Genomic DNA, 72089 nt, shown 5'->3' with positions numbered 1-72089 from the left:
AAGAACGAACTGTACTGGGTGTCCATGCTACTAGACTCCCGGTATAAGCATAAAGTGACTGCAATGTTACCGAATTCCCGCAAGTCGGAAAGGATGGAGCAGTTCAAAAATAAATTAAAAAGTATGCTTTACACAGCATATAAGGGTGATGTCACAGCACAACGGGAATCTAGCAGGGGAAGAGATGAAAGTAATCCTCCTCCCTCCCACGACCATGCCGGCAAGGACAGGACGCTTTCTAGACGTGTTCTTGATGGAGGACATGCGTACCTTTTTAACTCCTATGCATCGCCACAGCCCTTCGGGATCCAGCCTCAGAAAGGCTCAACCGACAGGTAGCAGACTACCTCGCATTAACTGCGGATCTCGACACTCTGACAAGCAATGGACCCCTTGACTACTGGGTGTGCAGGCTTGACCTGTGGACTGAGCTATCCCAATTTGCAATCGAACTTCTGGCCTGCCCCGCTTCCAGTGTCCTGTCAGAAAGGACCTTCAGTGCAGCAGGAGGTATTGTCACTGAGAAGAGAAGTCGCCTATGTCAAAAAAGTCTTGATTATCTCACCTTTATTAAAATGAATGAGGGATGGATCCCGAAGGGACTGACATTGTGCGATACATTCGAGTAAAAAAGGCCTGATGAGAGGAGCTGCCTTGGGCTACAAATTGTACACACGCTGCTGTATTTTATCTTTGAATGCCGGATGACTTGCGTGACTTATCCGCCAACAACTAGGGTTCAAGCCGCAATGTTTTAGGGCACTTTCTGCCTGGGAAACAAACATCATTTTTTTCTGGCCGCCGCTACAGCAGCGTCTGCAACAATAGCTAATTTTTCAGGCATTTGTACATGCCTAATTTTTCTGGCCTCTGGTGCTGCACTGTGGCTACAAAACCCAAACCAAAAAAAAGGCACATAACAGGGATTAAACTGTTAAGAATAGTACTACTTAACACACCGCTCATATCTGGTGGCACAGTAGATTGCACGCGCAGTGCCCCAAATTTGAAGTAGGAGGACCGACCAAGCATCTTTTTCCATCTCCGGGTTCGTAAAATTGATGCCATACCTGTACTCGATTGTGCAAAAGGAAGTCATGGCATATGGGGTCTTTCATGCTGTCGTGCCTGTTGAGGGTCGGGGACCCTCGTATAAAAAGGCTGAAGGAGAACGACCTGTACTGGGTGTCCAAGCATTTTTTTCCATCTCCCGGTTCCTAAAATCCATGCCATATACATGTCCCCTGGCGCCGCAACTGCCTCTGGGAACCTTACCATGGGTCCCAGACCGCACGTCTTGTAATTCTCTGTGAGGGAAATTATATATCTATCGAATCTATCAATCGTATCTATCAAATGTATATTGCATCTATTGATCTATGTATCTATCTATCGAATCTATCTCGTGGCCGGACTGTTTTGTGACAGCCACTTGTGTTTCGGCCAAATATGAAGTAGGAGGACCGACCAAGCATCTTTTTCCATCTCCCGGTTCCTAAAATCCATGCCATATACACCTCCCCCCGAAGAATAGTACTACTTAACACACCACTCATATCTGGTGGCACAATAGATTGCACGCGCAGTGCCCCAAATTTGAAGTGGGAGGACCGACCAAGCATCTTTTTCCAGAGGCAACTGCCTCTGGGAACCTTACCATGGGTCACAGACCGCACATCTTGTAATTCTCTGTCAGGGAAATTATATATCTATCAAATCTATCTATTTATCTAACAAATCTATCTAACTATCAATTGTATCTATCAAAAATATATTGCATCTATTGATCTATGTAATTCGTATCTATCAAATGTATATTGCATCTTTTGATCTATGTAATCTATGTATCTATCAAATCTATCTCATGGTTGTGCAAATGGACTGTTTGCGGTGCGTTACACAGGGAGTTTGGTCTGTCACTGTGAAGCGGGCGTAACCCTTACACTACCTGATCGATATAACATCATATCTGATGTTTTAAAGCACGTTATTCCAAACAATTTAGGAATGTTAGGTGATTTAGGCCCTTTATGGCTTAAAACCAGACTCTGCATCAACTATGTAATTTTCCGTGGGAGTTTTGCCATGGATCCCCCTCCGGCATGCCCCAGTCCAGGTGTTAGTCCCCTTGAAACAACTTTTCCATCACTATTGTGGCCAGAAAGAGTCCCTGTGGATTTTAAAGTTTGCATGCCTATTGAAGTCAATGGCGGTTCACCGGTTTGCAAACAGTAGTGGAAGTTCGAGTCCGCCGTTCGCGAACCGAAATTTTTTGGTTCGCGACATCACTACTTATTATGACTTGGAAGAAGAAGCTGCTAGTGACTATACACGGTTAAAAGCTGAAATTCTTGCCAGAATGGTTGTAACATGTACAGTGAGAGCCCAGCGTTTCTATAACTGGCATTTCAACATGGGGAAAGCTCCCAGTTCTCAGATGTTTGACTTAATACATCTGACACGAAAATGGCTTAGACCAGAGGCCCAAAGTCTTGCACAAATTGTTGAAATGCTAGTACTTGACAGATTCTTGCGAGAATTGCCCCGTGGCCTCCGTGAGTGGGTAGACAAAGGAAATCCCACTACATATAATTCTATGGTAGCTCAAGTGGAAAGATACCTTGCTGCCAGGGACCTTGAGAAAGCCTGTCCTATGCCATCTAAACTTGTTTCAGAATTTCTGAGACAACAAAAGACTTTTAGGACCCAGAGGCCAGGAAATAAAAAGGGTGAGACTGAAGCTGAACCAGCAGATCGCTATCAGATAAACCACACTTTGCCAAGAGTGGATCATTTGAGGAGGAACCCTTTAACCTGCTTTGAGTGTGGTGCCAAAGGACATGTCAGGGCAGGATGCCCAAACCTACCAGAACCAATGCAATGTGCCCTAGGAGAAAAAACATCAGACTTTTGTGGACTTATTTGCCTAGCAGGCATGGGAGAAAACAAACACCTTCCGGGTGTCAGTATGCTTTAATAAAAGACACAGAGGCTTTGGTGGACTCTGGCAGTGCCTTAACTCTAGTGTCAGGAGATTTAGTGGAACAATCACAGTTGCAAAAAAATAAGACAATAGGGGTACTGTGTATTCATGGGTGTACTGTTACTTATCCTACTGCTGTTATAAGTGTCTCTATACTTGGGAAATTAATACAAATAACCTACTGTAGTGGTACCTAGGCTGCCCTATCCCTTGGTTATAGGAAGAAACTTTCCAGAGTTTCACACCCTAATACAGTCTAAACTTACTGCTAAACAAGGAGAGTCAGATGTTGAAGCAGGGGATAGGAGTCTACATGAAGTTTTCCCTTTTATTCACCCTGATTTGTATGCATCCAGTCCCAAAAGGCGTACATCTAGAAAAGAGTGCAGGAAGAGTAAATACAGATTTAACAAAGCCCTTAATGAAGTTTTGTTAAATGAGCAGGGAAAACGTAGTAATAAAGGCGTGGCCACTCAGTGCATAGAATCTGAAGTAGATCAGGGAAGTGAAATTACTGAAAATGTTCCCTGTGAACTAGACATTATTAGCAGTAGCTTTGGGTGAGAACAAGCTAATGAACCCTTGCTACACCATGCAAGGAGCAGGGTAGTAGAGGTTAATGGAGCACCTGTAGAAGGTCAAACAAAAAGTGTATACCCGTATTTTATGGTTAAAAATGACCTTCTGTACAGAGGAAGGTCAAGAGATAGTTGTGCCTTCCTCTCATACTAGGAAGGTGTTAGATTTTGCACATTCACACCTTTTGGGTGGACATCTGGGGGTAGAGAAAACTCAGGAAAGGGTCCTGAGGAGGTTCTATTGGCCAGGGGTTTACGAAGAAATAAAGAGATATTGTGCTTCCTGCCCAGAATGTCAACTGTCATCCTCAAAACCCAAGTTAAGGGCTCCACTTATACCCCTCCCAATTATTGATGTACCATTTGATAGGATTGGGATGGACTTGGTAGGCCCATTAGAGAAATCAGCTCGTGGTCACCAATACGTTCTTGTTATTGTGGATTATGCAACTCGATACCCTGAGGCCATTCCACTACGTAAGGCTAATGCTAAAAATATAGCAAAATAATTGGTACAAGTATTTTCACGGGTTGGGATCCCAAAGGAGATTTTAACTGACCAAGGTACTCCTTTCGTTTCCCGTCTCATGAAAGAGTTGTGCCAGTTATTTAAAATACAGGCTTTGAAAACCTTGGTATATCACCCACAGACAGATGGGCTATTAGAGAGGTTTAACCGCACACTTAAGGTGATGTTAAGGAAAGTTTTTAGTAGAGATGGGAAGGATTGGAATCAACTGCTTCCTTACTTATTGTTTGCAGTCCGTGAAATTCCCCAGAGCTCAACTTGTTTTTCTCCTTTTGAACTTTTGTATGGGCGACATCTGAGAGGTATATTGGACATACTAAAGGAAACTTGGGAGTACCAGGTACTAATGTGGTGCAGCATATAGAGAAAATGCAGGAGCGAATGGCTCATGTTTTCCCCCTGGTTCGCCAATATATGGAAAAAGCTCAGGATACTCAAAGATTTTATTATAATAAGAGTGCTAATGTAAGGGAATTTAAACAGGGTGACAGGGTAATGGTTTTGGTTCCTACAGCTGAGAGTAAGCTTTTGGCTCATTGGCAGGGACCTTATGAAATTATAGAAAAGGTAAGCCCTGTGAATTATAAAGTTAGTCAGCCTGACCGACGTAGGAAAGAGCAAATATTCCACATAAATCTTCTTAAGCCATGGAGGGATAGAGAAACATTACTAGCCCAGTTAGATAATACCGGGGCTGAGCCTCAAGTCTCAGAACAAGTAGTGACTATTTCACCAGAGCTAACACCTGAACAAGTAAAGGAAGTTAAGGAAATGGTGGAGAGGAATAAGGATGTTTTCTCGCCTATGCCAGGCAGAACACAAGAAATTGCCCATGATATTATTACTGAGCCTGTAGTAACACTTAAATTAAAACCATACAGGATTCCTGAGGCAAAAAGGATGGCTGTACAAGCAGAGGTTAGGAAAATGCTTGAATTAGATGTGATAGAAGAATCGCATAGTAATTGGTCCAGCCCAATTGTTTTGGTACCTAAACCGGATGGTTCTATCTGATTTTGTAATGATTTAGGAAATTAAATGAAGTGTCAAAGTTTGATGCCTACCCAATGCCACGGGTTGATGAACTGGTAGAGAGGCTAGCTAAGGCCAGATTTCTTTCGACATTGGATTTAACAAAAGGGTATTGGCAGATACCCCTCACTAAGCATGCCAGAGAGAAAACTGCCTTTGTAACCCCAGATGGTTTATTTCAATATAAGGTGATGCCCTTTGGTCTCCATGGAGCTCCAGCCACTTTTCAGAGGCTCATGGATAAATTATTAAGACCCCATGTGCACTATGCCGCTGCGTACTTGGATGATGTCATAATCCATAGCACAGACTGGGACTCTCATTTGCAGAAATTAGAGGCAGTGGTAGACACCCTTAGGAAAGCTAGATTATCTGCCAACCCCTCCAAAGGTTTTCTTGGATTGGCAGAGGCTAAGTATCTAGGTTATGTAGTGGGAAGGGGGTTAGTGAAACCCCAATTGAACAAGATAGGAGCTATACAGAATTGGCTAAGGCCTCTTAGGAAGAAGCAGGTTAAAGCCTTCTTGGGAATTGTTGGCTACTACCACAGGTTCATACCCCATTTTGCAACCAGAGCTGCTCCTCTCACAAACCTAATTAAAGCCAGAAGTCCAGACACAGTAAGGTGGGACAGAGAGGCAGAGGAGGCCTTTATGTACCTTCGTTCAACATTGTGTGAGCAACCCATCCTCATGGCACCTGACTTTGATAAAGAGTTTTTCTTACAGACAGATGCCTCTGAGGTTGATTTGGGTGCTGTATTGTCACAGTACATAGGCGAGGAAGAACATCCAGTGCTATATCTAAGCAGGAAATTGTTGCCTCGAGAATAGTGCTATGCTGTTATAGAAAGAGTGCTTAGCTATTAAGTGGGCTATGGAGACTCTAAAGTATTATTTACTGGGAGGGTGCTTCACCATTGTCACTGACCATGCTCCGTTAAAATGGATGCACACCAACAGAGATAGAAACTCACGAGTCACTAGATGGTTTTTGTCCTTGCAACCATTTACTTTTGTAGTGAAGCACAGAGCTGGTTTGCTCCATGGTAATGCTGATGCACTGTCTTGTGTGCATGGGCTTCTTGCAGCAGTCGCTTCACACACTGGTGTTGTGCTGGGGAGGAGGATGTGTGACAGGGTGAGAGAAGGAGTGTATGTTAGCAGGAGATTGGAAAGGTCACTTTTTCCCTTCTAACAAAGTGTTAATTTATTAGTAGCTCACCACAGCTGATTCTGCTTAAATCATTTGGATCCTTTATAAGCAGTTCTGTAGAGGGAATCAGTGTCTCATTGTGCAGGCTACTCCAGAGAGGGAGGATTTGAGACCTTGCTGCGTGTCTGAATTTATAGCTGTTAGAAACAAGAGACTGGTGAGCAAACTTTGTTTTATTCTGCTTATTTTGATTTGTTTTGTTAACTGGGATCAGCTTAGCTGCCCAGTACTGGCTAGTAAGGAAATATTGCATGTATAGTTAGTCTCCTAAAAAACATATTTATTTTTTTATATATATATATATATATATATATATATATATATATATATATATATATATATATATATATATGTGTGTGTGTGTGTTATACAGATATTATTTAGCAGCTAATAGCATTGCTAAACATAGTAGGATGATCTTTACCTAGAGTTGGCACCTTGGCCATGTTTTCCTGGACAATTATTAATTACACATGGTGTAGGGTGTACATTAAGGAATATGAATAGTGTTTTCCAGCAGCAATATGTTTTTTCAGAGGCACAATGCATGTTCATCCCTGCATATGTATAATTTATAACTGTCCAGGAAAACATACCTGAGGTGGCAACCCTACCTGTACAGCAAAAAGCATGACAACCATGGGATAGGAGTGTGCCTAATCCTGTTCTTGTATTACCATCTAAAAAGGCATTATTTTATTCAGATACTGTATGGATCCTACAAAGCCCTAAGTAAACTATGCTTTATCAATTTAGAATATACTACTTTATATAAGGGAACCGTTATTGGACTTTTCTCATCATGGATATTTGGCCTAAATATGGGCCAATTTGGACTGCCTTAGACCCTATAAATAAGACTTTCTTTACTTTTTATATATATGTTTTTTTTTTTTTTTTTAAAGCCCCAGAAGAAGAGACAGCCCAAGTGGAATAAGCTGTAATTCTCTCAGGAGGCTGCTGACCAGCAGTCTCATAAGCAAAACAAATTATACTTCTCAACCAGAGTGAAAGAGAAGTAGCAGTAGCCTTATGACCCTTACGCTTCCCAGAGAAACAAATAAACAGGGCAGAAGTCTGGCAAAAATCCTTAGTCGCCTGTAAGTAGAATTTTAAAGCACGCACCACATCCAAGTTGTGCAACAGACATTCCTTATGAGAAGAAGGATTAGGACAGGGAGAAGGAACAACAATGTCCTGATTAATATTTTTCACAAAAAAAAAAACAATTTAGTATGAAGAACCGCCTTATCTGCATGAAAGATAAGGTAAGGCAAATAACACTGCAAAGCCGAGAGTTCCGAAACTCTCCAAGCAGAAGATATAGCAATAAGAAACAAAACCTTCCAAGATAACACCTTAGGGCGCAATCCGATAAAGATCGTAGTTTGTGGTGCAAGCGAGGGAACCCCCGCCGCCAGCAGTTTCAGCTCGCAACTCAAGCTATCCTATATACGGCGCCGTCAGAGGCTAAAGTGCCGCAAGTCTCACAAACCAGCGATGTCCAGAAATCTTTTACCTTACCAGCCCTGAAAAGGGCCCTTTGCGGGGCATGCCCCAAAGAATTCAGCTCTTTTGCCTGTAAAAAAAAAACATACAATACCCCCCCCAACATTACAACCCACCACCCACATACCCCTAATCTAACCCAAACCCCCCTTAAATAAACCTAACACTAAGCCCCTGAAGATCTCCCTACCTTGTCTTCACCTCACCGGGTTCAGCGATCGGTCCAGAAGAGGGTCCAAAGTCATGATCCAAGCGGCGGCTGAAGAACTCCATCATCGGGCTGAAGTCGGAAGTCCATCATTGGGATGAAGTCTTCTATCAAGCCGCATCTTCAAGCCCTTTTCAGGGCTGGTAAGGTAAAAGAGCTTTGAACTTTTTTAATTTAGAATAGGGTAGGGCATTTTTTTATTTGGGGGGGCTTTGTTATTTTATTAGGGGGCTTAGAGTAGGTGTAATTAGTTTAAAATTGTTGTAATATTTTTTTAATGTTTGTAAATATTTTTTTATTTTTTGTAACTTAGTTCTTTTTTATTTTTTGTACTTAAGTTAGTTTAATTAATTTATTGATAGTGTAGTGTTAGGTTTAATTGTAGATAATTGTAGGTATTTTATTTAATTAATTTATTGATAGTGTAGTGTTAGGTTTAATTGTAACTTAGGTTAGGATTTATTTTACAGGTAATTTTGTAATTATTTTAACTAGGTAGCTATTAAATAGTTATTAACTATTTAATAGCTATTGTACCTGTTTAAAATAATTACAAAGTTGCCTGTAAAATAAATATTAATCCTAAAATAGCTACAATATAATTATAATTTATATTGTAGCTATATTAGGGTTTATTTTACAGGTAAGTATTTAGTTTTAAATAGGATTAATTTATTTAATAATAGTTAATTTATTTCGTTAGATAAAAATTATATTTAACTTAGGGGGGTGTTAGTGTTAGGGTTAGACTTAGCTTTAGGGGTTAAAAAATTTATTAGAATAGTGGTGAGCTCCGGTCGGCAGATTAGGGGTTAATGTTTGAAGTTAGGTGTCGGCGATGTTAGGAAGGGCAGATTAGGGGTTAATACTATTTATTATAGGGTTATTGAGGCGGGAGTGAGGCGGATTAGGGGTTAATACATTTATTATAGTAGCGGTTCGGTCAGCAGATTAGGGGTTAATAAGTGTAGGTAAGGTAGCGGCAACATTGGGGGGGGGGCAGATTAGGGGTTAATAAATATTATGTAGGTGTCGGCGATGTTAGGGGCAGCAGATTAGGGGTACATAGGGATAATGTAGCTGGCGGCGGTGTACGGAGCGGCAGATTAGGGGTTAAAAAATGTAATAGAGTGGCGGCGGTGTGGGGGGCCTTGGTTTAGGGGTACATAGGTAGTTTATGGGTGTTAGTGTACTTTAGAGCATAGTAGTTAAGAGCTTTATGAACCGGCGTTAGCCCAGAAAGCTCTTAACTCCTGTTTTTTTTCCTTCGGCTGGAGTTTTGTCGTTAGATTTCTAACGCTCACTTCAGCCACGACTCTAAATACCGGCGTTAGAAAGATCCCATTGAAAAGATAGGATACGCAAATGGCGTAGGGGTATCTGCGGTATGGAAAAGTCGCGGCTGCAAAGTGAGCGTTAGACCCTTTCCTGACTGACTCCAAATACCAGAGGGCGGTAAAAACCAGCGTTAGGAGCCTCTAACGCTGGTTTTGATGGCTACCGCCTAACTCTAAATCTAGCCGTATGATAGCTACAATGTAATTATTAATTACATTGTAGCTATTTTAGGGTTTATATTTATTTTACAGGTAACTTGGTATTTATTTTTAACTAGGTACAATAATAGCTATTAAATAGTTAATAACTATTTAATAGCTCCCTAGTTAAAATAATTACCAATTTACCTGTAAAATAAATCCTAATCTAAGTTACAAATACACCTACACTATCACTAAATTAAATAAACTACAAATATCTAAACTAAAATACAATAAAATAATCTAAACTAAATTACAAAAAATTAAAAAAAGATTACAAGATTTTTAAGCTAATTACACCTATTCTAAGCCCCCTAATAAAATAATAAAGCCCCCCAAAATAAAAAAAAATCCCTACCCTATTCTAAATTAAAAAAGTTCAAAGCTCTTTTACCTTACCAGCCCTTAAAAGGGCCTTTTGCGGGGCATGCCCCAAAGAATTCTGTTCTTTTGCATTGAAATAAATATACAATACCCCCCCAACATTACAACCCACCACCCACATACCCCTATTCTAAACCCACCCAAACCCCCCTTAAAAAAACCTAACACTACCCCCTGAAGATCTCCCTACCTTGTCTTCACCCAGCCGGGCCGAACTCTTCATCCGATCCGGGAGATGTCTTCAATCAAGCGGCAGTGAAGTCTTCTTCCATCCGGCGATGTCTTCAAGCAAAGCGGCATCTTCAATCTTCTTTCTTCGCTCCTCCGCCACGGAGCATCCATCCGGCACGACGACTTCCCGACGAATCAGCCAATAGAATGCGAGCTCAATCTGATTGGATCAGCCAATCGGATTGAACTTGATTCTGATTGGCTGATTCCATCAGCCAATCAGAATATTCCTACCTTAATTCCGATTGGCTGATAGAATCCTATCAGCCAATCGGAATTCGAGGGATGCCATCTTGGATGACGTCCCTTAAAGGAACAGTCATTCTGCAGTTGGACGTCGCAGGAATAAGATGGGTCCGCGGTGGAGGTCTTCAGGATGGAGCCGGTCGTCATCGGATGAAGATAGAAGATGCCGCTTGGATCAAGATGGTTGCCGGTCTGGATCGCCTCTTCTTCCCGGATAGGATGAAGACTTTGGAGCCTCTTCTGGACCTCTTCAGGCACCGGATGATGGATCGCCAACCCCCGCTTGGGTTGGATGAAGATTTTGGAGCCAGGACGGATCGGTGATACCTGGTGAGGTGAAGACAAGGTAGGATGATCTTCAGGGGCTTAGTGTTAGGTTTATTTAAGGGGGGTTTGTGTTAGATTAGGGGTATGTGGGTGGTGGGTTGTAATGTTGGGGGGGGGGTGTTGTATGGTTTTTTTTTACAGGCAAAAGAGCTGAACTTCTTGGGGCATGCCCCGCAAAGGGCCCTGTTCAGGGCTGGTAAGGTAAAAGAGCTTTTAACTTTAGTAATTTAGAATAGGGTAGGGCATTTTTTATTTTGGGGGGCTTTGTTGTTTTATTAGGGGGCTTAGAGTAGGTGTAATTAGTTTAAAATTGTTGTAATATTTTTCTTATGTTTGTAGATATTTTATTATTTTTTGTAACTTAGTTCTTTTTTATTTTTTGTACTTTAGCAAGTTTATTTAATTGTATTTATTTGTAGGAATTGTATTTAATTAATTTATTGATAGTGTAGTGTTAGGTTAATTGTAGGTAATTGTAGGTAGTTTATTTAATTAATTTATTGATAGTCTAGCGTTAGGTTTATTTGTAACTTAGGTTAGGATTTCTTTTACAGGTAAATTTGTAATTATTTTAACTATTTTAGCTATTAAATAGTTCTTAACTATTTAATAGCTATTGTACCTGGTTAAAATAAATACAAAGTTACCTGTAAAATAAATATAAATCCTAAAATAGCTATAATATAAATATAATTTATATTGTAGCTATATTAGGATTTATTTTACAGGTAAGTATTTAGCTTTAAATAGGAATAATTTATTTAATAAGAGTTAATTTATTTAGTTAGATTTAAATTATATTTAACTTAGGGGGGTGTTAGTGTTAGGGTTAGACTTATCTTTAGGGGTTAATACATTTATTAGAATAGCGGTGAGCTCCGGTCGGCAGATTAGGGGTTAATAATTGAAGTTAGGTGTCGGCGATGTTAGGGAGGGCAGATTAGGGGTTAATACTATTTATTATAGGGTTAGTGAGGCGGATTAGGGGTTAATAACTTTATTATAGTAGCGCTCAGGTCCGCTCGGCAGATTAGGGGTTAATAAGTGTAGGCAGGTGGAGGTGACGTTGTGGGGGGCAGATTAGGGGTTAATAAATATAATATAGGGGTCGGCGGTGTTAGGGGCAGCAGATTAGGGGTACATAGGGATAATGTAGCTGGCGGCGGCGTGCGGACGGCAGATTAGGGGTTAATAAGTGTAGGTAGCTGGCGGCGACGTTGTGGGGGGCAGATTAGGGGTTAATAAATATAATACAGGGGTCGGCGGTGTTAGGGGCAGCAGATTAGGGGTACATAAGGATAACGTAGGTGGCGGTCGGCAGATTAGGGGTTAAAAAAATTTAATCGAGTGGCGGCGATGTGGGGGGACCTCGGTTTAGGGGTACATAGGTAGTTTATGGGTGTTAGTGTACTTTAGAGTACAGTAGTTAAGAGCTTTATGAACCGGCGTTAGCCCAGAAAGCTCTTAACTACTGACTTTTTCCTGCGGCTGGAGTTTTGTCGTTAGATGTCTAACGCTCACTTCAGAAACGACTCTAAATACCGGAGTTAGGAAGATCCCATTGAAAAGATAGGATACGCAATTGACGTAAGGGGATCTGGGGTATGGAAAAGTCGCGGCTGAAAAGTGAGCGTTAGACCCTATTTTGAGTGACTCTAAATACCGGCGGTAGCCTAAAACCAGCGTTAGGAGCCTCTAACGCTGGTTTTCACGGCTACCGCCAAACTCCAAATCTAGGTCTTAGGGTTTATTTTATAGGTAAGTATTTAGATTTAAATATGAATATTTTAATTAATATTAATTAGATTTATTTTAATAAGAATTTAGTTAGGGATGTTAGAGTTAGATAGGGTTATTATAATATATATATATATATATATATATATATATTAATATAATTAGGGTTAATATAGTTAATATAGCTGGCGGCGGTGTAGGGTGATTAAATTAGGGGTTAATATTTTTAAAATAGATGGTGGCAGGGTAGGGGGCTCACTTTAGGGGGTAGGTAAGATAGATGGCGGCAAGGTAGGGGGCTCAATTTAGGGGGTAGGTAAGATAGATGGTGGCGGGGTAGGGGGCTCACTTTAGGTGGTAGGTAAGATAGATGGCGGCAGGGTAGGGGCTCACTTTAAGGGGTAGGTAAGATAGATGGCGGCGGGGTAGGGAGCTCACTTTAGGGGGTAGGTAAGATAGATGGCGGCGGGGTAGGAGGCTCACTTTAGGGGGTATGTAATGTAGCTTGCGACGGTGTAAGGGGATCACATTAGGGGGTTATACTTTTATTGTAGGTGGCGGCTGGGTCCGTGTGCGGCAGTTTAGGGGTTAAATACTTTATTAGGGATTGCGGCGGGGAATCGCGGTTGACAGGTAGATAGACATTGCGCATGCGTTAGGTGTTAGATTTATTTAGCAGGTAGTTTAGGGAGTTACGGGGCTCCAATAGACAGCGTAAGGCTTACTACGGCTGCATTTTGTGGCGAGGTGAAAATGGAGTAAGATTTCTCCATTTTCGCCACGTAAGTCCTTACGCTGTATATTGGATACCAAACTGCGCTGGTTTGGTATACCTGCACTACGGGCGAGGGCAGAAATATACGAGCGTAACTTCTAGGTTACGCCGTATATAGGATACCAAACCAGCGCAAATTTCAGCGTCACTGGCTTTTGCGGGCGACGCTGCATATCGGATCGGGCCCTTAATATCTATAGAATGCATTGGCTCAAACGGAGCCTGCTGCAAAACTTTAAGAACAAGGTTAAAGATCCAAGGAGGAGCAACAGGTTTTAAAACAGGCCTGATTCTGACCAGGGCCTGACAAAAAGATTGAACATGTGGCACATCTGCCAGACGCTTATGTAAAAGAATAGATAAAGCAGAAATCTGACCTTTCAGAGAACTGACTGAAAACCCTTCTCCAGACCTTCTTGGAGAAAAGACAAAATCCTAGGAATCCTGACCCTACTCCAAGAGTAGCCCTTGGATTCACACCAAAATAGGTATTTACGCCATACCTTACGAGTAACAGGCTTGCAAGCCTGTAGCATGGTCTCAATGTCCGACTCAGAAAACCCACGCTTAGCCAGAACTAAGCGTTCAATCTCCAAGCAGTCAGCTTCAGAGAAACAAGATTGGGATGGAGGAATGGACCCTGAATTAGAAGGTCCTTCCTCAGAGGCAACCTCTAAGGTGGCAGAGATGACATCTTCACTAGGTCTGCATACTAGATCCTGCGAGGCCATGCAGGAGCTATAAGAATTACTGACACTCTCTCCTGTTTGATGCAAGCAATGACTCGTGGAAAGAGCGCAAACGGAGGAAACAGATATGCTAGACCGAAATCCCATGGAACCGCCAGAGCATCTATCAGAGCGGCCTGTGTATCTCTTGACCTTGAACTGTACTTTGGAAGCTTGGTGTTCTGCCGAGACACCATCAGATCCAACTCCGGCACCCCCCACTTGAGGGTTAACCTGGAGAGCCCACTCCCCGGGATGAAATGTCTGTCTGCTCAGGAAATCTGCTTCCCAGTTGTCCACTCCTGAAATGTGGTTGGCAGACAACAATTGTGAGCTTCCGCCCACTGAATAATCCGTGCCACCTCCATCATGGCTAAGGAACTCCGAGTTCCTCCCTGGTGGTTGATGTAAGTCACTGAGGTGACGTCCAATTGGAACCTGATAAACCGGGCTAAAGACAATTGAGGCCAAGCCATCAGAGCATTGTAAATCGCTCTCAACTCCAAGATGTTTATGGGGAGAGCAGACTCTTCCCAAGTCCATAGTCCCTGCACCTTTACAGAGTCCCAGACTGCTCCCCAGCCTAGCAGGCTGGCATCCATGGTCACAATCACCCAGGAAGATCTCCGGAAGCATGTGCCCTGAGACAGATGGTCCTGAGATAGCCACCACGAGAGACAGTCTCTTCTCGACTGGTCTAGATCTATCCTCTGAGACAGATCTGAATGGTCTCCATTCCATTGTCTGAGCATGCATAATTGTAGAACTCTCAAAAGGAATTGAGCAAAGGGAAAGATGTCCAAGGAAGCAACTGTTACAAACTGCTATTTGTAACTGGCCCTTTAAATGGAAAATTGCCCTGCTTCCCTGGATTTTGGAGAAGCCTATTTGCCAGCCTCCTTCCTCATGACTATGGCCCCTGGAATATTGTGCCCCTGAAAATGTATTAACTTTTATTGGGTGTGTATGGCCCTTTAAGAACCGTCTGGGGACATATTGTGACTTTGGTGAACAATGCCCCTTTAAGACTATGTCCCCAGACCTGTAAAATAACTTGTCCCTGGCTTTCTCCCACTTGGTTCAGTAAATAGGACTTACTGAACCAAGTACCACACAGGCAGAGTGTTCCACAGAAAGGGAGCACTGTTACAAAAGCATTAGTTTTCATTGTGTGCCATTAAGAGTTAATTCTGTGGAATTCTAAATACAAGTTTGCTGGGATCAGCTCTAATTAAGTTTAGTGATAAACATTCCCATTGTCTAATCAGACTGCTAGTGATAAGGTGGACTGCATTGTTTTATTGTGTGTAACTTGTTATCTGCTGAAGTAATGTTGTGGCCTGTCAAAGGGCGTTGTCTCTATCTAAATGTATCAAATGTGTGATTGGGGATTTTATGCCTCCCCCTGAGAGTGTCTTTTTTTTGCATGTAACCTCAATAAAAAGCAGGCTGTGTGTTCCAGCACATCAGACGTTTTCTGACCCTCTAACTTGCAGCTTTGACTCATGTTTGTAGGGGACAGCTATAATCACTACAGGGATTGCTATGCTCTATATACTCCCTTAGCTACTGAGCTCTTGTAAGAGCTCTTGTTCCTGATCCTGCTTCGCTGTACAGAAGGAAGAGGTTCACCTACTGGAGCCTGGTCGTAGGTCCAGGGCGCAGAGCAGACGGCGAGATACCAGCCCAGCAGCGGTGGTTCGTAGAGTCTGCATTACTTATGGTGGCTACGCAGCAGTTAGTGTCTACGGTGCTGATGATCCTTTGGTGAGCGCTAGGAGCATCCTTTTCTACGGTCCAACTTCCAGCCAGCCTGGAGGCAACCGTAACATAATCAGACCAATTGCCTCCATGCATTGAGCCACTGATGGCCAAACAGTAAACTGTAGAGAGAGGTAAGAGGAGAGAATTTTGGATTTTCTGACCTGGTCAGAAATGTTTTTCATATATAGGGAATCTATTATGGTCCCTAAGAAAAACACCCTTGTAGCTGGAACAAGAGAACTCTTTTCCAGATTCACTTTCCATCCGTGGAAATGTAGAAAAGACAACAAGATCTCTGTATGAGAGTTTACTTGTTGAAAAGATGGCGCCTGAACCAATATGTCATTCAGGTAGGGCACCACTGCAATTCCCTGAGACCTGATCACTACCAAGAGAGCTCCCAGAACCTTTGAGAAAATTCTGGGAACTGTGGCAAGGCCAAATGGAAGAGCCACAAACTGAAAGTGTTTGTCTAGAAAGGCGAATCTCAGGAACTTGTGATGATGCCTGTGGATGGAAACATGAAGATACGCATCCTTCAGGTCTATGGTCATCATGAACTGACCCTCTAGGACCAAAGGAATAATGGAACAAATGGTTTCCATTTTCAAGGACGGTACCCTGAGAAATTTGTTGAGACACTTTTTGGGAACCACAAACAGATTTGAATAGAATCCTAGACCCTGTTCTCTTACAGGGACTGAAACAATCACCCCCAGGTAGGAAAGATCCTGAATGCAGATCAAAAAAGCCTCTCTTTTTACCTGATCTGCAGATAGTCTTGAGAGGTGGAATCTGCTCCTGGGAGGGAAAGATTTGAATTCTATTTTGTAACCCTGAGATACTATGTCCACAGCCCAAGGATCTGGGACATCTCATATCTAAGCTTTACAATACAACGAAAGACTTAGACTCAGCTACGGGTTTGTTTGATTGCTTCCCCTTGTTCCAAGACTGATTGGGTTTCTAAGAAGACTTGGACTGTTCCTACTTGGAAGACTTTTGACCATTGAAGTTACGAAAGGAACGAAAATTACTTTGACATCCTTTAGGTCTGTTCTTCTTGTCAGAAATGATTTCTGCCAGACCAGGTCCAAACAAGGTTTTACCCTTGTAAGGAAGCGCCAGAAGTTTTTGGTTTTGCAAATCCAAGATTTCAGCCACAAAGCCCTGCGGGCTAAGACAGTGAAGCCAGATATCTTGGCTCCCAGTCTTATAATTTTTATGTTAGCATCAGACATAAAGGAACTGGCTAGTTTAAGAGTCTTAATCCTATCTTGATTCTCCTCCAGCGGAGTCTCTGCTAAAATAGATTCAGACAAGGCATTGCACCAATAAGATGCAGCATTTGCTACTGTGGCAATACAAACTGCAAGTTGCGATTGAAGACCCTGATGAACATACATCTTTTTCAAATAAGCCTCCAGCTTCTTGACCATGGGATCCTTAAAGGAGCAGCTATCCTCTATAGGGATCGTAGTTCTTTTAGCCAGAGTAGAAATAGCCCCTTCTACTTTAGGCACCGTGCACCATGAATCTTTGAAGTCAGCAACAGGAACATCTTTTGGAAAAACGGGAGATGGGGAGAAAGGTATCCCTGACTTCTCCCATACCTGTGAAATAATCTCCGTCACATGGTCTGGAACAGGAAACACTTCCACAGAGGAAGGAACATCATAGTCCGGATCTCCTGCGGCGCGAATCCTGTGGCTATGTAAGTCTTTCACTTACTATCTTCACTGTCCAAGTATAGGTGTTGCTTAGTGTGCTCCTGGGTGTTGTATTACTTTATGCTAGACTGTCATACTGTTGCTGAATTCTGCTTGTCTGACCACTCTGTCTGCTTAACCCCTAAACTGCTGGATTGCTATACTGTTGCTGAACTCTGCTTGTCTGACCACTCTGCCTGCTTAACCCCTGAACTGCTGGATTGCTATACTGTTGCTGAACTCTGCTTGTCTGACCATTCTGCCTGCTTAACCCCTGAACTGCTGGATTGCTATACTGTTACTGAACTCTGCCTGTCTGGTCCTGCTATTGGTTTACCCCTTAATTGTTATACTGCTGGATTTACTTTTGTTGCTGACTCTCCTGCATGTTCCTGGTCCTTCTATTGATTTACCCCTGAACTGCTATACTGCTGGATTGTCTTCCTGTTGCCGCCAAGGACTACCCTGCCTACTGTGAGTACTGCTTACCTCATTTTACAAACTCTCTGTGCTCAGGGATATTTCCAATCATTCCACTTGACGCCGGGATAAGAAGACTACTGGCCAAGTTTGGTTTGATAGAGGGATATCCTACTAGCATTACATTATACTTGGGCCATGGACCAAAATGAGGTAGCAGGACCAGTCTCTCTTCAGGGACAGATGCTGGGAACCCATACCATGCACTTGCTGAATTTGGATTCTAAACTAGAGGCTATAACCACTATGCTTTCCTCACTGGTTGCACAGAAGAACGCTGCTACTGTTGTTACACAGCCAGTCCCTGCTGCTAGTGCTGCAGCTTTTTCCATTGCTTCTGGAAGTATACCCTGGATACCATTACCTGACAAGTATGATGGTACTACCGACTGTAGGGGTTTTCTCAACCAGTGCAGGCTACACTTTTGCAATGATCCTCACACCTTCCAGTCTCATCAGTCAAAGGTCACTTTAATAATTTCTTTATTGAAAGACAAGGCCCTAGCCTGGGTCTCTCCCCTTTTGGAACAGAGTGCTCAACTCCTGTCCTGAATGATGCTGATGCCTTCATTTCTGCTTTATCTTCTTTGTTTGGGACCTCCAGCCGTGCTTCTGATGCAGAATACTCTCCTTGGAGCTCCGCCAAACCAATAGATCTGTGACACAATACGCCATTGAGTTTCGCACCTTGGCACTTGAGACCAGTTGGGATGGCAGTGCTCTCAAGGTGGCCTTTAGGAGAGGTTTGCATGAACACATTTAAGGACGAGCTTACTTATCATGATGTTCCTTCTTCCCTAGATGAATTCATAACACTTTGTATCAGTCTAGATTCTTGATTTCAGGAGAGACAAGCTAATAGGGAGAGAACTCCTAGAACCCTTCCCTCTCATCCTCCTACTCATCCGGTCTCTTGACTATCCTCTTCCCCTTTAGCACCTTCAGTTACCTCATGGATCTCTCCTCCCTCAAGCCCACAGAATCTGAAAGACAGAGAAGATGGAGATTGAGACTGTGTTTTTACTGTGGTTCTAACTCACACCAACTAAACAATTGTTATATTCTACCAGGAAAATTCAATGCTTAGAGGATAAAACTGGGGTACCTCTAAGCGTGGTCTCTACTAAATCCCCTCAATTCTCTTGTATCCTGGTACCTGTTACCCTTACCTTCCTTCAGAATTCTGTCCACGTTCAAGCCTTCATTGATTCAGGGGCAGCTGGAAATTTTCTTGATCACCGTTTTATGATTCAGGCAGGGTTGCCTCTTCTGCAGAGAAAACAATGTCTCAAAATATCTACTCTGGATGGCACTCCCCTTAGATCAGGTTAATCCAATTCGAATCTGCACCCCTAACCCTGACTATGGGAGTTCTTCATACCGAACAGTTGCAGTTCAATGTCATTCATTTCCCAGCACAGCCTGTCATGTTGGTATTTCTTGGCTTTGTATACACAACCTGCAATTCGGCTGGACTGAGGGACAGTTGACCTTCTGGGGTACTTCCTGCTTCCACTCCTGCCTGGCTAAGGTTACTCCTCTGCACCACATCAGCATAGCTAGTCTACTGACCCATTCAAATCTTTCCTCAGTATATGCAGATTTTACAGATATGTTTGAAAAGAAAGCAGCTAATGTGCTGCCACCCCATTGTCCTTTTGACTGCAAAATGTACCTCTTTCCTGGAGCACCACTTCCTAAAGGGAGGACTTATCTACTCTCCAAAGCTGAAACCAAGGCATGGAGGACTATATTCAAGAGAACCTAGCTAAAGGTTTTATTCACCCTTCCTCTTCTCCTGCCGGGGCTGGCTTCTTTTTTGTCAGTAAGAAGGATTGTGGGCTCAGAACCTGTATCAACTACAGAGCCCTAAACATCATCACTATCAAGAATCGCTATCCTGTTCCTTTAATCACAGAACTTTAGGATTTGCTCCAAAATGCTTGCTACTTCACTAAGTTGGATCGATGTGGGGTGTACAAACTTATTCGTATATTCCCAGGGCATGAATGGAAGACTGCCTACAACACGACATCAGGGCATTACGGATACCTTGTAATGCCTTTTGGGCTGTGTAGTGCCCCTGTAGTCTTTCAAGCAATTGTCAACGATGTCTTCCGTGACCTCCTCAATTGCACTGTCATTGTCTACCTGGATGATATCCTTATTTTCTCCTCCACACTTGTAGAATCTGCTAACTTTATAGTTACTTTTTCCACACTAATATTTACCTTTAGCTTAGGAAAACAGGACGCTGCTTGATGAAATTTATTTCTTTTATTATACAGAAAATAAGTATTTACACAGAAACAAGTTACTAATTAATGTAAGGGAAGCAAAGGGAAGGGGAGAGAGAGAGATGGAAGGGAAGAGGTGAGTGAGAAGAGAGCTTAGCCTACATACATACAATGGCAACTAACTTATATAGTCATTCATTCATTCTTTCACATAGCCCAGCCCACACTCAACTGTACATTCCTCAGTCAGAGACAAGATGACTTTATTATATGAGTGGGGGTAGAACGTCACTTCCTTAGGCTATTGCTGAACAGAGATAAAATCAGGGCCTTGTACACCATCTGTGCTGAAAAGACCATCTGTGTTGAAATGCTAAATGTTGTAAGGGTTGTAAAATGTCTTAGTGAATCCTGTGGTATCCTTTTGATCTATTGTTTACATACAGTGGTTCATCAGATTTCCAACTGGTTTTTACCCAAACTTGACTTGTCACCTCTGAACTGAAACAAGCTGGTAACTGTAGGTCAGAATCACCAATGCTGTTCTTAATCTGTATTTAACCCTTTAAGTCCTTGATGTTTTAGACAAATGTCCCTTAGCATTTCAATATCCAATAATGTCCATGGAAATAACAATCAAACACAAGGAAAGAGGCGCCGTATGTGTGAATCTGAAACAGCCAACATCAGATATAGAACAAGAGCAGGGTATTCACAATATGGAAAGGCACTCCAATGTGCCTATAGGAGCGGGCTGGTATTCACAGCAAACCAGCTAGCTGATCCGGCAATCCAGGATAACTTAGGGTAGGAGACTCTATGCCTTAGCGGACTGTGTATACTGGGTCCAGCGATATAGATACTGGAGCTAGGTGCAAACAAAGGCACACCACTATGTGAATCTGTGAGGGTACAATGTTAAATTAGCAATCTGTGCAGGGTACTCACATTCTGTGGCGGCACTCAATTGTGCCAATAGAGACAGGCTGGCTTTCTCAGCAAACCAGCTAGCTGCGTGGGATGGGAAGCAGGAAACTCCGCTGCATTCGGGATTAACAGGTAGCTCAGAAATGAACAGTAGCAATGAGGATATATGGTTAAATAAAAGGATTTAATAAAATTAAAAACAATTAAAAATACATATATCCCTCATGCACAATAAGTAAGTGACATGCAACGCGTTTCTCGGTATCAACCGTTTCATCAGGCATGTATTCTAACTCTAAACATACATCTTATAAAGACCTGAGCTACCAGTACTGCCCCACCCTTCATACCAAAAAGACCAATCACAAAAGCCCTTTGTTTAATTGCCCATTAGTTGATGCACCTGCACACTTCTCATCCCCTACCCTAATAGGCTTACTGGACTTGTACAAGTTTTTTGAAAAATACCCCAATTAAAGATCATAATATCATGGCTATGTATTTAATAATATTATATATACGGTCCCGGTATAGTGTGTGTGGCCATAAATAGATACCTCATTGAATCTGATATTAGCCTCGTTCTATTAGATAAAAACAAATGTTCATACCTGTCTGCTTGTGTTTAGCGTGATACGCAACTGAAAAATAAGATGTACTCAATACCGGATTTCTCTATTCGGTCTTTTATGTTTCCCTGTGGGTTCTCTTAACATTTTTCACCAATATTTGCCTAATTCACACAATATAGTGTTACACAGAAAACCGCCACCCGGATCATGAAAAGTAAAAAATCCTCTGTGATTATTTGGCGTCTGACGTATACGCCGATGGTAGGCTGATAGGCTCCAGCCTTCAGACCAATCATAAATACTAGCCGCTGCACACCCCTACTCGAGTGTGTAAACAACTCTTCAGACTCGTGACAGTGGAGGAAGGCACTCTGTTAATGCCCCCGGTACCCACAGCCCGCTGGAACAATTGTCATGGCCAACTCTGGTACCGATCAGTGTCATAAGTTAGATACTGCTCCTGCATATAGATCGATAGAGGGGATACTTCTCCCATCTCAGGTCCGTCAACGACAGGACCCGCCTCCTCCTCCATGGAAATAACAGTCTCATATTAAAGGTTAGGTGTGTTTATAAAATAAAACAACACTTGAGGAGCATCATGAACATGTGAGACAGGTACTTCTTCGCCTCAGAGACAATTCTCTGGTAGCCACACTGGACAAATGTGAGTTCAATCAAGTTCAGATCCAGTTCCTTTGCTATGTCATCTCGAAGGAAGGTTTTGCCATAGATCCTTCTAAGCTTACCGCAGTTCTGGAATGGCCTCAACCCACTTCATTAAAGGAACTACAGAGATTCTTGGGGTTCTACAATTATTACCACAAGTTTATAAAGAACTTTTCCCAGGTAGTTGCTACACTCACTGAGTTGACTAAACAGAACAAGGACTGCAAAAATTGGCCTCCTGAAGCCATGAATGCCTTCTCTCATCTAAAAAAGGCCTTTTGTTCTGCTCCTGTGCTCTGCCCTCCTGATCCTGACCTGCAGCTCAATTTAGAGGTTGACGCTTCCGAGATTGGAGCTTGAACAGTCTTAATCCAAAGGGACCCTTTAACCTCCAAGTTGCACCCTGTAGCCTTTTTCTCCAAACGTTTTATTCCAGCAGAGAGGAATTAAGATGTGGGTAATTGTGAACTCTTAGCCATTAAGATGGCCTTGACTGAATGGCGTCATTGGCTAGAGGGTACTGCCAACCAAATTCAAATTCTCACTGACCACAAGAATCTGACGTACCTAGAGACAGCTCATGGACTCAATCCTCGACAGGCCAGGTGGGCCTTGTTCTTTTCCCTTTTTAACTTTGTGGTCTGTTAGCCTTTTTTTTTTTTTTGGTCCCAGGAAGATGACGCCTTTCCCATCAGTTTCCTCAGTTTAGTGATTCCTCTGAAGCTCCTATTGAACACATCATACCCCCCCCTCCTGTGTGATTGCTCAACTTAACACCTCTCTTCTTCAAAGACTGCAACGTGCCCAGTCTAGACAGCCTCCTGAAGTCCCCACGCCTCCCAATATCTTCTTTGTACCTCTGAACCTACGCACACCCCGGTGCTATCCTGGGCGCATGATAGTAAACTTTCAGGACATCCTGGTTTGTCAAGAACTTTTAAGCTTCTATCCCAACATGTATGGTGGCCTACCATGAAGTCTAATGCTCAGGACTATGTGAAAGCCTGCACGACTTGTGCTGCCAATAAGACTTCCCGATCCTTGCCTCCTGGCTTACTCTAACCATTGTCCATTCCCAAACAACCTTGGACGCACATAACAATGGATTTCATTGTGGACCTCCATCCTTCTGACAATCATACAGTTATCTGGGTTGTGGTGGATTGATTTTCCAGATTGGCTTTTGTACCCCTAATGAAACTGCCATCTGCCCAAAAATTATCATCTCTTTTTCTGTCACATGTGGTATGACTACATGGCATTCCCGTGAATATTGTTTCCGACAGAGGTCCACAATTCATCTCTACTTTTTGGAAAGCCTTTTGCAAATTGATTGGAACCACTGTTTCCCTGTCTTCTGGCTACCATCCTCAGACTAATGGGCTGACTGAGAGAGTGAATCAAGATCTCAAAGCCTATCTCAGAACTTTTGTTAATGCTCTCCATACCAACTGGTCTGAATTGTTACCCCTAGCTGAGCTGGCAAAGAACACTTATTGGCACTCTTCTGTACTATGCTATACCTTTCAAGCCACAGCAGGTTACACAGAGGGAACCCTTGAAGGGGGGGGGGCTATGTCATGCCACTCCGCTCTGGCTATTGCCAGGGACACGGTGGTTGTTGCTCTGGCTGTTGCCAGGGATGCAGCGGTTCCTGTGAGCGTGCGGTGATGACGTCATCGATGCACGTCTCTGCCCCTCTGAAGCCGGTCCGGATCTCCTGTGGCGCAAATCCTGCGCGTATGTAAGTCTTTCACTTACTATCTTCACTGCCCAAGTATAGGTGTTGCTTAGTGTGCTCCTGGGTGTTGTATTACCTTATGCTGGACTGTTATACTGTTGCTGAACTCTGCTTGTCTGACCACTCTGCCTGCTTAACCCCTGAACTGCTGATTTGCAATACTGTTGCTGAACTCTGCTTTTCTGACCACTCTACCTGCTTAACCCCTGAACTGCTGGATTGCTATACTGTTGCTGAAGTCTGCTTGTCTGACCACTTTGCCTGCTTAACCACTGAACTGTTGGATTGCTATACTGTTACTGAACTCTGCCTGTCTGGTCCTTCTATTGGTTTACCCTTGAACTGTTATACTGCTGGATTTCCTTTTGTTGCTGACTCCTGTCTGTTCCTAGTCCTTCTATTGGTTTACCCCTAAACTGCTATACTGCTGGATTGTCTTCCTGTTGCCACCAAGGACTACCCTGCCTACTGAGAGTACTGCTTACCTCATTTTACAAACTCTCTCTGCTCTGGGATATTTCCTATCATTCCAATTGATGCCGGGATAAGAAGACTACTGGCCAAGTTTGGTCTGATAGAGGAATATCCCACGAGCATTACAGCCATACATACACAACGATAATAAATGAATGAATTAATTAATTGATTAATTAAAACAGGAGCCACAGAGGAACAGTCCCATAAAAATTGTGCCTGCTGACTGCCCAAACGAATCCTGCGTATAGGATTAACTATGTCCCAAATATTATTGCAGAATTAATGATCTTCAGAAGTGCAAGTCTTTAGTACCTAGAAGACAAAAAGCACTTAACTGCAGTCTAGCTGTCCAGCAGGAAGACGGCTCACAAGGCATGAAAGGACACATACTCCTTACAGAGACCTGAAGAAAAAAGAAAGAACAGAGTAAACAACTGTGGCTTTCTATAACTAGGGCAGCAATATGTTAGGAAACAAAGTAAGGACTACCTCACAACTTCCTAACTGCTTAAAAGCCACCACTACTCTACTGAAGAGATTGACGTGTACTCGGCTAAACTTAAATCTTTGCTTGCAGGGAAAAGTACCCCAAAAAAATATATTTTTTCAGACACCAAACTTCACCTCCTCCATTGACAGAGGCAAAGAGAATGACTGGGGATTATGGGTAGGGGAGTGACATTTAACAGATTTGCTGTGGTGCTCTTTGCCTCCTCCTGCTGGCCAGGAGAGATATTCCCACTAGTAATTGGAATGACGTTGTGGACTCTCCATAAGTTAGGAAAGAAATACACATTTTAAAGAAGTGTGGTTTATCATGCTGCACACTTGATGCTAAAGCAAATAAGATATGTTTGACCAAAATGATTGCTGCAACTATTTTATGTCCCTTTACTCTCCATCCACATTTACACCTTTTCAGCAGCCCTCTGGTTTTCTTTTTTCAAATTTTAGCAGTTTTTTTTTTAACTCATTCATTAACAGTCTCTATTCTTCCCTCAGAAACCTCCCACTCCCCTGTCCATCCGTGAATGATGTTTCTTTCATAATTTCCCAATTTTCTCTGCCACTTCAATGACTCCAGTTTCACCAAATTACATAGTCTCAAAAAAATATTATTTTATTGTATTTTCTCTAATGTATTTTACCCAAGTTTATCTAAGACAGCCCACTTTATTTAATCCAAGGTTCAAGTTCACCAGAGTTTCTCATGCTGTCCTATCCTACCACTACCAGCTATGGTCTCAACCCTAGGAAGTTCTAACTGTACATGCTAATGTTTTAGATTTGTGATAAAGGGTTAACCCTTCAACACATACTAAAATAAATAATAAGATAGCAAAAATGCAGTGCATAATGTCCCTTTAAAGGGACATGAAACCCAATTTTTTTTCTTTTATGGTTTAGATAGAACATGCAATTTTTAACAACTTTCCAATTTAATTCTATTATCTAATTTGCTTCATTTTCTTGATATTCTTTGTTTAAAAGCATATCCAGATAGGCTAAGTAGCTGCTGATTGGGGGATGCACATAGATGCCTCGTGTGATTGGTTCACCCATGATCATTGTTATTTCTTCAACAAAGGATATCTGAAGAATGAAGCAAATTAAATAATAGAAGTAATTTTGGAATGTTGTTTAAAATTGTATTCTCTGTCTGAATCATGAAAGAAAAATTTTGGGTTTAATGTCCCTTTAACCCTGTGTCCTTTCTCCTCTCCTATGCTATTCATGATTGCTTACCTCCCCATTGCAGCACTATTGTTTCTTGCTTCCTCCCCACTCACACAATACAAAAATGCTTTGTCCCTATAGCTTCTCTCCCTTCCGCAAGTGCACTCTTTACTCTCTAGTGCTGCTCTCCCCCTTTCCTTCTCGCTGCCACTGTCATTCTCGGCATAGGCTTTATCTCATGCTAGTTATGTCACATCAGCTCAGCCCATTCATAAGCCTAGTAACTGGAGCCTTGCTGACTCATGCTTATCCCATGAAATTTGTCTACCCGCCCCCTGCACTTAGCCACTCCCTCCCAGCTAACTACCTGCTAGCAACCAGCTATATTTATCAGAATAATTTGCAAGCTGTACATGCATGGATCACTCTCAGTCCTTTTAGTGCTACTGACTGCTGCTTACATAAGCTACCAACTGAGTAATCTATCACTGGTAAGAATAAGTTATTACATTTATTACCATCCTTTTATGTGGAGTAGGGGTAATGTATTCCTTAATACATTTATGAATGGATGAGAAGCTACCAGTAAAGCTGATGACAGCATTTTACAGCTGTGTCCATATGAAATATGATACATTTGCAATGTAAAGAGTTTTACAACCTGTGGTATTGAATTTACAGCACTTGTTTTAATTAAATTGCACGGCCGTATTGCAGGAAGTCTCTGTTCCTGTACTTTACATTTGAAATCAATGTGAACTTGCACGTGTATGTACAGTGTTTTAGTGTTTCAAAAGCTAGCTGAGTTTTCAAGATGTATTGTTAATTCAATACGTTTATAATCAAACTATATGATTAGATAAACTGACACTTGTTCCCTTCATTTTATAGAACAGCTGAATGTCATGCTGTATACAGAACTGAAAGACTATTTGTTTGCTCTACTGTAAATGCAAAATATGGAACAGAGGTTCTTCTTACTGTGGGCAATAAGTCAAACAGATAATCATCAGTCTGAGCTATGAAAGTTTTATATCTACACACTGCGTGTGTAGATGCCATAGCCTACTGCCCTATAGATGTAATATATGCAGTGGTATATGGTAATGTGCTGTAAATATTCTATATGGAACAGCACAATACCTCTATTATATGGTGCAGAGTATCTGCATGTGGTGATATATATGTGACGATCTGTGGGTACAGTTCCTACCTTTTGTGGGAAACACTACTGTCATAATTATGTATTATAACCAATAAACACAAAATATTATATTTATATATATATATATATATATATATATATATATATATATGACAATTACATTAGCGGTAGTGGTCTGCGGGTCCTGAACGGTACTTCTACTATGTGTTTAACCCCCTTTGTGCATGTTAAAGACATAGCGGTTCAAGGGCGATAGTTTTAAAATTACATGTTCTAAAAAATTAGAGCATGCCATATTTTGACTATAATGGCCCTTTAAGCAATCATACAAACGTATTTTTTTTTTTAAACAACAGTGGCGACTCGTTAATCATATTTAATATGCATTGTATGTTTTTAGATAATTTGCTGAATATTGTTAAAATATAAGAGCTATGACATTCAGTTTTCATGTTATGCATGTATGTGTGTATAGGGGGTATACTCAGGTGCATGCTCCTGGCTTTTCTTGTCTGTCAGAGCACACAACCCTTTACTAATAACAAGACCCCATGATTCATGGCATTGACCAGTCTATCACCAGCACTTGCACCATCAATTACAGCATCTAAAGACATAGTGCTGTGTGTATAGTCCTTTCCAAACATGCCTTAAATTGTTTTTTATAGTAGACATAACTTATTTAAAAGCAAACTACATCATTCATTTTACAGTGAGATTGCAGGTAGAGCACTACATGCAGTGCACTCTAATGAGGGTGCTCTGACAAAATGCAGACGGACATTTGGCAGACGGCATTCTGTCAGACGTACATTTGGCCGACAGACAGAATGCCGAAGCATGTTCCGATTTTGGCCGTGGGCAGAAACGCTCCAGAGTGCTCTGCTCTAATCAGAGCCTCCGTTGCCGCAACTGCCTCTGGGAACCTTACCATGGGTCCCAGCCTGCACGTCTTGTAATTCTCTGTCTGGGAAATTATATATCTATCTATCTATCTATCTATCAAATGTATCTATCGCATCTATTTATCTATCTATCTAGACTATTTCATGGCCGGACTGTTATCTGACAGCCACTTGTGTGTCGGTCAAATGTCCATCGGCTAAAAGTCCGGCCACGAGTCATGAGCATGGCCAGGTCATTGTTAAATGAAGCTGTGCATTGAATTCTGGTTGCGGCTGTACTTATGTTGGTGAAGCCACATGAAATAAGTAGGTCGGCATTGGAGATTAAAAAGACAATTTATTTTATTTATCTCATTTTATCAGCATCATTGTGACCAGGTTCCCAGTATTGATCAGACCTGGAATAATACATATTGGACTAGATTGCAAGTGGGGCGCAAATGATAACTCAGGGTGCGCTACCATGCAAAGTGACCCGTGGTAAGAAAAGTGCAAAATCTGGTATTATAAGTGCAAGGTAAAAAATGTTTACCACAAACCTTAAAGGGACAGTGAGTGCAATGCTTCCAGGCAATACAAACTTGATGTCTCGTTCACACTGTGCTTAACTTGTAATAACAGCGCACGCAAAAGCTGAATTTCGCACTCCACTCATAATCTAGGCCTTAGTGTTTAATATCCCTTTAAAGCATTATATTATTGCATCAGAATATCTCTTTAACAATAATTCTCACTAATCTTTTTTACTAGCTGATGGTAGTTGTTTAAATTACTTTGTTAGCATAGTTTTAAAGTTGAAAAGAAATGTATTATAAAGTTCAGCTGTTTTTTGCTTCAAAAGAAGTTGAACAGAAAACATTAACCAAATGTTAACGTAAGTGATAAAGGATACACATACGGCTCTTACTGATAAGGCCTCACACACATATTGATGAATTGGTGACAGTCCGGCAGCAAATAAAAGCATGTAGCTGAACAAGCCAGCCAGGATTCCTTCTCTAGCAGCCTGCAGCTGTGACAAGAGTGTATGATTTGATAAGGGGTCAATCAGGAGACAGAATAGTCCTCTCATATTACTGTGTATACAGTAAATTACTATGTGAGTGTTTGAATGCAAATTACAGATACCTTATGCTAACCTTTGACATTGCTCTCTATTATTCCAGTAAAATCTGACATTGGGGAAATAACATTGAGAACACTGCTATTCACTACTCACATTGTTTCACAGCCAGAAATTGAATTCCCTTTGCAGATAAGAGCTGTCTACATGCAGCTCTCCACAAAACCATTCTATGATTTGCACACAGACATTAACCCCTTAATGACTACAGCACTTTTCCATTTTCTGTCCGTTTGGGACCAAGGCTATTTTTACATTTTTGCGGTGTTTGTGTTTAGCTGTAATTTTCCTCTTACTCATTTACTGTACCCACACATATTATATACCGTTTTTCTCGCCATTAAATGGACTTTCTAAAGATACCATTATTTTCATCATATCTTATAATTTACTATAAAAAAATTATAAAATATGAGGAAAAATTGAAAAAAAATACACTTTCTAACTTTGACCCCCAAAATCTGTTACATATCTACAACCACCAAAAAACACCTATGCTAAATAGTTTCTAAATTTTGTTCTGAGTTTAGAAATACCCAATGTTTACAGGTTCTTTGCTTTTTTTGCAAGTTATAGGGCCATAAATACAAATAGCACTTTGCTATTTCCAAACCATTTTTTTTTTTCAAAATTAGCGCTAGCTATATTAGAACACTGATATCTTTAGTAGACAACCCAAAGTATTGATCTAGGCCCATTGTGGTATATTTCATGCCACCATTTCACCGCCAAATGCGATCAAATAAAAACAATTGTTCATTTTTTCACCAATTTTTTCACAAACTTTAGGTTTCTCACTGAAATTATTTACAAACAGCTTGTGAAATTATGGCACAAATGGTTGTAAATTCTTCTCTGGGATCCCCTTTGTTAATAAATAGCAGACTTATATGGCTTTGGTGTTGCTTTTTGGTAATTAGAAGGCCACTAAATGCCACTGCGCACCACACGTGTATTATGCCCAGCAGTGAAGGGGTTAATTAGGGAGCATGTAGGGAGCTTTTTGGGGTAATTTTAGCTTTAGTGTAGTGTAGTAGACAACCCCAAGTATTGATCTAGGCCCATTTTGGTATATTTCATGCCACCATTTCACCGCCAAATGCGATCAAATAAAAAAAAAAGTTAAATTTTTCACAATTTTAGGTTTCTCACTGAAATCATTTACAAACAGCTTGTGCAGTTATGGCACAAATGGTTGTAAATGCTTCTTCTCTGGGATCCCCTTTGTTCAGAAATAGCAGACATATATGGCTTTGGCGTTGCTTTTTGGTATTTAGAAGGCCGCTAAATGCCGCTGCGCATCACACGTGTATTATGGCTAGCAGTGAAGGGGTTAATTAGGTAGCTTGTAGGGAGCTTGCAGGGTTAATATCACATTTAGTGTAGAGCTCAGCCACTCACCTGAAACATCAGACCCCCTGATCCCTCCCAAACAGCTCTCTTCCCTCCCCCACCCCAGAATTGTCCCCACCATCTTAAGTACTGGCAGAAAGTCTGCCAGTACTAAAATAAAAGCTATATTTGTTGTTTTTTTGTGTTTTTTTTAAAGCATATTTACATATGCTGCTGTGTACTATCCCCCCCTTAGCCCCCAACCTCACTGATCCCCCCCAAACAGCACTATAACCCTCCCACTCTAACTTAATCTGTGCCATCTTGGGTACTGGCAGCTGTCTGCCAGTACCCATTTTAGAAGAAAACATTTTTTTTTTTTAAATTTTTATTAAAATTTTCTGTAGTGTAGCTTCCCCCCATACAAAACCAACCCCCCACCCCTCCGTGATCTCTTTTTGTGCTTTTGCACAAACAAGATTTGGGCATTTTTTCATTTTTTTCTTAACACTATTTTCTGTAGTGTAGCGGTTCCCACCCGCTCCCGCCCCGTGCACGCGCCCGCCCGCCAACCTCTGTGCGCGCGCCCGCGCGCGCCCCCTAACATCCCACCTCCGATCCCGCTCCCCTTGATCTCACAGGACACACCGATGGCCGCCCACCCGCCTCCCAAGTTGGCTCCCACCCACCAACGATACCGGCCATCGATGTCCGGTGCAGAGAGGGCCACAGAGTGGCTCTCTCTGCATCGGATGGCCATGTAAGGTTATTGCAGGATGCCTCCATATCGAGGCATCACTGCAATAACCGGAAAGCAGCTGGAAGCGAGCAGGATCGCTTCCAGCTGCTTTCCACACCGAGGACAAGCAGGGTACGTCCTCAGGCATTAACTGCCTTTTTTTTGAGGACGTACCCTGCATGTCCTCGGTCATTAAGGGGTTAAATCATATATTAAAACACCAACATCTCTACCATAATTGGAATATATACAATGCTGAGCATATTCACATTATATCTTAAACAGTAAATTCAAAATAAACCATTTTATGATTGAGACAGAGCATGCAATGTTAAACAACTTTACTTATGCTATCAAATTTGCTACATTTTATTGCTATCCTTTGTTGAAAAGCATACAGAGGTAGGCTTAGGACCAGCAGTGCACTACTGGGAGCTAGCTGCTGGTTGGTGACTGTACATATATACCTCTAGTTATTGGCTCACTCAATGTTTTCAGCTAGCTTCTGCTCATTCAAAAGGATACCAATAGAATGAAGTAAATTTGAAAGTTGTTTCAAACTGTCTGCTCTATCTGTAACATTTGTGTCTATTTAAACTTGTTTTCTTATAGACTGAGCACATACACTACTATGCACCCATTGATCTGCATAAAACTGCCTCCAAACTGTCACCACTACAGGTGTTTTAGAATACACTTACTACAATTCTCTTTCTGCTAAAAACAATGGCCACTATTCTATACTTATCTTACTTGACCAGTCTGCTGCCTTTGACACTGTTGACCATCCCCTCCTCCTATGGACTCTCAGCTCCCTTGGGCTCTCTGACATTGCCCTCTCCTGGATCCACTCTTATCTCTCTAATAGGTCCTTGTCTGCTGGTGACTCCTACTCTTCATTGCCGCTGTCTGTTGGAGTACCTCAAGGCTCTGTTCTATGCCCTCTACTCTAATCTATTTATATGTCCTCACTGGGTAAACTTATCAGTAGCTATGGCTTCAACTATCACCTCTATGCTGATGATACTCATGTCTACCTATCCACCCCTGCATTCTCTCCTTCTGTCCTTTCCCACATCAGTGACTGCTTATCTGGCATTTCACCACCTAATAATCAACATCTCCAAGACTGAGCTTCTTCTAATCCCCCCCCCCCCATCTAATTATACTCTAGTTCCTAACTTTACTATCATTGTTGGTGACACCACTATCTCCCCATCACCCCAAGTCCGCTGCCTAGGCGTTACACTTGACTCCAATCTGTCCTTCATACCCAACATCCAATTGCTCTCTTCATCCTGTCGCTACCACCTATGGAATATATACAAAATTTGTCCTTTTCTGAGTGCTGAAACTACTAAACAGCTAATCCATTCCCTAGTAATCTCCCGGTTTGACTACTGTAACAACCTACTAACTGGCCTTCCCCTCTCTCGCCTCTCCCCCCTTCAATCCATCCTAAATGCCTCTGCTAGGCTAATCCACCTCTCCCGATGCTCTGTATCTTCTGCACCCCTCTGTGAGTCCTTTCACTGGCTCCTCATTCACAGCAGAATTAAATTCAAAATTCTCACTTTGACCTACAAAGCCCTTACCAATGCAGCCCCCCCTACCTGTTCTCACTCATCAACAAATATACTCCAGCCCGTCCCCTAAGATCCAACAACAATCTACTCCTTGCCTCTTCTACCATCATCCTCTCCCAAGCTAGACTAAAGGACTTCTCTCGTGTGGCACCAACCCTCTGGAACGCACTTCCTCGAGCTGTCAGACTTTCCCCCAACCTCTCCTCCTTTAAACGCTTCCTAAAGACCTTCTTGTTCAGGGAAGCCTATCACCAAATCAGTAACTAATGAATTCCACTTGCCTAATAGCCCTCATCTAACTCCACACTAACATTATTCCCACCTTTGCAGTCCCCACCTCCTGTTTCTCACCCCCTACCCATTTAGATTGTAAGTTCCCACGGCAACAGGGCTCCCAATTTCCCTTGTATTTGTTTGTTAAATTTTGTCTGGTGTTTCATATTGTACTGTCCTTTTATCTTTGTTACCCATGGACAGCGCTGCAGAATCTGTTGGCGCTTTATAAATAAATAATAATAATAATAAAATACACTTATAAAAAAGGCCCTGTGATAGGAATATTTTACTAAGCTTTAGTAATTCCATATAAAGACATGAATAATTGTAGATGCTGTGGATCTCAGGTATTCCACTTAATATTACATATGTATGCAATTATTATTCCTGATTTCTGTATAACAAATGCATTGCAGTTTGCAAATATGATTTAATGGAAACCTCTATTACAGCACACAAATAATAAATTATTTTCTACCTCTTTTGCTACTGTTGTTCAAAATGAGCGTCTTCCCTTGAGAGCATACCTAGGTAGGCTCAGAAATGTGCACTTGTCTTGAGCACTATATGGCAGCGATGTTTGCAACAATGTTATAAATAAAGTGCTCAATACACGTGCACACTCCTAAGACTATCTAGATATACTCTCAAGGAATGGAACTAACTTTTAACAAAAAGAATACCAGTAGAAATAGGTTAGTTTAATATTATAAATTAATTGGAAAGTTTGTTATTGTATTTTTTTTTTTAAATTATAGGCTCTATCGAAATCATGAAAGTTTAATTTTCACATTCATGCCTCTACTAGATACATATTACTCTACATGCACTTATCTAGGGTTGCTAACTGCCTGTCACACTAGCACGTACACTATGTTTACAAACTCACTACTGAATTGAGAACACATGTAGATCATGTGACTGGGTGTGTCAATCCTTTCTGCGCAAGATAAACTTAGAGTTTGAAAGCTTATCATAAGAAAGGAATGAGAACCAATATAATGATACAATTTACTGTATATTGGAGAGAATTCAGCTTTTAACAAGACTGCTAAAAATGAAAAAATAATTATTATATTCCAAATGCATCTCATTTAATATTTTTCATAAAAAGCATCCACTGCCTTTTGTAAATTAAGTGCAGACCAAACACTAATCTAATGAACATAATGAACAATTATATTTTTTCATAAGGTTTAGCCAAAATGAAAAAGGTTTGTAACTAGACACAATGGGGTAAATGTATTAAATGGCAAGCGAAAATGATTCGCTATCGCTGTCTGCATTTATCATTGCGCAAGCATTTCTGGTGAAATGCTTGTGCAATGCCGCCCACTGCTCACTGGCGGCCAATTGGCCTCTAGCGGGGGGGGGGGGGGTAATCATCCCGATCGGATCGAGATGATTGCAGTCCGCCACGAGAAGTTAAGGAGTCACGGTCTTACGACCGCTGCTTCTTAACCTACGTTTCAGGCGGACCTGAAACTATCGGCATAGATTGCAGCATCCGCTGGATAATAAATCTACCCCAATGTCTTATATTCCCTATTAGCACTATCCATTCACTAAAGAATTGAGAAGCATGTGAAAAATAGTAAGTGGGTTCCATAGAAAAACATAAGCAACTAGAAAACTTACTTTATTTTCTGGAGTGCCATTTAATCAATCTCCTTCACATCTTCAGCAATGCTTACTGAAACTGATATTTTTCATGGTTGTTCCAGTCCCAATATTCTCCAGTGGGTACAGGCCATTCTGAGATATTTGATACTGCATGAGCATTGCAGAAATAGTTCTGTCTGTCTACATGATAGTAAAAGAATTAAAAGGACAGTCTACACCAGAATTTTTATTGTTTAAAAAGATAGATAGTCCCTTAATTACCCATTCCCCAGTTTTGCATAACCAGCACAGTTATATTAATATATATTTTACCTCTGTGATTACCTTGTATCTAAGCCTCTGCAGACTGCCCCCTTATCTCAGTGCTTGTTGACAGACATGCAGTTTAGCCAATCAGTGCAGACTCCTAAATAACTCCACTGGAGTGAACACAATGTTATCTATGTGACACACATGAACTAGTACTGTCCAACTGAAAAACTTTCTAAGAGGCAGTTTTCAATGGTTTAGAAATCAGTTTGAGAGCCTAGCTAGGAATATCACCAAGGGAGCAAAGCAAATTTGATGTAAAAGTAAATTTTAAAGTTGTTTAAAATTGCATGCCCTGTCTGAATCATAAAAGTGTAATTTTGACTAGACTGTCCCTTTAACAGAATTATATAGAGGTTCCATATAAATGTAGTTCCGAAACCTCTGGAGGGCCAAGTTTGAGGATGTCTGGTCTAACCCAGTGTAGCAGTATATATTTGATATTTTTCCAGTGTGGGGTCTCTAGTTTGCATATGATTTCTTTTGGCTGGGCGGGAGCCACAGGTTCAGCTGTACATCGTATTGCATCACCATAAAGCAGTTTCTTCATAAAAGTGAAAAAAGAAAATAATGTAATACGTTAGAGCATTTTACTATTGTGCAATTGCTTGCATAAGAATGTGTTTAACCCCTGCATATTTAAAGTTAGCCCCAGAGCAGCAACGCACTACTTGTACCTAACTGAACACAAGATTCATATGTATGTACCCACCATTTCAGTAGTGTATTACTGGTATGCTTTTTCAACGAAGGATATGAAGAGAACAAATTAAATTATCATTAAATTTGATAATAGAAATACATCAGAAAGTCTCCTAAAATTGCATGTATGAAAGTTACATTTTTACTTTCATATCAGTTTATTGAGCAATTGCCCCTTTTACATTACCCGTGTGATAACTACAGTCTCCTCTTACAAATGAGGAGTCTCATAGGTATGTGAATTTATTTTTGCAGAAAGAGTAACCCAGCTTCAGGTGTCCCCATAGGCGTAACTAGAAACCACAGGGCCCAGGTGCAAGAATCTAAGAAGGGCCCCCACCCCCAAAAAAGAAAAAAGTGAATTTGATACATATTTTTTTTTTTTTTTTTTTTAATATATTTAACACAGGAAAAATGTGAATCAGATTACATGTCTGCAAAAGGAGGTACCCAGTTCTCACAGTCTGTGAGATGGTCTGACCTCCTATTACTGTATATAGTGACACTGTTTAACACACCAGTACTGTATATAGTGAGTCAGTGACACAGCCTGTAATCTGCCGGTGAGATGGCTGGCCTGACCCTACCCGCCCAAGTACTTTATAAAGTGACCACAGAAGTCTGACATGGTCCAGCCCCCCGTACTGTATATAGTGGTACTGTATAGTGACACTGTTTACCCCCCGCCCCCCCCATGCTGTAGTAACAAGGTCTGTAATTTTCTGGTTCCACAGACATACACACACACACACACTGTCACACACATACACACACACACACATACATGAATACACACACAGTCACATACATACACACATACATGCATAAATACATACACAGGGGCATATGTATCAAGCTCCGAATGGAGCTTGATGCCCCGTGTTTCTGGCGAGCCTGCAGGCTCACCAGAAACAGCAGTTATGAAGCAGCGGTCACAAAGACCGCTGCTCCATAGCCTGTCTGCCTGCTCTGAGCAGGCGGACAGACATCACCGGAAATCAACCCGATCGAGTACGATCGGGTTGATTGACACCCCCCTGCTGGTGGCCCATTGGCCGCGAGTCTGCAGGGGGTGGCGTTGCACCAGCGATGTCTGTCGGACCTGATCCACACTGTCGGATCAGGTCCGACAGACATTGATAACTAGAGGCCACAGTCATATACATACATACACACATACACAAACACCAATGGGTAAAACAGAAACACTAACCCCTGTAGTCAGAGACACTAGTGAAGCATCATGTCACACTCACATGATATCAGTGCAGGCAGTGGCAGGTCAACGTTTTTTAATGTAAAAAAAAATAAAAAATTAAGCTGGGCCCCCAACCCTTGGGGGCCCAGTCGCAATTGCGGCCTCTGCACCCCCTGTAGTTTTGCCCCTCATTTTTACTTTAATTATGTATCTAATGGGATAAGAAATTGACATATCATGAATAGGTCTTTAGCAACCTGAAATTTGATATACTCCTGTTACAAGTGTGCAGTTTTTTTTGTTTTTTTTTACTGTTCACACCAGGAGCAGAATCCAAATAAATGCCAAAGCTTGAGGCAGTGTAAAGATTTGCCCACGGGGTTCATTACATTTAGGAAACTTGTACATGTATCTGGAATATTCCAGAAAATGATTTTGTTCATACTACTGTAATAGCTATCTTCATGTCAAACATTAATTATTGGGAGGAGTGCCGTGGGAGTGTCAGGATTTAGACTCAGAGTGTGTTGTTCTTATCACACACACATGATGTTTATTTTTTATATTATAACACTTATCTCAGTAAGGCTGGTGCTAAAGATACCAGTGACATGAAACGATCATTTGTATACAATGTCTCCCCATCCTCACATTCCTAAACAGTTGTTTACAAGCAATCCCAGTACTTTATAGTATATGTGTGTGACTGATGTGACTGAGCTGGCACTAGCCTCTGGTGCAATATAAGTTTTTCCCTCTCAGAGATTTCCTGGAAGTCAGGCTGGCTATATACAAATGTTGACATTTAAATAGTAACTGTATCACTTTGTGGTTTCTAATGCCAACATTTTGGTGTCAGCATTTTGACAGTATCCTCTGGCAGTGGCAGACTAGGGGTTAAGCCATCTAAAGAATATAGAGCACTGGGGAGCATGGCTGGGGTGAATCGGCCATAGCTTCTTGTGCTGGGAAGAGACTTGGCTTTCAGAACAGCAGCCTTAACACACTCTTTCCTGGAAACCTAATCAGCTTCTTCTTTTTCTGTAGAATTGCAGTTTGGTGATGTCCAGCATACACATTAAAGCTCTGTCTTCTGTAGCCTTTGTTGAAGCCCAGAGCCATTTCTAGGGGTGGGCAGACCAGGCTATTGCCCAGGGTGCAGTAACTGGGGAGTTGCACTTACTTTTTTTAAAGTTTCTTTTAAAGGGACATAATACTCATATGCTAAATCACTTGAAACTGATGCAGTATAACTGTAAAAAGCTGACAGGAAAATATCACCTGAGCATCTCTATGTAAAAAAGGAAGATATTTTACCTCACAATTTCCTCAGCTCAGCAGCGTAAGTTCTGTGTAAAAAGGTATACTCAGCTGCAGCCCAGCTGCAGGTAAAAAAAAATAAAAAATGAAGAAATGAACAGCAGCCAATCAGCATCAGCAGTGCTGAGGTCATGAACTATTACTGTGATCTCATGAGATTTCACTTAACTCTCATGACATTTCATTGTAAACTTCCTTACACTGAATAGGAAATAACATGGGAGTGCACGAGAATCAACCCTTCGGCTGTCCCGGGACAGACTTACTGATTTGCTGCTTAAAAGTCCTTTACAATGGGATGTGGCTACTGAGAAACTTTTGAGGTAAAATATCTTTCTTTTTTACATAGAGATGTTCAGGTGATATTTTCTAGTCAGCTTTTTTACAGCTATACTGCATCACTTTCATTGTCGCGATCCAGTCCAGGGCATTGGGGGCAAGAGCGCTAACTGACGGGGGAAGCCTAAGGAGCTCTCAGCGCTGCCACTAACTGATGGAAATTAAAGCCAACTCTAGGCAGTTAGCACAGGATGAAACTTTTCATTGTGTTGCACCTGCGCTCTGTCTGTAAGTGTCTGCAGACTCCAGGGCAAGAGCACTAACTGATAGAGGCAGTGCGGGAGCAGGAAGTACTTTTGGTAACTAGTGTCTGTAAGTGGCTGCAGCAGCATTTGAACTCCTCGATATGGGAAAATAAGCCTGCTTAAATCACTACAATGTGCTGAGCAGCCTACGTGCAGATATTTGGCTTAAAGCACTGTGCTTGCATAGTGTTCCTGAGCATCTCCATCAACTTTTCTCTGAAACTCCTAAAGCGTTCAAAATAACACTGAAAGCAAAAAATAACAATCTTGCCTATGGTGACAATTTCAGTTATTGGAATTTAGAGTATGTGAACTTTCTGCACAGGTCTATAACAGCTTTTTTGTAGCTTAAGAAATAATTTAATTGGCTCCTGATTTTAGAAAAAAAAAAATGCAGTGCAAAATTTAACTTTCTTGTTGCCAGTAAAACACACTGCAGGATTTAACCCCCATTTAGACTTTAATACAAACAGAGCAGGGATTTAAACACGTTCCTCAGATTTTAACCACTGTTCCACCGATAGACAAAGGGCTGGATTTAACAAGCAGCGAATGCTGTTGTATCTGCCCGAAGTTTCCGGCTTGCCGGAAACTGAAGTTAAGAAGCAGCAGTCATAAAATTGCTGATCCTTAGCTTCGGTGGCGGACTGCAATCATCCCGATACGATAAGATTGGGATGATTGACACCCCCTGCTAGTGGCCGATTGGCCGTGAATGTGTAGGGGGCAGCATTTCACAAGTAATGCTTGTGCAATGTTAAATGTCAACAGGGTATGCTGTCGGCATTCAGCGATGCAGGGTGTACATGATTCACTACAGCATTTAATAAATCTACCCCAAAGAGGGTAACTATAAACTAGCAGCAGAAATGTAACTGCTTTCCACTAGTAATGTAAACATTGGATTGAACCCTATTTTCTGCTAGAAACACACACAATGTATGAATTTAAACCATTTACCAGTAGCTCACATAGTGCAGGAATTTGACACAATTTTTGTAAGTAGCACATACAGGGACCCCTATATACTATATTGTGTATTTTATAAAAAAAATAAACGGCTAGATTACGAGTTTTACGTTATGACCGGCTCTGTAATAATTTGCAAGTTATTTCCACCGCTCACCTTTAATAACGCTGCTATTACAGGTTTGCAAAAACCTGGCGTTAGCAGGCAATATGGCAGCATTGAGTCCCATACTGCACACAATTACCAGCGCTGCTTTGAGCTGGTTTTACGTGCTCGTGCACGATTTCCCCATAGACATCAATGCAATAAACCTGCAATAAAGGAGCGTAAAGCTCCGTAATGCAGCCCCATTGATTCCTGGGGGAAAAGAAAATTTATGTTTACACCTAACACCCTAACATAAACCCTGAGTCTAAACACCCCTAATCTGCCACCACAACATCGCCACCACCTACATTACACTTATTAACCCCTAATCTGCCGCTTCTAACATCGCCGCCACCTACATTACACTTATTCACCCCTAATATGCCGCCCCCGACATCACCGCCATCTACCTACACTTATTAACCCCTAATCAGCCGTCCCCGTCATCGCCGCCACCTACATTACACTTATTAACCCTTAATCTGCCGCCCCTAACATCGCCGCCACCTACATTACACTTATTAACCCCTAATCTGCCACCCCGATATCGCCGCCACCTACCTACACTTATTAACCCCTAATTTGCCGCCCCCAACGTCGCCACCACCACTAGACTAAAGTTATTAACCCCTAAACCTCTGGCCTCCCACATCACTAACACTAAATAAATATATTAACCCCTAACCCTAAGTCTAACCCTAACTTTAATATAATTAAAATAAATCTAAATAAAAATTACTATGATTACCTAACTAATTTCTATTCATAACTAAATACTTACCTGTAAAAGAAACCTTAAGATAGCTACAATATAACTAATAGTTACATTGTAGCTATCTTAGGTTTTATTGTTATTTCACAGGCAAGTTTGTATTTATTTTAACTAGGTAGACTAGTTAGTAAATAGTTATTAACTATTTACTAACTACCTAGTTAAAATAAATACAAATTTACCTGTAAAATAAAACCTAACCTGTCTTACACTAACGCCTAACATTACACTAAAATTAAATAAATTACATTAATTAAATACAATTAACTAAATTACAAAAAAACATAAACACTAAATTACACAAAATAAAAAAGAAATTATCAAATATTTAAACTAATTACACCTAATCTAATAGCCCTATCAAAATAAAAAAGCCCCCCCAAATAAAATAAAACCTAGCCTAAACTAAACTGCCAATAGCCCTTAAAAGGGCCTTTTGCGGGGCATTGCCCCAAAGAAATCAGCTCCTTTACCTGTAAAAAAAAATACAAACAACCCCCCAACAGTAAAACCCACCACCCACACAACCAAACCACCCAAATAAAATCCTATCTAAAAAATCTAAGCTCCCCATTGCCCTGAAAAGGGCATTTGGATGGGCAGTGCCCTTAAAAGGGCATTTCAATGGCTCTTCAAGAATGAAGTTTCCTTTAAATGACGTCATCCAAGATGGCGTCCCTGGAATTCCAATTGGCTGATAGAATTCTAATTAAAGGTGTAAAAATCATATTGGCTGATCCAATCAGCCAGTAAAATGTGAGCTCAATCCTATTGGCTGATTGCATCAGCCAATAGGATTTTTTCACCTTTAATTCCAATTGGCTGATAGAATTCTATCAGCCAATCGGAATTCAAAGGATGCCATCTTGGATGACGTCATTTAAAGGAACCTTCAGTGTACGGCTGGGACCGTACGAAGAGAATGCTCTGCGCAGGAGAAGATGGAGCCGCCCCATGTCGGAAGGATGAATATAGAAGATGCCGTCTGGATGAAGACTTCTGCCCGCCTGGAGGGCGACTTCTTGCTGCTTGGATGAAGACTTCTCCCAGCTTCGTTGAGGACTTCTGCCCGCTTGGATGAAGAATTCTCCCGGCTTCGTTGAGGATGGATTTCCGGTCTTAAAAAACTGTAAGTGGATTTTCGGGGGTTAGGGTTAGGCTTTTTTTAAGGGTTTATAGGATGGGTTTTATTTTTAGCTTTTTTTGGGCAGCAAAAAAGAGCTAAATGCCCTTTTAAGGGCAATGCCCATCCAAATGCCCTTTTCAGGACAATAGTGGCTTAGGTTTTTTAAGATAGGATTTTATTTGGGGGGTTTGGTTGTGTGGGTGGTGGGTTTTACTGTTGGGGGGTTGTTTGTATTTTTTTTTTTTACAGGTAAAAGAGCTGATTTATTTGGGGCAATGCCCCATAAAAGGCCCTTTTAAGGGGTATTGGCAGCTTAGTTTAGCCTAGGGTTTTTTTTTTATTTTGGGGGGACTTTTTTATTTTGATAGGGCTATTAGATTAGGTGTAATTAGTTTAAATATTTGATAATTTCTGTTTTATTTTGTGTAATTTAGTGTTTATGTTTTTTTTGTAATTTAGTTATTTGTATTTAAATAATGTAATTTATTTAATTGTAGTGTAATGTTAGGCGTTAGTGTAAGACAGGTTAGGTGTTATTTTACAGGTAAATTTGTATTTATTTTAACTAGGTAGTTAGTAAATAGTTAATAACTATTTACTAACTAATCTACCTAGTTAATATAAATACAAAGTTGCCTGTGAAATAAAAATAAAACCTAAGCTAGATACAATGTAACTATTAGTTATATTGTAGCTAGCTTAGGGTTTATTTTACAGGTAAGTATTTCGTTTTTTTCCACTCATAGCGCAAAACTCGTAATCCAGCCGAAAGATAGCAGCATCTTTATTTTTTAATAAAATAACTGTACTAGGCAGTATTTTGGGGCTAAAATTGGTGGGAGTGGGGTGTACGGCACTGAAAAGTGGGAACTGTGTGTTCCCAGTAAATATATATGTATAGGTTTATATACATATATATATGTATGTGTTAATATGTGTATATACACATATTAACACATAAATATATATCAGCATATACATTTATATTTAAGATTGCTGCGCTACTTACCCTCTTCAATGCACGAGGTACTGATGTCATCTCTGACGGCCTATGGAAACATGCTCTCGTGATCGCAATGCTTCCCAGCAATGCAAACGCAAGCTAACAAAGAAGTTATCTATGTTGCATTGTAAATATACACTTTACAGATTGAAATTAAAATTAAATGGCAGTGAGACATGGAAGGAGGATGGGAGAAGGTTGCACTTTAGAATTCATGGTGGGGGAGCATTTTGGAATTTCGCCCAGGGAGCCAGATTCTCTAAAAACAGCCATGTTGAAGGCTGATCCACACATCAATATTTGTTTCTGAGTTTTGTATGTTGTATGTCTGTGTATAATTTTACTGCAACTATAGCTCAAATTTGTAGTTCTTTTTTTTTTTTTTTTTTTTTAAGCGTGGATTTTCAAATGTGTCTAATGTCTTAGTGTTGTGTAATATGTTGCCGCTCTATAAATGAATTATCTAAATAATATTAGTCTAGATACTATAATAAATGTTTAGCATTTTTTTTTTTATCTGCCTATTGTTTAACTGGTATTTTATCTAAAATAGTATATAGTAAAATAATAGCAGCATAAATGTTTATTTCTTCAACAATAGATAAGATAATTTAATAGAAGTAAATTAGAAAGTTGTTTACAGTTGCATGCTGTGTCTGAATCATGAAAGAAACATTTTGGGTTTTATATCCCTTTAAACTCCCCACAAATGTTTAATTAATTGCCATTGAATAAATAACATTAGTCATATTATACATATTACTGGTGTAGATAACATTTCTTATTAGCCTTACTTACTTGCAGTTTCTTAGAAGTCCAGATCCAGTGACAGGTTAGATGGATGGATAGATTTAGTTGGCTCTGCAAGGGGTGAGCTTTCAGTAGAAAGAAATGGGAATCTCAGGAATTTGGAATCTTGCAATATTCTCTGCACACCAGGCAAATAACTCTTGGTTTGCTGTGATACTAATGAAGTTTAAAGGGACATACTAGTCAACATGCACATCAGTAGGGGTGGTTCTAGACCATATTTTAGATGGTGCATAAAGTTGCCTATAACTAAATAAGATGGGTGCATAGGGAATTGGTGGAATATCCTGTACTACTAATTCTTCTACATGTATTTTGTTAAACCCACTTATGTCTCTGTTAGACAGATCTTTGCTCTGAGTAGCTATGTAAAAAGTCACTACCTTGTAAATTAAGAGCAGTTCTAGATGAAATGAAAAGTTACCAGCTCACCCTGCTAGACCCGCCACTGAGAACAGTGATTTTCATGTTTTGCAGTGCACTCATATTAGTAAAAATACAGCTTTTACTGTGTCCAGATCATACCCCCATTAGAGGCATAATCCCATATAACAAACTAATATAGCCATGTCCGTTCCCAGCAGTGCATCTCTCCTTTATTGTTTCAGCATATAACTGCAAATTTTGCAGAAACACGTCTGGCGATATTAATAGAATATTTGGTTGTATAAAAATTCTGTAATATGGAGAGTAACAGTAGTACAATTGGCAAACATTACTTTACAAAAAAAAGCAGATATGTGAACAAGCTTTTTAGCCCATGTGGTCGGGGCAGCTACAGTAACACAAAGAATCAAATATACATACGACTATGCTAAGGTTAAATGCATGTTTTAGCTAGGTGTTTCTTTGTTGAATTGTTTTAAAGGTAGTGGGTTATATTAGGTAGTAGTGAGCTTCTGTATTAATGGATTGTGCATGTAATTGCATGAAGGTTGTCATTATGGTGAAGTGTATGTAAAATTGCAGATGGAAATTCTGAATGCAGAGAGATCAGATCACACCCATGTTGTGGGTACAGATTCCTTTCACTAGGTGCCAACTGTACTTCACTAAGCAGCCAACTCCTCTAAAAGCAGTGTAAAGACAGGTCAGGGCACATCACAGTTTTACCCCTTCAGCCTCATTACAGTAACCATATTGTGAAATAAAAAGATTAATTTACTGCTCATATTTGAGCATTAGACAGCAAACCTCCTAACATTTAAAAATTCCAAAGGGGTACACCCTTTGGAGAGTGTGTGCACATATATACACACACACACACACACACACACATATATATATATATATATATATATATATATATATATATATATATATATATAATAAATTATTAATAATTATTATTATTTATTTCTTCACTACTTTATGCCTCAGGGTGAACCAAAATAATTGAATGAAGTATAAGAACAAAATCCAAGAGAGAGAGAGATTATAACATACAACAAAAATCTCTCAAAAAATACAAGGAATTAATCACTTTTCAAAGTAAATTATAAATGTATTAAGCACAATGGTAATTATAAGTAGGTAATGCACATCAAGAAAATATATACACCCTCTATATCAGACCTAAGACACTAGGCATCAATATAATCTATCAAAAATACAAACCTAGCTCCAAAACAGAGTTTATTGCAAACCACTATGTTCAAACGTAAGTCCAGATAGCCCAGAATAGAGGTAAATATAAGCTCTGTACCAAGTTATGGGCTTAAAGGGATACTAAACCCAATTTTTTTTCTTTCATGATTCAGATAGAGCATGCAATTTTAAGCAACTTTCTAATTTTACTTATATTATCAATTTTTCTTTGTTCTCTTGCTATCTTTATTTAAAAAAGGTATCTAAGATAAGGAACCATCCAATGTTTGGTTTAGAACCATGGACAGCACTTGTTTAATGGTGGATTTCATTTAGCCACCAATCAGAAAGCACATTGTAGGTTGTGAACCAAAAATGGGGCGGCTTCTAAATGTACAAATATATAAATAAAGATAGCAAGAGAATGAAGAAAAATTGATAATAGGAGTAAATTAGAAAGTTGCTTAAAATTGCATGCTCTTTCTGAATCATGAAAGAAAAAAAAATTGGGTTCAGTGTCCCTTTAAGTTAATAATGTGGAGTATATAAATATAGGTTATATTTCTTATGACAGATGCACTTAATAGCCAAGGCCGGATTGGCCTACCAGGGTACAAGGAGATTTCCCAGTGGGCTGCAGCAGCTGGGGCTGGAAAACTACAATGTAAAGGGGTGATTAAATAATGCAATTGGGCTTTAGAGTACATATGACAACAATCTGGAACTTTTTTTTAAAACAAACTTATATAATCTAATTCTGAAACAAAATATTGAGGGAAGGAGTATCATAGTAATACCCTTTGAGAAAAATGGGGTCTGCACATTATACTGAGTGAATGGAAAATATAGCTGGTCTCCAAATTTTCCAGGGCTGCTTTTTATTCCCAGTTCAGCTCTGATAATAGATGGTAAATAAATAGGATGACCATATTGCCGCTTTAAAAAGGGATACATATAAAAAATATATATGTCAGGGTTTTTATACAAAACATATCTTTAAACAGCCCTGAAAACAGTCCTGACATAAGTATTTTTCATGTGTCCCTTTTTAAAGCGGCAATATGGTCACCCTATAAATAAAGCAGCATGCAACATGGTTTCAACCATGCTTGAGTAAAAGTTAAATAGAAAGGCATGCACAACAAACTCACAAAGTGTTATCACATTAGGTGTTGTGTTTTTACTCCTCACTGTACCCTGCCATTAACTTGTATCTCTGGCTCTGTAATGTTCCCTAACCAGTGCTGGGGTACCGTTTGTGCTAAAATATAAGCCCTTCTCAAAATGGGTTGACCACTAGTACTACTGTACTACTGTTCTTGTCACTGTGTGAATGTCAATCTCATGCCAGCACGGACCCTCCTCGGCACCGGCTGTGCTAAAATCATTGTTTTCCTTGATGCTGCCTCAGCACTAGTAGTAAGTTAGCTAGCTGGGGTAAACACTCTGCTAAGTCAGAAGAACCTAAGCATCGTGGACGAATCGGGTGGCAAAAAATAATTTATCCTCTGAGTGAGCCACATCGTTACCACAATACCAGAACAGAAAAACTGTCTTTGCATTAAGCACCCAAGTGAGCTTTCAGTGGAGACTGAGACACTAGTTCCAGAGCCCGCCGCATGCACACCTGGGATCAAGTGCAAACTGCAGGAATGTTACTGTGTGGAAATGTCACGTGATCACGGTGATATAAGGGCTGTAAGCAGTAGACAATAGGACGTTTTTTGTTTTTAATTCTACAGTGCAGTGCACCAGGGGCAATGCGGGACAGGCAGAACCTTCACCGGGATAGCAAGATTGTCCCCGAAAATTGGGAGTGTTGGGAGATATGCAAACAGTCTGCAACAAAAGGGAGATGTTTTATTTATAATGTAATTCATTTTAACCCTTTGACTACCAGTAAGGGCAATTAAGATCCTTAGGGCAGGGCATGAGGGGCAACCAACCAGGGCCCCTCCTTTAGGGTGGCCCCACAATGTCAGGGGTGGATGTATGAGAAGGTGCAATATACATCCTGTATTTAATTTATGAAGAAGTGTTTATGATATCAGGAGCTGTAATATAAAGTGCTATTGTTTATATAGGTAACACTGAATGTTAGGACAGGGGTGGGCCATACAGAAAACAGGGCATTGGGGGGGGGAAATAAGGGTGCTCAACCGAGCGGGCCCTACAAATCTGTCTTGCCTGGGGCCTCACAAATGCTAATGGTGGCGCTGACCATATCTATCCATCAAATGACCATGTGTTGTTATAAGGTAAACAGAATTAATTGTACATTAAACGGCAATTTAATGTAAAATTTAACATGTTCTTATTCATTAGAATATGCATTACTGACCCTAGATAACCGTTTAACCCAAGAAAATAGGTTGAAAGACAAAGATAAAATTCTGCTTTGGAGCCGCGCAAGCATTGTAACTCCTGATCACAGCACAACCAGTGATTGGTGGCTATGTGAAATTACTCTCCTCACTCCTCACTGGCTACACAATGCGGCTCCTAGGTGGGGCTTGTCTATGTGTTTACGTGTTTTAACCCTTTGTGGGAGTTAAGCACATGGTTATCTAGGATTATTATTAAATTAAAACGTCCCTTCAATTAGTTACCTACCTCCATAAATGTTGTTGTTGTATCTGACATTAACTAAATACATTTATACTGTAAGAATACTTGGGTTTTTACACAGTTTTCTTTAATTTATAAATCCTTTATATATTTTTGTCATTACAGAACGTCTGATTTGCAGATTAGTAGACAAGATGACTGAGATATTTAAAAATTCTAAAAGTGAACGAACTCCGGTCCCCGTGGTTATAATAGGTAAAGTATTTTTTATGCTTTTATGTACTGTAGGTTTCCCATAGCATTGCTCATTATTTCCTAAATGCACATTACGGGCTAGATTACAATAGGAGCTCTAACTGCTTTGTGTGCTTCAGAAATAGAACACATATTACAAGTTGAAAGTAAACTTGTTAGCTTGACTGCAATTGAATCTAGCGAACTTCTGAATAGTGCAACTTCAGAGCTCTGGTTAACTGTTATGCGAGTCAAAAAATTGCAGAAAACACATAAAAAATATATTTCATAGTACAGTTACACTCATATTAACACTGTCTGATAAAAAAAGGCAAGCAAAGGGCTTTAACATAGAGATACATACATATACATGTCTAAATATATTTTTTTATATATGTGTGTGTGTACATATATGTGTGAGTACATATGTATACATATATAGACACACACACACATATATATATATATATATATATATATATGTGTGTGTGTGTGTCTGTATATGTATACATGTGTACACACACATATATGTACACACACACACACACACACATATATATATATAGTGCTTTGGAGCCCTTTATAGTCAAGTAGTGAAAAATCATATTTATGCAATATTCATATTTAATAATTTAACTATGTGTTTACTGTAATTATTTCACATAGGGGGAATATGTTCTATGTATTTTTAAATATATATTCCTATCTATATCTGTTTATATCTATACCTATAGATAGATAGATAGATAGATAGATAGATAGATAGATATTTTACCAAACAAAATGTTACATACATATATATATATATATATATATATATATATATATATATATATATATATATATTTAAGAATAAATAGAACTCATTTTGCTATGTGGAAAACATTGGAATGTGAAATAGTTGTTTGTTTTTCCCCACTTTTTGTGCTCCATTGACTATGGGGGAATACATTAACGCATTCGCGATATTCGAAGTTTGGCTTTTTGTGCTCATTGGGCTAGCACTCGTGCGATAACATTTTACTTTCAACTTAAAATACGTGCACTACCCCATGCAAGTAAAATACTTACTGTGTGAGCGATAAATAGCACACCACTTGTAATCTAGCCCTACATCAGTTCCCTGTACCCTGCAATGTGCCTCATACTAAGATGTCACACAAAAGCTTGTCACTATCTGAGAGTGAGCTAACTTAAGGGAGGGAGGGAGGGAGGGAGAGGAGGCCTGAACTGGTTTTGTGATGAGATAATTCACTGGCACATGGTACCACAGATGCACTAACATAACATTGCACAATGTAAGCAAATCATCATTGCATAAGCTCTGCAGGAGCAACAGAGCACAGCATGTGGTGAGCATGCCAGAATGCCAGTCAATAAATACCAGTGTAAATCTTTACCCTGTGAAGCTGTATTGATTCTTTACAATAATCACTCAACAAACAATCCACTTCAATCAATATTGAAAAACCATCTGATTTAGTTATTAGAGGTGGATAAACGATGGCAGAAACATTTTTGCAGAATAATAGAGTAGAGAGAATGTTCTTGTGTTAATGTTTGAAAGATAATGATCTGATATAATTAAGAATATGGTTATATTAAAAAAAGAATTCTGTAACATAGTTTGCAAGTTTGAGACCTTGTTAAAATAAGTAACATTAAACTAAAATGAATGTGACTACTATCCAATAAATGAAAACGCCTTACAATGGATGGGACTTCTCTCTGAGTAAAATTTTTCTCCAGTTGATTCAACTAATCAAGGAAGCTAACTTTATTAAAGCCTCTCTCTGATGTCTAACAAGTGTGACTGTGCCAATGAGTAAGGCATAGCATGAGGCTGGCTTCACATCAGTAAGTGAGATTCTCTTCACACAGCCTTTTTATAAGTTATACTATTTTCTCTATACTCAGGTAATGGACCATCAGGAATCTGTCTGTCTTATCTGTTGTCTGGGTACACTCCATATGTAAAAGAAGGATCTGTACATCCAAACCCCATATTACAGAGAAAGCTTGAGGAATACCCAAATGTTCCTGTAACACAGCAGGTTTGTGCTCAACACAGATGAAACATTTTGCCAAAAAAAGAAATTTGCAGATACCATAATATGTATTTACAAATGTTAAAGGAACTTCTAATGGAAAATGCAATGATCTAATCCATTAGTTAATTTTATTTTAACTCTAGTGTCCCCTTGTTTACTGGTGTTAAATACAAAGTTAAAGTACCACTTCAAGCCGCAAAACATTGCAGCTCCTAAACAGGGCAAAGCTGGTGAGTCAATTAGGAGCCGCATACGCAAGTAGCCACCAATCACCACATCCTGATCAGGTGTTGCAATGTGTTGCGGGCGCAAGTGTGACTTTAGTTATGTGTTTAATCCCTCTGTGGGGCTTTTATGCATAGTTAACAAGGGACAGTAGTGTTAAAATGAATTACTTTACTGAATCAGAGATTTCATTTTTTTTCTTTAGAATGTCTTTAATAATAAGTATTTATAAATAAAAGATCAGACAACTGTTAAAAAGGAGCAGTTAAGATATGTGGATCAATATTTCATAAGCAAAAAGCTAATGCTACTTATAGTTATCTGCCATATCATATCACAGAGAGTCCTCTGGTCAGTTATAATAAATAACAAAGAACCATAGTTTGATGATACCGAGTCACCCTTGGGTCACAAAGAACAAATATCTGGTAACACAGAACTAGTTTTTGATCACAGAAACTCACATGCCATCTAAAATATACCCCTATTAAAAAGATCCAAGGTTGGGTTAGCAAAAATATACTCTGGCTTCATCTAACTGGATCATTGTCACATTTATTATACAAATTTAGGTCACTGTAACCGTAAGTCATATTGTACATAAGATATCATATAATCTATGCATTACACAATACTGACTGAAAGAATCATTTAATAACCATCCAGTTCTAGTCAAACTGTGTGTACTTTGTTTTGTACAATAACCCCATCCTCAGTTGTAATGACCCATTCTTCAATTGTAAAATAATATTTTCTAGAATAAACCTAATTAGCCATAATTCTTAACCCATCCCCTATGGCATCAAATAGGTTAAATAAAACCAAGCCAGTGCCTCTGCCTATTATTGTAAGCAAATAAAATAAGATGGTGACCTAGTTTTGTACATTCATTCACGCGATCAATAATCACTGCCCTACAGAGATAAAATGAAGATTCACTGGGCATCATGTCCCTGCAATTAATCCATTATCTGCCTCAATGATTTGAGCATGTCATCCCAGGATAAAATATTTCAGGAATTCACTTTCTGAAGGCTGAACAGATGTAACACTCACTGAAAGGCTGTTCAAGTAAACTTCACTTATGGGTGTTACATTGTCAAGGTCACCAGATAATCTGTGAGGTTTCACTGCCACAGTAAACCCTGTGACAATGATGCTCTCTGCCATGGCATTTCAGCAATTTTTATATGTGATCAGTCCTCTAGGCCTGAATGGAAGTTAACTTGTTCTTGTGACTTAGATATATTTGCACCGCATAAAAATTCCAATACTGTCACTTCGACGGTAATGTTATGTGTTGTTTTAACTATGCTGAGAGATATCTCTAAAAACTTGTGGAAAACCTACAAATATTCAGTGATGTCAAACATCTATCTATCTATTTGTCTGTATTTCTGTCTATCTGTCTTTCTATCTATGTCTGTCTACCTATTTACATATCTATCTATCTATCATCTATCCTATCTATCTATCTATCTATCTATCTATCTATCTATCTATCTATCTATCTATCTATCTATCTATCTATCTATCATCTATCTATGTATATTTGCCTGTCTATCAATTTGTATGTCAACCTATCTATATATCATATATCTATCTATCTAGATATCTATCTATGTCATCTGTCTATCAGTCATCCATCTATGTCTGTCTGTCAACCTATCTATGTCTATATATCTGTCTGTCTATCTTTCTAGTAAAGAATGTATGTGTGTATATCCTTTTTTGTTTATATGAAACAATATTTGATGGTGCACTTTGTTTACTCAGGACTTGGAGTATCTGTCAGAAGGTTTAGAGGGCCGCTCACACAGTCCAGTTGCTCTTCTTTTTGACTCACTCCTCAGGCCAGACACAGACTTTATTGGAGATGTTGATTCAGTTCTGAGCTGGAAATTGGAGCCAGAAAGAGCAATTCCACATCTGGTGCTTGGAAGAGGCCCTCCCGGGGGAGCATGGAATGTGAGTGGACCTTTTTAATTACTTTGAAGAAAAAAAAAAAGAGAGATTTGCATATACTGTACCTTAGATTGCAAAAACTGAACAAGCAAATCTAAACAGACACTACCAATAAAATTGTAAATACTGCTATTGATTGAGTATAGGTAATAATAGCGCTGCGGAATCTGTTGGCGCTCTACAAATAACCGATAATAATAATAATAGCCAATCTCATCGCACCAGCTGTGTTTTTTACCTATAGTTTCTGTTAGGATTATGTGTTACATCTAGAATCTCACCGAGCCTCTCTAGACACGGGACCTAATCATTACCTATAAGATTATCAGCAAAGTTTCATAATATTACCTAATGTTGTAATGTTCTTATCCTGTCATATTAAAAATGTATGTAACCTGACCATGAACTCTAATATCTTAGTACTTTAAATTATTTTATAACAGCAGGAGATAAGGTTGTATGAAGTGCAATTAGGAAAAAACAACACATGGTACATTATCTTCTATACACACTATCACAAATAAGATGATTTAACTCATATTACAGAAATTTGCATATACATTGTTTTCCAAATATTTCTTTATCATAGATAAAGGTCGGCATCTTATTAATGGTAGGCATCATTTATCAAAACAACTGAAAGCAAAAATGCCTAAAATAAAACTAAAAATAGTGTCACAAAAAAGGAGTTAACAGAAACAAATAAAACATACAATGCTAGATTACAAGTGGCGCACTATTTAGCACTCCAGATCTAGTGTAAACTTCGCTGGAAGTAAGCTTTTTGGTATGGATTATTTAGAATTTTTACACTATCTATAACAATTTGTAATAATTATTATTAACATTTTTTAATATTTTATATTTAATATTTCAATAAGGAGCCTTAGAATAACTATGTTTTCATGTGTGCTAATTAAACACTGTGCTGGACCTAAAGCGCAAAATCTAAAGTGTGTTATGAATATGTTTTTTTTTAAATTTTTATTATTAAATATATATTTCTATATATATATCTGATACTGTTAATGTGAAATACTGTATACTGTATATCTTTACCTATATATCTATAGGAATAGATATACATGTATATGTGTGTGTGTATGTGTATATATATATATATATATATATATATATATATATATATATGTATATGTATATGTATATATATATATATATATATATATATATATATATGTATGTGTGTGTGTGTATATATATATATATACAAATATGTTTTTACAATAAAAATAACATATTCCTGGAAGTGAAGAACATTGGAATGTGAAATTTTTAAATTGAATGCACAGTAAAACACATTAAATATTATTATGGAATTATTATTTAGACATATCTATTTAATAGCACTTTGCAGTCAAATACATGGCCATATACCATGTACATTTTAACCCTTCTATCTTTTAATTATATATTTATGTGAATATTTGTTATTAGATAGTGTTTATATGAGTGTAACTGAAATGTTAAATTTATTTATGTTGTGTTTGCAGTTGCACTAACCCAACAAGAGTAAAATGCGATTGCACTCTCATGTTCACTTTTACTTTGAGCGCAAATTAACTTGCCCACAATATTCTTATATCTAGCCCTATGTAATCTAGCCATAAGTGTTGAATGAAGTGCCGTACCTTTAAGTTAACCACATCCTGGAATACACTCCAAACAGCAGAGGATTCCTCATAAAGAACAAAGTTATAAGTTTTAGTTAAGAATACATTTTAAGAAGAGATCTGTGCATAATACCTAGAGCTATAGGGGCATATTTATCAAGCTCCGTATGAAGTCGTTAAGAAGTTATGAAGCAGCGGTCTAAAGACCACTGCTTCATAACTTGTCCGCCTGCTCTGAGGCGGCAAACAGAAATCAACCCGATCAAATACGATCGGGTTGATTGACACCCCCTGCTAGCAGCCGATTGGCCGCAAATCTGCAGGGGGCGGCATTGCACCAGCAGTTCACAAGAACTGCTGGTGCAATGATAAATGCTGACAGCGTATGCTGTTGGCATTTATCGATGTGCCGCGATGTGCAGCGGACATGATACGCTACTTTATATCATGTCAGCTCGCACATTGGATAATATACCCCATAGTGTCTCTATTAAGTGTGAGTACCCTGTGTATATTAAGTGTCCTTACCTTTCACTGATACACTTTTAGGCTATGGAAATGTGTTTCTTTTATTTGTTTGAAGATTCCTTTGCATGTAATTGATTTAAAGGGACAGTACTTCATTCAACACTTAGCATAAAACATGCCTAAAATATTTGTTAATCCAGACAACTTAAAATATGTTAACATTGAGAACAGATTAATTATTATTTTATAAAAAATTCAGGACTCTAATCCAGTTAATCCAAAGACTGGTTCTACAAATTTAAAAAATTGCATGCTCTAATTCTACTTTTAGTGCTTCATCTCTATCTGTTAAAGCTCCCGTCCAATACATTAACTATGTAATTAACACCTTTGCGAAAGTTAAACACATAGAGTTGCAGTGCTGATAGCACTAACATTGTATTAGAACATGCAATTTGTGTACTATAATGTCTCTTTAAGCACAAAACATCATTTTCCGATACTACAAACTGTAGAGCTAGTCAAGCTGTTTTATTTTCCTGCTCGTGTGTACTACTGATACTTTCTATTTTGGTCAAGGCTTTTCTGAATGCACTCACTGACCCTAGAGTTTTTTGTTATAAGGCGTTGCCTCTCTTTTAGAGTGTTTGACCTCGTTGTCAGAAAGTCAGGCAGTAAAACAGTAACTAGAATGTGCAGAGGGTGATACTGATAATAAATCTGTTTGCATTTTTAGGCCATTGAGGGCTCTATGATCACTCTTAGCCGAGGCGAATGGATGGGGCTCCCTGATCTTAACTTCAAGGACTGGATGAGAATGAAGAGAAGGTAAGAACTGTATAAACTTAAGTTGCTTTTGTAATATGATAATGAACAGTTCTTTTCTGTAAACATCTTATATACAGAATCACTTTTTCTAAGATTGTCCGTAGAAATATAGGGGCATGGCACTTTCAAATTTTGTATGATTCATTGAAAATATTGAGTTTTAAAATTTGCAAAACATAACTAAGAAAAGTTAATATGCGCTGCCTGTCCATTTTTGTTTGCCAATCCTCTTAGACTTTAATTTTAACTTGTTTGCAGCAATAGCGATTCACACATCCATGCCTTGCAGTATAACTGTTTTGTTCCTTGTAGTTTGCATTCATACAAGTGTATATTAAAGGTCCATTAAATACATTAGTTTTGCATAAGCAACAAATGCATAATAAAAAGACAATCTAAAAACACTTGGGTCCCGATGATTAAAAGTGCTGCGAGGTGGCCAAATATTCAAAAGGGATCAAATTTGTAGTTTATTTAATTTATTGATAGTGTAGGTGTATTTGTAACTTAGGTTAGGATTTATTTTACAGGTAAATTGGTAATTATTTTAACAAGGTAGCTATTAAATAGTTATTAACTATTTAATAGCTATTGTACTTAGTTAAAATAAATACCAAGTTACCTGTAAAATAAATATAAATCCTAAAATAGCTACAATGTAATTATTAATTACATTGTAGCTATCTTAGGGTTTATTTTATAGTTAAGTATTTAGATTTAAATAGGAATATTTTAATTAATAATATTAATTAGATTTATTTTAATAAGAATTTAGTTAGGGGTGTTAGTTAGGTAGGGTTATTATACTTAATATATATATAATATAATAACGATATTAACTCTATTAACCCTAATATAATGAGGGTTAATATAGTTTTTTTTTTTTTTTTTTAAACCAGTTTTTATTCATTTATTCCATACACAACATGTTGTAGAACAGAAAAAAGAAATATATCAAACAACCCATTCATCGAAGACACAGCTTCTCATATTGTGATCATATGCATTGGAGTCGCAGCTCCAACTGATATGCATATATAGTCATATTTGCAAAATAAACAGTAGCAAAACCTCCTTAGGCCTCAGATCCTCATATTTTACTCATAATTATAATCTGCCTTCTCTTTAATATCAAACGATAAATGAAATATTATTCTAACAAGATTATCTTCATCTTATTGTGAGCTGTACCCACCAAACTGTATCCATAAATGCCAAACAAAACAAAAAAAAACCAAAAAAAAAAAAACCCACACACACCTACTGCTGGCAGCCAGATTAGGTCGACCTAATATCTAGAAAAGACTTACATCCAGTGGGAGGGAGCCCCCTCCTCAGCCACCATTGTAATCAAAAAGATCTTGTTTTTTAATGGAGCCATAAATCGGGTCTGTTCCGACCTCTGCCAAGATAAGATTACTCTCTTCCATTTATTAATAAACATTCTGAATTCTTTTTCTGAGGCCCATACTAAATGTTGTCTTTCTATGCACATTTGCATTTTTATGTTATTCGTAAACTCTGCTAAGCTTGGGGCTTCCGGCAATCTCCACTTCTGAAAAATTAAAAATCTAGCCGCTAGAATAACCATATTTAATAATTGTCTATCTGCCTTTGCACCATCATCGTCTTTCAATAAGAGTATGTGCCTCCACTGTAAAACACATTTCTCTTGCAAATATTTATTAACCCAGTACTGAATTTTATTCCAAAATTGCCTGATTTTTGGGCATTCCCATAGACAATGACACAAATCTGCCGCCTCTCTATTACATTTAAAGCAGTTCCCTTTATGCCCCACCTGTGCCCATTTCCTAATCCTCATCGGTGTTAAATAGTAATTATTCATTAATTTGATCTGGGATTCCTTCCAGCTTACTAATACCGTTGCCCTATCTGCTAACTTTACGCTCTTTTCTATTTCCTCAACCTGGAGCAAATTATGATGTCTCTTCAGTCCCTCTTTTATTTTATTCAAATGTTCTCTCCCTGAGCAATTTTGTAACAACCCGTACCAGTAAGATATAGCCCTTTTGCCCGCCATATATAATTTCACTCCAGCATCAATTCCCGGATCCGAAACCATCCTCTGGGTTTGTAACAACTGTGTTAAATAACTTCTAGCCTGTAAATACGCAAAAAAGTTTTTCGCCGATAGATGATATTTGTTGGCTAGTGTCTCGTATACCTGAATCACTTGTCCATCTGGCTCTACTAATTGTGCAAAATATATTATCCCTTTTGTTTTCCACTCTCTAAAGACCCTATTGTTCATCCCGGGCAAGAAATCTGGAATACCGATAATCGGCAAAAATGTGGTTAAACAAAATTCTTGACCTAAAAGGCCACAATAAACTTGCCACGCCCGCACTACATTCAGAAAAGTTAATAAGGAGCAGACATTACTCGGCAATCTTTTGTACTGATTATGTAGAATTGCTTTCAGATCAAAAGGCTTCACCATTTCTAATTCTAAATCATAATATGTCACATAATTCGCTTCTGTAAGCCAGTCTATACCAAATTTAACTATTGCCGCGATATTATACTTAACAATATTTGGTAAAGCCAAGCCACCAAAGTTTTTATTCTGCGTGAGTTTTTCCACCGCTATTCGGGGTCTTTTCTTACCCCATATAAATCGTGAACAGGCTCAATTAAACCTTCTAACATCTTGAAATGGTAGATTTTGCATCAAAAATAATAGTTTGGGAAAACAATTGTTTTAATCAGCATAATTTTAGCAGAAATCGATAAATAATGAATATTCCATTTACCTAATTTCCCTTCTATATTCTCAATAAACTCTGCATAATTAAGATGGTACCAGTCTTTAGGCTTACTCCCTATTTTAATTCCCAAATAGTTTAAAACTTTAACTTCTCTCAACCCATACTCGGGTAAACTAGACTGTGTTTTGTTAATCCATAATAACTCCGACTTTTGCGCATTAATTTTGTACCCCGAAAAAAGGCTGAAATGATTAATCATCGCTAAACTTTTAGGGATACTTGTCTTGGTATTCTGTAAAAATAGCATGAGATCGTCCGCATATAGTGAGACCAAGAAATTTTGGGTCCCGATTTCCATCCCCCCTACTTCCTGTCTTAATAAAATCGCAAGTGGTTCCAGGGCAATATCAAATAAGAGCGGGGATAATGGACATCCCTGCCTAGTCCCTCTTTGCAAAATTATATGCTGCGATAAATCACCATTTACCAATAATTGAGATCTCGGATTGCTATAGATCTTTTTAATTATAGCGGTCACATTCCCCTCAAAACCAAATTCCCTAAGAGCATTAAATAGATGATCCCATATGATGGAATCGAATGCTTTTTCTGCATCTAACGTGAGTAAAGCCACGTCCGATATATCTTTGCTATTTGAGTCCTGTAATTTGTTATAATAGTAATCTAATGTGATTAGGACCCTCCGCATGTTGCGCACTGGATTCCTGCCCGGGATGAATCCGGTTTGGTCTTTGTGGATCAGATTTCCGACTACTTTCTTAATTCTATCCGCTATAATTGCCATAAATATTTTGTAATCCTGATTTAAGAGTGAGATCGGTCTATATGATCCCATTTCTTCAGGATCTTTGCCTTTCTTGTGTATTAAGGATATAACTGAATCTGTAAAATAACATGAGTTGGATTTCCCCTGGACATAATAGCTATTGTATAACTCAACCAGCGTACCCGTAATCTCCTCTTTAATGATCTTATAAAATTCCGCTGGCAAGCCATCTGGACCTGAGGCTTTATTAGTTTTCATATGATCTATCCTTTTTATAACCTCTTCTTCTGTAATCGGTAAATTGATCTGCTCTAACTCGCTTTTAGTTATTCTAGGTACTTTAATTTTTTGCCAAAATTCTCTCTTCCTGTCCTCATTGATCTCTTCTCCAGCGTATAACCTCTGGTAATATTTATAGAAAGCCTCACGTATCTCAGCTGACTTGGTATGTATTTTATTACCTTCTCTAATAGTGCAGATCATATTGTTTTTTTTCCTAAACTGAATTATTTTAGCTAAATGTTTTGCCGAGATCCCATGATATCCTGCACAATATGCTCTAATCTTCATCTCCTCCCTTGCCCAGCTTTCCCTTAGGAAACTTTCTCTCTCTGATTTTGCTGCTTTATACCTATTCCAGTTAGTAAGATTAGGATTGTTCATGTACCTAGTGTATGAATTTTTAAGCTGGTTTGTCAAATGGGTCTCTCTAGCCTTGCATTTACGTTTCCTTTGTATCATGTAGCTTTTTATCTGTCCCCTTAAGACTGCCTTACCTGCTTCCCAGAATATTTCTGGCTGATCTTTGTATGAAATATTCTGCCTATAATATTCCTTCCAGCTATTAACCAAAAAATTAAAGAATTTCCCATCATGTATCATATATTTAGGAAAACTAAATGTATTTGCATTATTATCTTTTTCATTCCCGACCTCTATCTTAATACTGATTATCGCGTGATCTGATATCGTTATCTCTGCTATTTGCGCTTCCAATTCTAATGTCATTAATTTCTCATCTATCAAAAACATGTCTATTCGCGAAAAATTTTTATGGGCCTTTGATTCACAGGAGAACTCACGCTTATCTGGGTGTTGTAAACGCCATATATCTTTTAATTTCAATGTTTTAGCAAATTCCCTCAGGAGTTTAGCCTCCTTATTATGCCATCTTTTGGCCCTAGATCTAAACCTATCAATTGCCGGCCACATAGTTGCATTGAAGTCGCCGGCCATGACTATATTTTGCCCTAAATAAGGTGACAATTTATGTTTGATTTTTTCCCAAAATTCCATCTTAGTTTCATTCGGGCCATATATGTTACATAATGTCCAAACTTTATTATTAATTTCCACTTGTACAATCAGAAACCTCCCCTGTGGATCACACACCTGTTTTATGATCTTATATACCAGGTTCCTATTGAACATTATTGCCACTCCACACTTCCTACTACTGCAGGTAGTGGCCAAAACTTCCGAGATCCACTTGACCCTTAATTTAGGTATTTCTGCCTCTTTTAAATGTAATTCCTGCAGGAACAATATGTCAGCCTTATGGCGCTTCAACAATTTAAAAATATTTTTTCTTTTAATAGGGGATGTAACCCCACCCACATTCCACGAAACAAACTTCAACATCTATATACTTTAATATTATAAAATCTTACTTTGAGAGCACTTGTACTTTCACTGCCCCTCCGTCGTGCCTTAATCTGACTGCCAAACAGACAAACAAAAAAAAAAAAAAGAAATAAAAGATAATTGAGTAACATAAAGAAAAAGAAAATAACCCTTTATCATGACCACTTAAAAACATCATCTTATAACTACTTGAAATTAAAAATCAGAATAAAGAGTATTGACATCTCTAAAGTTATACCTCTATCCCTTTCTTTAGACAATATTTTTTGGCATCTTCTGCTGTATTTAAAAAAATAGTATTTCCTTCTGGGTTCAATACTGCAATTTTTGCGGGGTATCTCAAATTTACCCTGATACCAGCTTTAATTAGACTGGTACAAAAAGGTGTCATAGTTTTTCTTTTTGAGGATGTCTCTGTCGAGAAATCCTGAAATATATATATTTGCTTTGTGCCGATCATGAGTGCTGGTATTTTCCTATAATGTCTCATTACCTGTAATTTATCCTGAAAGTTAAGATATTTAATAAGTATCATCCTCGGCCTTGAACTACCATCTGGATATTTTTTTATATTGCCTATCCTGTGAGCCCTTTCCACCTGAATTTTTCCTGATATTTGCATTCCTAAAACTTGTGGCAACGTACTTGCACCAAAGAGTACCAGATCTTCATATTCCCTCCCTTCAGGTAACCCTACTATCCGAATATTATTTCTGCGTGATCTGTCCTCGAGATCATCTATTTTCAGTTGCATTATTTTTATTTTGTCTTCATAATTTGTCCAATTTGCCTCCTTCGCATTTAATCTATCCTCAATATCTGATACCCTCTCCTCAACCTCCAATATCCTACTAGAAAATTATCTAATTTCTGTTGATAGGGAAGCAATTTCACTTTTCACAGCTTCGAATTGGGGTAATATCATGTCGGCAAGTTGGTTTAAAGTCAATTGCTTCTCATGCATGGTTGTCTGATATTCAATGGGGGACTCTGTACCTGTATTTAGTGGCATTTTAGATATCTTATCCCTTTTAGTGGGCATGGCAGGAGACCTTGTTTTAAGATTAGGTATACATTTTTCCATAAAGTGATAGTGAGTGTGATATGTTTGTGTGAAAAAAAGTACTAAAAAATAATGTTGTGACTCTCCCTGTGGTCTTAATGTGTCATCCAATACTGACCAGGCCTGATGCTCCTTAGTTTCCGAGATCAGACGAGATTAGGTGCAAAAATAATATGGTAGCGTGATACTACTTAAAATACTAATATATGCACACAAAAAAAAGTGTATCTGTGACTCTACCTATACTGTGGTCTTTATGTGTCATCCAATATTAACCAGACCTGGCACCACTTAATTCCCAAAATCATCCAGGATTAGGTGCTTTCAAAATAGTGTAGCTGTCTGCAGCTATGTGTAAAGAAAAAAAAAAAAAAGTGTGAAGATCTATATTTTTAACCCTTCCGTCTCACTGCCACATATATTCTTTCCTGTCTTATGCCGTTCGCTATACTGTATAAAATACTTAACTATTACTCTGGCGTTGACCTATGCCTGTATATCCTACCAAGTACACCCCCAGCCGAACCTTCTAAAGATAGTAGGTTATATACAGCATATTCTAAAAAGTTAACACTTTATATATTATAACAATGGCAACAGTACTATTTATTCAAAATATATTACTTATTTTGCTCCTCTATACCCTTAGAATAATATGAGCAACCTTCTTGCACGATTTAATCTGTTGCCACACCTCCTAACTAGTAATCTAGAGCCTACTTCAGAATAATTACAAAATATGACAACAATCTGTGTGCACAGCCACTTAATACTCCTTCCACTTCAATTAGCTAACAAATACTACAAAAAAAAAAAAGTCAAAAGAGAAAAACCAAAAAAAACAAGAAAAAAAAGTGGCCAGCTTTTATATCTCTCAGCGGGCATGTTAAAGTTCAGAAAATCCAACAAATCTCCAATCAGTATCAGTCACCTTTCTGCCTCTGTCAATTAATAACCTAAAAAAGGCACTGCAATGGGACATTTGTATATTCACTTTCGTAGTATATTGCCAGGCCAGAAAGAAGTCTCTGATCCACGTCTTATATCCCTTTTTTTTTCCTTCCTCCTTTTCCTCTTCCTCCTTCTCCTTTAAAGCAATTCAAACAGATCCCAGGCCAAAGATTTTCAATGTTCTGCCTCAACCAGTTGATATTCTAAAAACAGTGTCTGATAATCACATGCTTTCCCTGCAGCTGGCATACAGAACTTTCCTTGTCTGTCCGTTTGCTATACACCCAGGTTTAACCTGATGCCTATATTTGAGTCCAGTAGGTAATTCAATCTTTCCTAGCACCAGCTCTCTTCCCAAGTGTCCCCGTGAATTTTGCCAATACTTATATCACACTATTCAGATACTACAAATCAAGTGCCTTTACAGAGGGTGCTTTGATCTCTTCGCCTCAAAACTCTGATATTTTAAAGATGAAAACATAAAATTGCAGCCTTAACACCTGCACCACAGCGCTCCCTTTTCGGGTTATACAGTTATTATCAACACAAGTCTTAGTTGTCTCAGACCCTTTACCCGACTGTATTTCCAGGCTTATGTAATATTGCAGCCTTTTCACAGATATGCCGAACTTATTCAGCTAGTAACATAATGTAAACCATACTTGCGCTTCTGCCTTGCGTTCTGTTTCAGCGTACCAGGCAGCTGCTCCGAGGCTCCTCTCTGCTACTCCATCTTCCCGGCTACAGTCGAGACACCTCCCATCCGTGCCGGGTGCTGTGTGCAGATACCGAGCTTCTGATGCTGTTTGTAGTTAGTGGCGGTCTTCTGTCGCTACCAGGGCCGTCTGTATCCTACTTCGAAGCGCTGTGGTGTGTATCACTGGCCGGGACCAACCAGCCACTCATTCGGTAGTATCCGTCTTCCAGACCTAGATTACTTTTTACCTCCCCAGGCAGGGCTCTCACCCCCAGCAATGGGAGCAAATTTGGCGGGGTATGATGGATAACCGTCTCTCTCTCACAGAGGTCTTGGCGTGCACGTCTGTCTCGCGCTCCTCCCACAGGAAGTCCTAAAACAAGTAATGCAAATCTCACCTGCTTAACAGCACAAACATCTCACAAGTTTTTTGGCGCAATTTCCTAATATAGTTATTATATTATATATACAGGGAGTGCAGAATTATTAGGCAAGTTGTATTTTTGAGGATTAATTTTATTATTGAACAACAACCATTTTCTCAATGAACCCAAAAAACTCATTAATATCAAAGCTGAATAGTTTTGGAAGTAGTTTTAAGTTTGTTTTTAGTTTTAGCTATTTTAGGGGGATATCTGTGTGTGCAGGTGACTATTACTGTGCATAATTATTAGGCAACTTAAAAAAAAATATATATATACCCATTTCAATTTATTTATTTTTACCAGTGAAACCAATATAACATCTCAACATTCACAAATATACATTTCTGACATTCAAAAACAAAACAAAAACAAATCAGTGACCAATATAGCCACCTTTCTTTGCAAGGACACTCAAAAGCCTGCCATCCATGGATTCTGTCAGTGTTTTGATCTGTTCACCAAAAACATTGCATGCAGCAGCAACCACAGCCTCCCAGACACTGTTCAGAGAGGAGTACTGTTTTCCCTCCTTGTAAATATTTGATGATGGACCACAGGTTCTCAATGGGGTTCAGATCAGGTGAACAAGGAGGACATGTCATTAGATTTTCTTCTTTTATACCCTTTCTTGCCAGCCACGCTGTGGAGTACTTGGCCGCGTGTGATGGAGCATTGTCCTGCATGAAAATCATGTTTTTCTTGAAGGATGCAGACTTCTTCCTGTACCACTGCTTGAAGAAGGTGTCTTCCAGAAACTGGCAGTAGGACTGGGAGTTGAGCTTGACTCCATCCTCAACACGAAAAGGCCCCACAAGCTCATCTTTGATGATACCAGCCCAAACCAGTACTCCAGTATTGCACACCTTGTGCTTTTGGGCACTCCAGTGATTTTGCAGCTCTGAAATATGGCCAAACTGGTGGCAAGTGGCATCTTGGCAGCTGCACGCTTGACTTTTCTCAGTTCATGGGCAGTTATTTTGAGCCTTGGTTTTTCCACACGCTTCTTGCGACCCTGTTGACTATTTTGAATGAAACGCTTGATTGTTCGATGATCACGCTTCAGAAGCTTTGCAATTTTAAGAGTGCTGCATCCCTCTGCAAGATATCTCACTATTTTCGACTTTTCTGAGCCTGTCAAGTCCTTCTTTTGACCCATTTTGCCAAAGGAAAGGAAGTTGCCTAATAATTATGCACACCTGATATAGGGTGTTGATGTCATTAGACCACACCCCTTCTCATTACAGAGATGCAAATCACCTAATATGCTTAATTGGTAGTAGGCTTTCGAGCCTATACAGCTTGGAGTAAGACAACATGTATAAAGAGGATGATGTGGTCAAAATACTCATTTGCCTAATAATTCTGCACTCCCTGTATTAACTATATTAACCCTAATATAATTAGGGTTAATACTGTATAGTTAATATAGGTGGCGACGGTGTAGGGGGATTAAATTAGGGTTTAATAATTTTAATATAGCTGGTGGCGGTGTAGGGGGATTAGATTAGGGGTTAATAATTTTAATATAGCTGGCGGCGGTGTAGGGGGATTAGATTAGCAGTTAATAATTTAATATAGCTGGCGGCGGGGTAGGAGCTCACATTAGGGGGTATGTAATGTAGATGGCGGCAGTATAAGGGGCTCACATTAGGGGGTATGTAATGTAGGTGGCGACGGTGTAGGGGGATCACATTAGGGGGTTATACATTTAATGTAGGTGGCGGCGAGGTCCGGGAGCGGCGGTTTAGGGGTTAAATACTTTATTAGATATTGCGGTGGGGGATCGCGGTTGGCAGGTTAGATAGAGATTGCGCATGCGTTAGGTGTTAGGTTTTATTTGGCAGGTAGTTTAGGGAGTTACGGGGCTCCAATACACAGCGTAAGGCTTACTACGGCTGCATTTTGTGGCGAGGTGAAAATGGAGTAAGATTTCTCCATTTTCGCCACGTAAGTCCTTACGCTGTATATTGGATATATATATATTTTTTTTTTTTTTATAAATGAATTGATTTACTTGTAGAGAAAGAGCTGCACAAGCTAATACAATTGTTTTATACACAGTTTATGGAGCTGACTTAATATAGTAAAATATAACTGTAATTAAGAGTACTTACAATAATAAATGTATTTATCTATAGACCTTTAAAAACTGCACTAGTTAAAAACATGACATATTGGCAGAGAAAGTTGAGACTTGGCAGCTATACTGGGAAAATCAAGATGATTTATCGCAGGAGCTTGGGGCACTGTTCATGCATTAAATGTTTAACATACTAGCATGATATGTAAGTGTACACGTGTGCTGCAAATAACTTATGCTTTGTACAGTCTCAAACATTCCTATATCTCTAGTCTGTTTGTTTTTTATTTCCTGGTACAAAGATGGAGCTCTGATCTCTGAGTACTGTTTTTTAAATTCATTTCCACGATTTCAATATTAGAATGAAATACCTGTTAAAATATCTAATTTTCAAACTAATATCATTAATTGTATTTCCTCTAGGAACTTCAGGAACGACAGGTCCACTGCAGGCGATATCCTGAATTATTACCAGCACTATGTGCAATCCAAGGGCCTGCAGGACAACTTCGTTTCAGGCTGTGTTATGTCAGTGGTAAAAATAAATGAAAGTGCTGAACTTGACACGTTATTACATAGCCATAATGAGTGTAAGGAGGAAGCTAATCAAGCAAGGACCCTCTTTCAAGTGAATGGGTTTTTAGATGATGGCTGCGGGTCCAAACAGAAGTTCTCTATATATGCAAAGAATGTGGTGCTTGCTACTGGAACCTTCGACAGTCCAACTTGGCTAGGGGTCCATGGAGAAGACCTCCCCTTTGTATCACACCAGATCTCTGCATTAGAGGAGGCGGTGAAGTCACATCGTGTTCACCCAAACTCTGATCCAGTGCTTATCATAGGAGCAGGACTGACTGCTGCTGATGCTGTTTTGCTTGCACACCACTACAATATACCTGTAATTCACTCCTTCCGGAGACGTGTTAATGACCCAGCTCTTATTTTTAACCAGCTGCCACAAGTTATGTATCCCGAGTATCACAAAGTTCATCAGATGATGAAAGAACAGTCAATTTTTGGGACTGGCCCTTATGAAGGGTACATTAGTCTCCCTGAGCACCATGCTGTCAGTTTTCATGGGGACAAGAAGTGTATTTTCAGAGACAAACATGGTCAGCACAAAGTGTTCGGAGTTTCCATGGTTCTTATCCTCATTGGTTCCAATCCTAACTTGTCCTTTCTCCCAAACAATGGTACTCACCTGGCTTTAGATATTGATCAGCCTGTCAGTCCTAAAAGGAACCCACTTGACATTGATCCAATCTCTTATGAGTGTGTCCAAGAGAAAAGTCTCTATGCTGTGGGTCCTCTGGCTGGTGACTATTTTGTGCGGTTTGTCCAAGGAGGAGCTTTGGCATCAGCAAGTTCACTAATGAAGAGTCAGAAAAAGCCTCCTTAATAATCTAAAAGCAATTGCTGTCAACGTCCATAAAACCATCAGACACGATAGTGCATTCCTCAGACAGTTTTATATCTGTCAAAAATCAAATGCAAAAGAATTGTTACAGCTCAGTTTTATGTTGACCTGTCCACCTGTATCGTTACCTCTAGTTGTAATTGTTACAGTTTACAAACATAAAGTGCAATACATTTTTATAGTAATAAATGTGACCACTGATACACCTAGATAACAGTTCCGACCCATCTCCTAGGTCATGCTGTTTAATATTTCTTGAAGTCTAAAATTCTTTGGATTTGGTTCACATAGCCAGTCATAATAATTGTTTTAAAGAAAATTATACCTTTCCAAAGCACAGGAATATGGAAAAGGTAGGCAATGCTAAGCATGGGCCAAACTTCAGATTTGGCATTCGTTTACTAAATGAATGCCTAATATGGTTGCAGGCAGCAGCATTTGGTACTATTCAATGCCAGACATATCAATGTGAAAGAGCAACACACAAAGATCGGTTCAAATTCAGATTTTATGTGTTGCACTTTGACATTGATATATCAGGGACAGAAAATAACTGAATGCCTCTGCCTGCAACCATTTTTGACATTCGTAAAGGCTAAGGTAGGATTTACTGATTAACCCTTTAAGGACCGAGTATTTCAGACTAAAACTTCCTCAAAAGACTAGAGCATTTTTGCCATCACTACATTTAAACAGAAATAGAGCCTTTTTTATATGTGCCTATCAAAACCATATATTTGTTTTAGTAGACAACCCAATGTATTGATCTAGGCCCATTTTGGTATATTCACCGCCAAATGCAATCAAATTAAAAAAAAATGTTATTTTTTTCACTAACTTTAGGTTTCTCACTGAAATTATTTACAGATTGTGCAATCATGGCACAAATGGTTGTAAATGCTTCTGTGGGATCCCCTTTGTTCAGAAATAGCAGACATATATGGCTTTGCCATTGCTTTTTGGTAATTGGAAGGCCGCTAATTACAGCTGTGCACCACACGTTTATTATTCCCAGTAGTGAAGGGGTAAATCAGGTAGCTTGTAAGGTTCATTTTAGCTTTAGTGCAGAGATTACCCTCCCACCTGACACTTCTCACCCCCAGATCCCTACCTGACCCCTCTCAAACAGCTCTTTTGCCTCCCCCACCCCCTAATGGTCACCCCCATCTTAAGTACTGGCAGAAAGTATGCCAGTATGAAAATATAAGGCTTTTTAATGATTTTTTTCCCTATTTTCTGCAGTGTAGGATCCCCCTGAACCCCACCCCCAAACAGCTCTCTAAACCTCCCCCCTCTACCTATTAGCTGCAATCGTAAGTACTGGCAGCTGTCTGCCAGTACCCAGTTTGCTATAATTATTATTATTTTTTTAAAAAACATTTTTCCTGTAGTGTAGCAGCCCCCCTCATTAACTACCCCCTCCCAGATCGCTTTCCCACCCTCTTATCCCCTTTCCACTATAGGAGACCCCTCTCCCTCCTTCACCCTCTTCCCACTCCCTCCTTCCCACTCACTGCCTCTCTAAATAAAAGAAATGCGTAGCGGTCCCACCCGCTCCCGCCCCCCTCCAGCGATGGGCCGCCCGCCCGCATCCCTCCTAACCCTCCCACACATCAATGATCAGCACCACCTATGTCCGATGCAGAGAGAGCTTTCTGCATCAGTAACTCTGCCCGTCTATTTCTGCACTGCTACACTCATACAAAAAGTAGCGAGATCGTGGCAGAGAGGCCAAGGACAGCAGACGCTAGTCCTTAAGGGCATAACGACCAGCGTTGTACAGGGTACGGCCCTGGTCGTTAAGGGGTTAAACTTCATCACACTTCATCACACTTCATCTGTAGATAGTTCTATTTAAAGTTAACAATCAAAATGGCAGGCCCTAAAATCCTCCTTGTATTTCGCCAGTAAAGAAAAAAAATATATATTTTCTTGTTGTAAATAATGTATTTTGTCAATGAAACAAATGATATGCTTTATTTTTAACACGTTGGAATTATATTTGTATATTATTTTAATTCCTTTTTGAATTCAGCAGTAAAATAAAATAAAATTATATAAATAAAATACAGAAAATAATATTAACTGGTTACTTAAAGGAAAATCAAATTTTTTTTTAAAACTATTTTTGTACAAGTTACTGCGGGTGCAATATTTTTATACTTTCAAGCTGCTTGTTTTTAATGTTTGTGGTTATATTTTTCAGACATTTTAAATAAAGTTTTTATACTTTTAACAGTTGTCTCAATTTTATTTTAATCCACTTTAGTATATGCTGAATCAACAACTCAAAATGTTATAGCAAGCAATTGTCTTAAAGTTTGGTAAAACATGCTTTAAAATTCATATCAGTTACAGTTCATAATAAGACACTTTTAACACAATTCACGTTTTTTTTCATGGTGTCTGATTACATTGCATTATGTTCACTTGTTAGATACTTTGGGGCATATTTATCAAGCTCCGTATGGAGAAACAGAAGTTATGAAGCAGCTAAAGCCCCTTGCTTCATAACCTGTTCACCTGCTCTGAGGCGGGGGACAGAAACCGCTAGAAATAAACCCGATCGAATGCAATAGGATAGATTGACACCCCCTGCTAGCGGTCGTTTGGCCGCGAATCTGCAGTGGGCAGTTTTGCACCAGAAGTTCACCAGAACTTCTGGTGCAATGATAAATGCCAATAGCGTATGCTGTCGGCATTGATCAATGTACAGCGGACATGATTCGCAATATCGGATCATGTTCGCTCGCACAATAATAAATAGGCCCCTTTGTAATTACAAGACATTTCTGTTGTGTTGCTATAGAATAACATTTCAGCCAAGTCTAATGTTTTGTAAAATAAAATAACATTCTATTTTTCAATAGCCAAACTTTATCCACTATTTGTAAGCGCCAATCAGTGTTTCTTTCATGTAATTAGCAAGAGTTCATGAGCTAGTGACGTATGGGATATACATTCCTACCAGGAGGGGCAAAGTTTCCCAAACCTTAAAATGCCTATAAATACACCCCTCACCACACCCACAATTCAGTTTTACAAACTTTGCCTCCCATGGAGGTGGTGAATCAAACACAAGGAAAGAGGCGCCGTATGTGTGAATCTGAAACAGCCAACATCAGATAGAAAACATGTGCAGGGTACTCACAATACGAAAAGGCACTCCAATGTGCCTATAGGAGCAGGCTGGTATTCACAGCAAACCAGTTGGCTGAACAGGCAATCCAGGATAACCAAAGTGAGAGACTCTGAATCTGGATCCAACGATATGGAGACAGGAGCCTTGTAATGAAACTGCCGCAGAGCTACTTGTAACTTCTGTCTGCACTTGCAGATGACTCGCCTTGCAGAGGTGGTGAAGTAAGTTTGTGCTAGATTCTACGTTGATATGCGCTTCACAGCAGGCTGAAGCCCGGTTTTCCTCTCAGAGTGCAGTGAATGTCAGAGGGATGTGAAGAGAGTATTGCCTATTTGAATACAATGGTCTTCCTCTAGGGGATCTATTTCATAGGTTCTCTGTTATCGGTCGTAGAGATTTCTTCTCTTACCTCCCTTTTCAGATCGCCGATATACTCTTATATACCATTACCTCTACTGATTCTCATTTCAGTACTGGTTTGGCTATCTACTATATGAAGATGAGTGTCTTGGGGTAAGTAAGTCTTATTTTATTTATGACACTCAAAGCTATTGTTGGGCACTTTATATGTAAAGTTCTAAATATATGTTTTAAACTTATATTTGCCATGATTCAGGATAATCAGTATTCCTTATTTCAGACTGTCAGTTTCATTATTTTGGGATAATGCATATGAATATATATATTTTTCTTACCTTAAAAATTTTCAATTGACTTTTTTCCCTGTGGGCTGTTAGGCTCGTGGGGGCAGAAAATGCTTCAATTTATTGCGTCATTTTTGGCGCAAACTTTTTTTGGCGCAAAATTTTGTCATTTCGTGGTTGTTTGTTCGTGGTTGCGTCATTTTTTGGCGTATGTGTGTTACAGACGTTTTTTGCGCCAAAAAATGTGGGCATCGTTTTTGGCGCCAAAGGATGTGGCGTCATACTTGGTGCCAAAAAATGTGGGCGTCATACTTGGCGCCAAAAAATGTGGGCGTCTTACTTGTTCCACTATTTTTCACATTATTTAAGTCTCACTTTTTTGTTGCTTCTGGTTGCTAGAGGCTTGTTTATTTTGCATTTTTTCCCATTCCTGAAACTGTCATTTAAGGAATTTGATAATTTTGCTTTATGTGTTGTTTTTTTCTTTTACATATTGCAAGATATTTTCAAACACTGTTCCTGTATCAGAAAATGCTAAGGGATTCCTGTTGACTGATATCAGTCCTACCAAAGCTAAGTTCATTTATTTTAATGTTATGAATGTTTATCTTTAGCTATGGTTTGTAATAAGTTATCATGATATACTTTTACATGCAGAGTCCATTAGTATTATGCTTTATATATTGCTATTCTTTTTACATCTTATGTACAAGATATACTTAGGAATTTATAAGAATATTTTTCTGATTCTATTTTAAAGGCTTTGTCTGACATCCCGCCTTCTAATAAAAAATTTTAGGTCTTTTTCAAACTTCTTATTTAGTTGATGAAGTTTCAAATGACCAACAACATACTGAATTATCCTTCTCTTATGTTTTTTTCTCATTCAGAATTTTCTTCATCAGATATTGACACTAACAAAACTACTTTTTTATTTTTTAATAGAGTACATTTGTTCTTTGTTGAAAAGGTGTTGATTATTTTGGA

The 72089-nt window shown here is 39.2% G+C and overlaps 1 protein-coding gene across 1 annotated transcript; it reads left to right on the top strand.

The window, feature by feature from the left end:
• Positions 1-26572: 26572 nt before the first annotated feature.
• Positions 26573-69552, top strand: OSGIN1 (oxidative stress induced growth inhibitor 1). Its single transcript, XM_053700444.1, has 6 exons — positions 26573-26764; positions 48284-48373; positions 50270-50406; positions 52405-52596; positions 55429-55520; positions 66323-69552. The coding sequence occupies exons 2-6, from the start codon at positions 48313-48315 to the stop codon at positions 67296-67298; spliced, it is 1458 nt and encodes a 485-aa protein (XP_053556419.1). The 5' UTR covers positions 26573-26764; positions 48284-48312; the 3' UTR covers positions 67299-69552.
• The last annotated feature ends 2537 nt before the right edge of the window (positions 69553-72089 follow it).

The sequence above is a fragment of the Bombina bombina genome, chromosome 1 (genome assembly GCF_027579735.1).
Source record: "Bombina bombina isolate aBomBom1 chromosome 1, aBomBom1.pri, whole genome shotgun sequence".
Classification (NCBI taxonomy): Eukaryota; Metazoa; Chordata; class Amphibia; order Anura; family Bombinatoridae; genus Bombina; species Bombina bombina.
The sequence above is the reverse complement of the archived record's forward strand: the minus strand, read 5'-3'. Positions and strand labels throughout refer to the sequence as shown.

What these genes read in the sequence shown, in the direction of transcription:
- OSGIN1 (XM_053700444.1), top strand. Translation starts at nt 48,313, where the DNA reads ATGACTGAGATATTTAAAAATTCTAAAAGTGAACGAACTCCGGTCCCC. An exon ending in GGTCCCCGTGGTTATAATAG is followed by an intron (nt 48,374 to 50,269) that starts GTAAAGTATTTT and finishes CTCTATACTCAG; the next exon opens with GTAATGGACCATCAGGAATC. An exon ending in TGGATGAGAATGAAGAGAAG is followed by an intron (nt 55,521 to 66,322) that starts GTAAGAACTGTA and finishes TATTTCCTCTAG; the next exon opens with GAACTTCAGGAACGACAGGT.